Raw genomic sequence first — 65331 nt, forward strand, 5'->3', positions numbered from 1 at the left:
CATAAGTAAATTTGTAGATGTTCACTTTGTACTACCTGCTTCTACCGTGGCCTAGTCTGTAAATATGTAAGACCCATATTTGGGTTGTAAGCTGGGCTCTCACTTGAACGTGTGCTTAAATCTGAAAGATGACCAGCAATACCTTATCTCTTTTACTGAGATTTTTGAGATGCAAGCCAGAATATGCAATAACTAGCATTCCCCTTTCATCCCCCTTGCTATTGAGAAAAGGAACTTTCTATAACTCCTTCAGATCTTGGAAGGTGATGGGGGTTGGATTCTGTGCTGCTTGTTGCTCTTGCTGGTTATTTGTGTCCCAGTCAATTATGCAAAATCACCAAGGACTCTAGCCAGTGTTATTGGAAATTCAAGAAAATTTTACACTGGTTGTCTATGAAGTTAGTGGGAGTTAGAGATGGAGCAGCCCTGCTCAATTACTGTATATGTTCAATGAATAACCAGAATACTCTTGCTATAGAGTTTTTCATTTATAATATAAAATTACAACTATTCATTTTGTTATTTGGTACATTTTTCATTTGACAATGCATATTTTCAGCAGCAATGGACTGAAATGTGCATGTTAAATAAAAAATTAAGTACTGAATTTCCATATATTAATAAAGTTGATAAATAGAGTTTGTACAAAATGTTTGATAACATATACTCTCCACTATCAGGGGTCCTGGTGACGTCACTGACCTGTGAAAACCGGACACAAATCTGAAGAATCTGCTTCAAGCATTAGAACTGTCCTAAGAAGCCCATGTCTCCAGACAATGATATCACATGTTCAATGGCAGAAGGCATATTTGCATATCACCCTGGGAAGCATGACTTCTTGTTAAGATCAAATGACAGTTCTTCTAAATTAATTTTGTCCATTTTTTTTCCAGGTCTGTACGTACAAATAGTGAACTGACAGCTGTATGCATGTTGACTACATTAGCAGAGGAGGAGACACCAAATGATTGCATGCAGCCCTTCTTATAGCAGGATCTCAGATACTTGAAATAGAAAATCATTAATTCCAGTGATGGTTTGATTTTTTTTCACAATGATTCATGAAATCAAAGTAAAACTTTTGGAAACTTATTTTTGGGAAAAACATCTGATATTGATCAATGCTTTCATAAATTCAGTTCAAAAGTTCAACACTGAAGATAAAATGTGTTTTTATGGTAATGATGGGAAAACAAACTTGTGGGGGGAGCAGGTCCATGGAAAAATAATGTTCTTACTAAATTAAGAGAGCCTCAGAGCAGAATGTACTTGGAAATTGTTGTAGAACATATAACTCATAATTGTGTCAGAACCACTGTGATATGCCACTAAAGGAAACAGAAACTGTCATTGTAAAAAAATTACAAATATTTCTACATCTAAAGGAAGTAGAGTAAAAAATTATTGCCACAGAGTTTGTATTAAGCACCCCACAGCACCACCCCCAAAACAAAACAAAAAACATACCAACAAAAGCCACCCACTAACAACAAAAATATGGGCTTGGTAGTGCTCATTTTCTTTCTCAGTTGCCCACCAGCGATCTGATTTTAGAAATGTATGAAACTTTGAATACTACTTCATAAATCAACCTACGCATCCTGGAATACTCTTGAATTCTTTTGGATTAATTCCTCAAATGTTGCTTGCATTTTGATGAAAATTCATTAGAATATTTTAATAAATTATTCAATAAGTAGAGTACAAAAATGTTCAGGTTGTGAAGCTTTTTATGAATTGTAATTATCTATAACAAGCTTACACAAGGTCACATTGGGTTTGTCTCTCTCACATCAAGGGAAGGAATAAATTAGACTGTGGGTGCTCAGAGGTGTGTGATACCTTGACTTGTGGTAAGCATCTTTTGGTGAAGCTCCTGTTTTTAATTAGATCAATTTATATTCTGTACTGAAATGGAATATAATTGAAAAGACCTGCAATTTTATAACATTTAACTCCGGTGCAGCATTCGAAAGGATTATCATAAATAGAAATTGTTTGACAAGTTGTGCCTTGTAAAATATTTGTTGAATAAAAATGCTCTGAATGGGATCAAAAGACATAACTCATGAAGTCATTTGGGCTGAAATATTAACATAATTCAAAATGAAAACATTAGAATTGAGAACAGGCTTTACTTAGATGCATTTTCTCTGAGTTTACTAAATAATTCAGCATCTGTAGAGTATATTTTCTCAAAAATATTTTAGTCCACAGAGAAGGGTCAATTTCATTAATCACAAACTATAACTGTAAATGATATGACAGATAATGTTATTTAAAAAATTAAAAAATAAAAAGACATTGAAATACATTCCTTGAAAATGCCTGTGACTTAATGTATTAGATCTCAGAAAATGATTACAGTAAGTAAAAATACTTATAACCATAATTATTCACAAATTTTCTTAATCAATAAAAATTATTTTAAATTTGCTTTTTGAACATAAAATTATTTTCTACTTTAAAGATAATTTTATTTTTTGTATTCATTTTAATAGAACTATTTACAAGTCTACCACCACACCAAAACTAATTTGTTAACCCACAAATAATTTCAAAACAATGTAATTTTCATTATTTTAGTAGTCCTTTCTACCACAAAAGCGTCCCAGGTTAGATACATTCTGGGTTTACCCACAGCTCATGCCAGCCTGCATCATGATTATTTTTGCTTTATTCTTTCCCCTGGAGAGAAATTTTCCTGAGAATGAAGATTTGATGTGACTGCCTGTGCATCATTTTAATGGCCCTGATTACATACCAGGAACCACTTAACTATTTTAACTCCCCCTGACCTCTGAGATGGGTGTTCTAGCTACCTCCATTACAGATGAGAAAACTGAGTTGGGGAAGACGTTGAGTAACTCTGCTATGGTCAATCCTACTGTCTAGTGGGAGCCTAGCTGGGATTTGAGCCCAGTGAGTCTGTCTGCAGAGTTTGTGCTCTTAACCCAACTTCCTAGGTGACTCTTTCTTGGAAAATATTCTCAGTAAATGTCTGTTGAATGAACAAAAACCAAGCAAGGGAATGAATGAGCAGAAGAAGGCAGTGGTCTCATTACAACTATGACGGGTGAAAAGATGGCAGCAAGAGGCAGAGCCTAGGAAGGAAGGGATCAAGGCTGAGGCTGAAACCCAGGACTTCAGAGGAAAACATTCACTTTAAGTAAACAGGCTTGTTGACACAGAACACCAACTGCCAGATGCAGGGAATCAAGAAAACAAATGTGTTTCCCCCCTGCTGACCACAGAGGCCTCCTCCTGGGGCTATTTACTCAGACACATCAGATGCTTTCTCCCTCCAAAGCAAAGAGGTCCTGTCTGTCCCTTCAGGCCCTGGAGGAAGGCCTGTCCTGCAGTCAGGGAAAATCTCTTGCACAAAGCCTGGGACTGCAGCCCATGCCCTCTGCAGGGGGAGAAAGAGGAACCTAGATTTTGATCAATGGGACCTGATGGGTTCTTAAGAAAGAAAACAGTCAAGGGAAGGAGTAAACTCCAGTGATGTTTGGGCTTGTCAAGCCTGAGACATTTGGAAAGTGGTTGGAAAGAAAAACTGAGAAAGAAAAACTGAGGCTGAGAGAGAGGGCCTTTGTGTCCTGAGTTGCTTCCCAGTGAGATTAAACAGTGTCCCTGGAAAGTTGCAGGGCTGAGGGAGACATGGTTATCCCCTATGTGGAAGGAATGCGTCCTGAGAGCATGTTGCTTGGAGAAGGAAAGATATAAGCATTGCCACAGGCAGACCATATGTCCACCCTTCCATGGTAGCCGTACTGCTGGCGGTTCCAGTTGTTACGACACCCCCAGGGAAGTCAGGGCTCCCTGCACCCTGAGGCCTCCTTCTCCCACCCTGCTTCTCCTGCCTTCCCCCAGCAGCTCCGCCTAGTGGACTTCCTTACTCAACCCCACTGCTTCCCTTTTCTCTTCCATGGTGTTGCCCCCACTTAGCCCCATTTTTGATTTTATCTCAGTGTCTGCTTCTTGTGGGACCTGAACTGACTCGCTTCTCACATCTCATAAAGTGACACTGTTTTTAAAGATCCAAAGAATATCCTAGTGTCCTGTTCTCTGATATCTTCAGGAATTGACCACCCAAGTGAATGGCCACATATTCAGTTAGACATTCATTTAATCGATCATTTCAATAAGTATTAATTAAGCACCCATAGTTTGCCAGGCATTGTGTTAGACCATAGAGTTTAACTGTAAACAAGGAAGACATAAGTGAAAATCCTTCTGGGCACCCTGGAAAATGCAAGACCCCAAGGAGTCCAGGGAGGAGGAACTCGCTCTGGATATGACTAGAAGTTAAAGCATTTTATTCCTCTCACCTGACACAAAGCCATATAAAATGGACACCCCAGAACACTGCAGAGATTTTTGATTGCAAGCAGCATGGCTTCTGCTTCTGCTGTGTCCCTTCCACACTGAACACATTCAGTTACTCCCACCAGCATCCACCAGAGAAGGGCAGTGACCATCTGTGGCAAGACAGCAGCACTGCATGGCGGGTCCCAAGGCGGCTCCCATGGGTTGGCATTCGCCAGCTACTTTCTCTGCTTTTAGGTCCCTGCCAACACCAAACATCAAAGAGTCAGGCAGAACACTTCCACCTGGCTGGAGCCACCAGGAATTTGATCTGCATGAAGTGTCCTGAAAGTCACCCAGTTAAACAAGCTCCAGGCCAGGAAGGACTTGGCTGGCTCTAGTGGAAGGGTTCGTCAACAACTGAGGTAGGAGGACCGTAGAGGCCTCCGTGGAGCCTGGGCTGGCCCCAGAGGTGGAGCCCGTAAACCAAGTCTCAAAAGGTGCTGAGACCCATTTCCCTGGTGCCTTTCTTCTGTATAATGCAAGGAAACCAGAGACCAGCACAGCCTGATAAGCTCGTAGAGAAGAGCAGAGCCAGACGAGCAGTGCTGAGGTGATGGTGCAGCCTGGGGCTCCTGAGGAGGCAGTGAGTGTGAATCCCAACTCTGCCATCCTCCTCCTATGACAAAGAGGCAGTCCTTTAATTCTCTAGGCCTTGGATTCCTCTGCAACAAAGTAGGAAGAACAGCTGCACCTCTCATTGGCTATTGAGATGACACATGGAAAGCACTGGGCCAGGTGACCAGAGAGTGCACGAGGAGGACTGGAGAATTTTACCCTTGCCTAGCTCTAACCATCTGTCCACACTCGACTTTTGCCCACTTCTGCATTTAAAAAGAAAGAAAGAAAATATAAATCCCCCTCTGCTTTCAGGAAGGGGTTTCTTAAAATCACACCCATCACGAGGGTTCCCAGGGCCACCGTGTATTGTAGTTACACTAGTCAAGCCCATTGAGAGACTCTCCCATTAGTCTCCAAGGAGTCTCAGCCCCAGCCACTAGGAGCAACCCTGGGAGACATAAGGGCCTGGAGCAGAACAAAAGGATAGATTGTGCCTCTTGCAGGAATTTCATCTGTGACTGTGTAACAGGTTTTGATCTCAGGCCGGCCACCAGTTAGGAAGTGAAACCCTTTCAGAACACATGCTGTTTTGTTGGTGTTCCCCTAGAGATTTAACGATTTCACTTAGAAATTTTAGCTGAGCAGCTGTGCTGTGTAGTCTATCCTTGTAAAAACTGACAAGAAAATTCATGGGCCCCAATGCTTTTTCCTGAGAGTGGAAGTGCTGTGGTCCCTAAACAAACAATTGGACACCCCCACAAGGTGTTCATTTCCTGCTACCAAGCAGCACAAGGGAGGCACAAGGAGAGCTGTATTGGGTCAGTCTTCTTTTATAACCCGCGGGCCTAAATGAGAAGACGAGAAAAGAAAAAGGACCTTTGTTTCTGCTGAAGGTTTGCCTTAGGAACCTGAACAGTGAAGCTGGGTTCTGTTTGAGGGCCTCTGGGCAGGGCTGGCATTGGGAGCAGGGCTGAGAGTGCTTCTAGACTTTTCCATGTTCATGACAATGATTACAGTCAGTTCTGCAGATGGCAGCATAGGGTGGGGTTTTCTTGGGCAATCAGCAGATTTGGAGCACATAGGCGCACTGGTAAGTCTCTCTGTGTGTCCATCGTCTCTGCCACATTTGAAATTCCTCTGCATTTGTAACTTTGGGTCAAGTGGGACTTATTTCTGCCACTCTTCAAGGGGAACATCTGGGCCATTCCCACCTCAGCCTTCTAAGCCTTCCCTCATCTGGAGGGCCCATGTCCAGGGATCTGCAGGCCACCTTGTGAGAGGTGGCAGGAACCAGCCAGAGGGCGGCTATAAATATCCTTCTCAGCACCTGGCTTCTCTTCGGGGCCCACAGTGAAGGGGCAGCTCCGGGAAGCACCTGCATCTCTTGGGGGCACATCTGAGCCTGGGCCTGGCTTCCTGCACTCAGTCTTTGAACCATGGGTTTGGTTGACCTTTCCCACTCTGAGGAAGTCACTGCAGAGATCTGGCTTCCCAGCTGTATTTGTAGGCACTGGGCTTCAAGCTGCCAAGCCCCAACACTCGGAGCCTGCACTGTAAGGTGAACATTGAGAAGCAGAGAGTGCATTGAGGAGCCGTGGGGAGGGGGAGGAAGCTCTTAAGGAGAATGCCTTTCTCCTGATTTCGCTTGTTTGGGGGAAGAACTAAACAACCAGCAATCAATTAAGCCTCTTTCCCCCTGATGAGTCAGAAACTTGACAAATGGAGAGTTTTTAAAAAAATCAATGAATAAATATTTCCTTTTTCCCCCTTTGTTTTATTTATGAAGCATGGGCTAAGAGATCCCTTCTGGGCATTTTAAATAACCAGAAGCAAGTCATAGCAGCAGCTAATGGTCATTTGTAAATGGAGTTCTGCTGGGTGGCTGTCATTCAAAATGAGACAGGATTTAAAAGCCAGGCTGTGTATGAGATAAGGGAGAGTTTAAAGACCCATTGGATGATAGTTTTCACACTTCAGTGAACAGAAGAATGGCCTGGAACCCTTATTTAAGAGATGGGCCTCTGAGCCCCACCTCCTGAGGTCTGATCCTATAGATATGGGCCAGGGCCAAGAATCTGTGCTTGAGCCCATAATTCAACCCAGGTACTTGAGGTCAGGACTGCACTTTATGAAATAATACCCTAAGATAGCAAGCACATAGGCAGTCCTCAACCAGCAGCAACAGCAGTGTCGGGAAATTTGTTAGAAATGCAGATTCTCAGTCCAACAATCAGAAACTCTGGGGACGAGGCCTGACAATCTGTTTTGACATACATCCCAGTGATCCTGAAGCCCACTAAAGGCTCAGAAACTGTCCTACGACATTTCTCTCAAGCAAGGAGTTCAAATAGTGATGATATAACATGTAGTTGAGATCAAGAACCTATACTCTGGGTCATTCCATGGGAATGTGAATGCTAAAGCTCAAGACTCCTAGTTTTCTAAGCATGTACTTCTTTGAACCAGGGTTAGAGATGAAAGGGAAAAATGTGAGCTTGGTTTCAGATTGACAAAGGTTCAAGTCCTGGCCCCTTATTGAACCTGGGTGATCCCCAGTGGTTTTGTCTGTGAAGTAGAATCACCAACAATGGTGCTAGGAGTGCTGAGACCAGAACTGGGAAAGCCCTTTGCCAGGGTCTGGCACGTATGGAAACTCCATCTTTCTCCGTGTGTCAGCAATCATTATTTTTCTTAGTTTAATGGTGTCTGGAATGAGATTCTTAATCTTTATAGGAATAGAGCTTGAGTGTTTGCTCCCCAGAGAGCATCATAAGACTCTTTTAAAAATTCATCTCTTGTCTTAGGGTAAAGGTATGAAGAGCTCGGTGGGCAATTCTGATTTCAAAGACAGCTGCTGGCTCTAGTGCAGAAGCAGCTCTAATTCAGCTTAGCCTCATTTCACTTACAGCTCCATCTCCTTCATGGGCAAAACCCTCCTTCTATTCTTAGGCACTTTACACAAGGATTTCACTTTCTAATTGATCTCTGTTGCTAAGAAAATGCCAGGCCTACCTCCACCACAGCTTGGACGACAAAGGTCTGTCATCCACTAGTGTAAACACATCACTTCTTGTGCCTGTGTACTGGTTAGCTTGCTTTTCAATTGATCAGAAGATAAGTACACTTATAAGACAGTAGAGTTAATAATCACTTGGGCAAGAAGCTGCTGCTTGTGTTTTATATTTTATATAATATATGATAATGTTATTGCCCTAGAAAAATACTTGACAGTGACCACTTCAATAGAGTGTGAAGATGAAGCATGACTCTCCTGAGAAAAAGAATGAAGTATTAGCCATACATAGAGCTTACACAGGCTGCATTTGTGGGGGTGAAGTAGGAACTTGTCTACATACTAGGATCATGTGTTCCACATACTTGCATTAGGATGGCAGGGTATGTAGTAAGGTCAGGACCAGTGGACAGTCATAGAAGCAATACAGTTTAACTTATGGTAAATAAACTGCAGTCTTAGTTCAGAAAGAGATGGATACACCCAAAGTGCTCTATCACCCAGCACTTCAGAGTCAGCCAAACATTTACTGAGGGCCTGCCAGGTGTTAAGCACTTTGACATGCATGATATCATCTAATGCTAACAGTTAGCACTATCCACTTTTTACAGATGAGAAATTGAGGCATAGAGACATGAAGGCATTTGATAAATATCATGCAGCCCATTACTAGAAAATCTTGTACATCAACCTACGTCTTCTGGCTCCAAATCCAGTTGTTCAAATCTACAATTGTTTCCTTCCAAAAGGTAAAATGAGTAGTCCAACTGTCATTGATATAAAATTTCTATATATATTTTACAGATGGCAAAATGAAGACATAAGGCAAGATTTTAAGGGAATGAATACATTGTTACATGCCACTCATTCAGCCATAGATCATTCTGAAATAAGAACAGAGGAGAGGCTTGCCCTGGCCTGGCCCCTCATCTGTTCTTAACATCAAGGGCAGGCTTGTATCTGCCATTTTCCATTTGCATGTTTCTCTAGGAGAAGGAGCTGAGAAACCTAAGGGAAACCAGGGATGTTGTTTTCATTCATCCTAGGAGGGATTTCTTGTTTTCAATTGCAGCCTTCCTTATTCATTCATTAATCTCTCAGACAAATCTTCATTTTTTCATGGTTTTCCATAAATGAGGCAACTTTATTTATTTACCTCTCCTGAAATGATTTTGGAAAACATATCCTCTAGAACTTTTAAAAGATGAGCTCTAATTACATTCTTTGCATGTAGTAGTAATATTGACAAGTAAAAATAAAAGTATTAATGCATGCTTTTATATGATTCCAAGGGAATATTAATCCAACACCATAGCAATTACATATTTATCATCATTCAACATTTATAAACAGATGAACAATCTATTAATAGTTTTTAAAAAAACTAGTGTTACTTTTCTTCCTTGAACTCATATTTCTATTCCATTCCCCCAATATCACTCCACTGTACAGCATTTCACGCTTGAAAATCTGTCATTAATCACCCAATCACAATTCTATATAGCAATAATTAATGTAAATCAAATTGATTTTCAAATTTCCTATAATTTTAAGGCTTCACATGTTAAATCTTTTTCCTCTGAATTAAATCATTTTTGAAATTATTCTTTAAATTAATCAAAACAACATAAATGTACCACAACTTTAGACAATGCACCATAAAATCAGGAAGATGTGAGAGCTATGCCTTTCTTTTTGAACATACAAGGCATGCTGAGAAATCAAAACCCTTCTCCTGATATCTGCCTGAAGGCATGTCTCAGGCCCATCTTATTAAGAATACAAGTGGAAGTCTAGAATCTGAACATTAATTCCCTGAAATATATCCATTGTAGCATATCCCAGCTGAAAGTCTGTTTTCCTAGGGGCCAAAATCACAAGGTTCCGTAAGGGGCCATGAGCCCCACAAACAAGCAACTCCAGCACAAAGCAGATGCATTGAGCGTTGCTTCTAGAAGGGACCAGTCAAAACTCAAGTCCATTAGTAATGTGAACAGGAGAGAGCTAGTATGAGTAAATGTTTCCTCGGCAAGAAATAATTAACTACTAAAAGGCATAAAAGAACTATTTGGTGTAATAGAGGTAGAAACTGAAGGAAGCAGCTACCACTTCTACAGCTAAGGGCAAAGTGAAAAAGGAAAGAAGAGATTTAGAGGAGGGTCCAGCAAGGTTGGCAGGTGGAAACACAAAGAAAAGGTGTGGCTGCCAGGAAAGAAGAAAACAGCTGCCGGCGGGTAGGGGGCCGCTTATTGCCTCTCCCTGAGATCTGCCACCCGCACTGAAATGAACACTGCTGGGACCCTCTGCATCCCAACTTGCTCACAACTGCAACTACACACAGAAAGAAGCATCCGGCCTTCCTCTGCAGCTTTGCTGGTTCCTTGCAGCGCCCTCTATTGGCAGATCCCAGCATTGAGCCTGCCGTCAAAGGTGAAACGTGAAGCTGAGATCCACTCCTGAATCACAAATCAAGACAAAAAAGGGATGGCTTTGGAGCTTCGAGGCAATAAATTAACAACTGAAACAAATGTCAAGAGAAATGTAGGGTTGAAAGATTTGATGTATCTAGAGAAAGGATGAATGACTTTTACTTTCTCCTCTCCCAAAATTATAGATTGATAAACTCTACACAGGATACACTCTGCATAGGATCCTGAGTTAACTCCTTTCAGCTCAGTATAAAAAACAAAGAGCAACCAGAAGCTCAGTGACTCCCTTGTAGTGGCACCCAGGGCTGAGAAGATTTCCCCAAGCTCACAAAATCCCGATTTTGTCTGTGTGTGCACAAGGAGCTGGTTTCCTCACATGTTCAGGGAGCACGGCCAGGATTCTTGAGGTGAGAATTATTTATCTGTCTTCATGGCAGTTGCTCATCCTGACACCAGTCCCTGGAGACTGCTTTACTGCTGAGCTTTTTCTCCTTTGATTCCTGCCCAAGAAGAGTACGAAGGCAGGGAGTGGGGGAAGAACTATTTTGATTTTTCATATTTTTGCTCTGTTTTGAAGTGCAGTGATTTCATACAGCCACCAAATTGGCACATGTTCCCTTTTCACCAACTCTCCTACAGTCTTCATCACCGCAGTCAGGAAGACATTATAAAAAAAAAAAATTGTGTCCGTGCCAACCAACTGTGACAGTATTATTTCAAAATCATTCTCTGTTGGCTTTTCTTGGATGAAACTCTGCTCTGTTCTATAAAACACCCCATTACTCATCTCAAATGTCTTTAGAAAGTAACCTTCTGAAATGCCACACGACAAGCAGAAAGTGCCCCATCTGGGAAGAGAAGGCTGGGGTGTGTCCATGGCTACCATTAACTGGCTGGGTACCTGAGAAAACCACCGAGATTCCCATTGCCTCCCTCAGACTCTGTACCCAACACTACAGAAGCCACCGGGCCATCACTAAAGTCATTTTCCCCAGGGGAGATTGTAAAATGCCAGGTTTAGGTTATTGAGTACCATTGAGATGTGTGGGGACAAGGGATTTAGTTAGTGGGATCTTATCTACACAGCTCTGTACCCGTGGCTCTTTTCTATGACCTTTTATTTATATTACTTTAGCTTTTTATTTCAGTAAAATATAAAGTGCACAAACTGATGGCTTTTTACATAAATATATACCTATATAACTAGTTTTCAATCCAAACATAACATGTACAATATCCCCAAAAGATTCCTTGTGTCCTCTCTTAGTCAACATCTAAGTCCTCTCTGCTCCTAGACATATCAACTATTCTGACTCTGTCATTATAGATAAGTTTTGTCTGATATTGAACTTTATATAAATGAAATATTACAGTCTATACTTTTTTGCATCTGGTATCTTTCACTCAACGCTGCCTGTGAGATTCCTCCACAGGCAGCTCCCTCTTTGTTATTGCTGAGTATCCCCTGTGTGAATCTACTGTGGTTTATCCATTCTACTGTTGGTGGATATTTGGGTGGTTTCCAGTTTGGGGCTATGATGAATAAAGTTGCTGTGAACATTCTTGTACATGTCTTTTGGTGAAAAATATAGATGTATTTTTCTTGGGTATTGTATCAGTCCAATCAGAAGGGCAAAACCACATAACAACTTGAGTAGAAAAAGGTAATAGGAAGAATGTTTATAATAGGATTAATAAAAGATTAACTATCAGGAAGGGAAGAGAAATCTAAATATTGAAAAAACAGATATAAAGAGCAGAGATACAAGAGAATGCCCAAGGAAGGCCCACCCTAACCCCTGCCTTAGGCCTGAGATAGAGATCTTACTGGAGAGGGCCTGGTCAGAGCTCACTGAATAACAGATAGAGCTGCCCTGGTGGAATCTTCTAGAGATCTGTCCTCTGGGCTCTGGAGAAAGTTGATCATGGGCAGCATCATACCTATGCACTTACTATAAAACTGACTAACCAGGCGGATCAGTGAAGCTGTAAGCTACCAGGTGCTGTTGGTTACCAGGCATTGCAGGAGCTGAGAAGGGCAGAAGGTGCAGGTGCTGCAGGTTTTGGATGCTGGGGAGGTTGCATAAGCTGCAGAAGCTAGATCCTGGGCACAATGGAACCAGAAAGCAAAACTTCTCCCACAGCATCTCACCAGCAGTTTCTACTGACCAAGCTTCAGTACTAGCTGGCAATGGGGAAATCAAAATATTTAAAGGGCCAAGATCCATTTCACAGAGAAGTCAAAAAGGACTAATTTGTTGAAGAGAGACAATACATCCATAGTTGATGTAGGTGTAGGCATAGGAATGGAACTGCTGGGTCACAAAATTGTTGAAAATTTAGCTTTAGTGGATTTTGCTAGTTTTCCAAAGGGGTGCACTAATTTATAATTTCATAAGCAATGAAAAAGAATTCCAGTTGCTTCATCTACTTGCCAACACCTCAAATTGTTGGTTTTTCTAATTTTAGACATTCTGGTGTGTATGAAGTGCATTTCATTGTGGCTTTATTTAGCCTTTTCTTGTTTGGTACAGATGCTGAGCACCTTTTCATGTGTTTATTGGACATTTGTATATTCTATTTAGTAAAGAGTCTTCAAGTTGGCTGTTCATTTTTTAAGTTGTCTTTTTTCTTATTGATTTACAGTAGCGGTAGGAAATTGATGCTAGCTATGAGTCATTTATCATCTCTCTCTCTCTCTCTCTCTCTCTCTATATATATATATATATATATATATATAGCTAATATCTTTTCCCAATATGTGATCTGTATTACTTTTTAAATGTATTCATAGACACAGAAGATCACAATACCATATTTTCCAAGATGCTTTCTTTCTTAAGTATTAATGACCATAGAGTCATGACAACATGCTTACATAATTTGAATAGAGTAAATTAATGTTTTGGAATTGACCTGTGTATTTGCCTAAGAAGGCAAATATTCTAAGAATCATCTGAATCATCTTAAAATTTTTATCTATTATTATTATTATTATTTTTACTCTGTCAGTTCAATTGTTGAGGTCATGGAGGAGGAAAAGATGCAGGCTCTGGATTGATTATGGAAGCTTCTGTTAGGTAGAATCAGATTATCTGCCTCAATTTCCAAGTGAGATTTCCTTAATCATCAGGAGTAAGACAATACTACTTTTAAGCCCTCTGATGGCACTCTCATTTCCTGTCAAGGTTGTTTTCCTTATTAATTCCTTGAAAGCAGTAACTATTGTGCCCTGTGTACTTAGAGAATGTTCCTTGAATGTCCAGATAGAATCACAGTCATCATTTATTCCAGAAGTGAGTTAAGTTAAAAAAAAAAAGGGTTTTCACCTATGCCATTTTAAACTGATGTTGGTTTTGATTGTAGATAAGGGGAAAGAAAGGAGCCTGGAAGAAAGGTCTAATTCCCTGAGGCAAGTGAAGTGGGAAATTAGAAGCCTCAGCACAGTCTTTTGGATGTGTGAACTCAACAATTCAAGATGGGGGCAAGGCAGGCCAGCTGTATGTATGTATGTGTGTGTGTGTGTGTGTGTGTGAGTGCGTGCATGTGTGTGTGTGTGTGTGTATGCCAGGTGATTCTTACGCACAATGGACATTTGGAATACGTGCTCTATAGCAACAAGCATATAGAGGGCTTCTCCCATACACTGACCCTGAGGTCTAGGTTAAGACAAGGCAGATTCAAGTAAATTCCCTTGAAAGAATCCAGAGGACCCACCCATAGAACTCTTTGTGCTACACAGTGCACAGTTTTAACCTAGATATGAGGAGTAGGTTTAGGTTTCTGGTACTCAGAATTTTCTTTCATTGTAAACAGAAAAGTAATGACAGAGAATTTTTTTTTATTTTGAACTACAGAGGGGGAAAAAAACAAGAAGCAGAAAAGGTAACTACCCTATGTAAAAAGCCACAAATAACCAGTTAGCCAATGGTATTCCTCATGCACCCTGAGAATACAACACACTGTGAAGAAAGTTAGTTTAGTAATTAAAAGGTTAAGATCAGGGAGTGGAGAACTTTGAATGCCAAGGTCAGGGGCTGGCCACCTTCCAGATACAATCTGCAGACTCTGGGGGTTGGTGGCTTCACAAGTGAATCAGTCTCAACTCTAAAATTCTACAACTCTATATAGCACACATTTGCAAGATGTGAAATAATAGTTATTTTTGAAGTTGAGTTTTTCCCCCCACACCTATCTTTCTAATGCCAATATGTGTAACATTTTCCATGTGAGTACAACTGGCAGACATTGGCAAAGTGTAGGAGCTAGCAAACCTATGGAAAAGTTTTAAGCCTTATAAACCTGAGGTTTAGAAAGAAAGCACAAAGTCAGGCAGCTCCTGCTTGCCGGGATATTAAAAAAGAAAACAGATGAGGTTAATAGACATTGTAATTATTGGTATTGTTCTACACTAAACTCTGGGGTTCCATGCCCCAACCCCTCCAGCCATTTCCTGTTCCAGCCAAACTCACCCAGCCAAACATTCAACAGCCTGATTTATAACAAGCCTGAATGAGCCATCCCAACAGGTTATTTGAAGACAACTTCTAAGAACATTAGACAATATAATCTAACTGCAGGAGAAAAATTACATCATTTTGGCAAGGGAGAGCTATACTCATTCTTTCAATAAACATATATCAGGTGACAACTATGTGCCAGGCACTGTGCTAGGTGCCAAAAATCACAGAAGAAAAAAAAATGTGATCCCATCTTCCTAGAGCTGAGTCCACTGAAGAAGCAGAGAGAAACAGAAACATCAGCTCCTGTCTTAAAGTGCAATGAGACAAAAATACACAGGATGTCATGGAAGCATCCAGCCCAGTATTGGGGCCAGAGAAAGTTGTAATCAGGGGAGGCTTCCTGGAGGAGTGGAAGTATAAGGGAGAAGTGAAGTCAAGGATAGGCCAAAGCTACTGATGCTGGCTTGCAAGAGGCAATTGTGTACATTTCTTCCCAACTCTGATTGACACCTTGATGTCAGCAATGCTGAGTATTAACACCTTAGAAATCAGCCCACCTACAAATCAAGACTTTTCCTTCTGGAAAACCTGTGTTTAACATTTACCAATACACCACTGGGTAGCCACAGCCAAGATAGAAACATTTCAGGCAAAGTGTTATCTCATAAGCAAAGGATAGAGGCCAGAAAATACATGGAGGCAGGCACTCCCAGACAGTAATTTTTCTAGACTATCAAGTGCACAAACACAAGGGCAGGAGATAAAACAGAAAGGGAGTCAAGGACTAGGTTGTGGAAGGAATTGTGTGTTATGCCAAGGAATTTCGACTTTCATTCTGAAAGGGATGTGTAGGCAAAGAATTTTTAAGCTAGATTTTTATACTAAGATTTTCCTTTTGGAAACATACTAATTGACAATCACTGAAGCCTCCCCTTGGTAGTAAATAGTAAACAAACAACTTGTATTGAGATTAAAGAGACTTTGTTCCTAAACCCACTCTCAAAGTCAAAAATAAAACCAAAAGCAACACATTAGAAAAAGAACACCTCTAGCAGTGAACTTGGTCCACTATGCTGGTCTGACCACAGTGGCCCTGGGTATGTCTGGCCCATAGATGCAGGGACTCTCATTTGATGTGCCATGTGCTATTTGTGCCGAAGTGCATTTTAGTGATGATGGAAACTGTCAATTCTCCTCTAAAGCACTGGCACAGGCCTTGACTCCATTTCTGAATTCTACTGATGGATAGACCTCAGCTTTTAAGCTTGGGAGCTACTGTCCATTTATTTTGTAAACTTGTTCTCTAATTTTGTAACTGGATGAATCAGAGATAGTCGGGGTCACCTGAAAGATGTGGAAGCTGTCACCGCCTTTCTTTGCTGTATTTGAAATGAAATTTCAAGTTTTCAATTCGACTTCAAAGGAGTTGCTTTAAAATTTGATCCTGTTATGTTGGCAAAACACCCTAGGCTATGCTGGGTGCCAGGGCGATGTGACCTGAATGAGGATGGCTGATCAATTTCCACTCATTATGAAGATGTCTATCTTAGCAAAAATGGCAAAACATGACAAAAATTACAAATAAGTGATTTCCTCTGGTTATGGCATTTTCCATATATTCCTGTTCTTGTACCAAGAAAGTGAGCCAGGCTGTGCCTCACTTCCCATATTAGGGTGGGTGGGATTCTTCAACTGATGTTCTCTTTTGAGCACAGGCCATGAATTTTCCTTTGTCTTCTATCCTTCCCCCTCCTGGGCCCATCTTCAGGACTCCTTGCTCATTCACACTGTATCCCAACATCTCAGTGAGCACACCTGAATTTTCCTTTTCAGTATTTTTTTCCCTACAAATCTCTTTTCATTTTGGTTGAATATTCTCCTTTATGGAGAATAAATAAAAACACCTAAACTGAACTGTGATTAGATTGAAGAGATTTATTCCTAAAACTACTGTCAAAGACAAAAATAAGACAAAAAAAAAAAAAAGAGGCAGATAATAAAAACCAGAAGTTCAGTTTCAGTATCCAAACTGCCCACCACAATAGCATAGTTTGGCTCAGGTGGATGGCCTATGGCATGTGTGGTAGTTGCCCTCATTGTTAAATGGGAAAGTGTGATATAAAGAATCATTAGCAATGAGAAAAAGACAGAGATGTAAGGTAACTCAGACTGAGGGAGAGCCCTCAAGGAGGACCAAGCTTGGAAGGGACTCTCTTGCCGGAGTCCGGCTGCAGCAAAATAACCGGGGGGTGACGAATAACTTGTGTACGTTGATACAGCAGGAGTAGGAGCCGTTTATTGCAGGACAGGAGCAGTATTTATACATTCCACACAGCTTATCTAATTAGCATAAACTAGATACATCAGTCAACCAATCAGGAATCTCTACACTTAATGGCTCGGTTTTGTTACTTCTCAAACCACTCCCTCTGACATTTTGCCAGGCACCATCCAGACTTGTTTACGAACTCTAACATTCCCCTGGCAAAATGCCAGGTGTTATTTTGACTTGTTTACAGACTCTAACACTCTCTCAGTTGGAGGAGTGTTTTGGTCAGCTCTTTCACTGCTGTGACTAAAGGACCCAACCAGAATAATTGTAGAGGAGAAAAGGTTTATTCAGGGGCTCCCAGTTTCAGAATTCTCAACCCAGGGAAGGCCAGCTCCTTTCTCAGGGCTTGAGGTGAGGCAGAACATCATGACAGAAAAGTGTGGCAGAGGGAAGCAGCTTCCATGATGATCAGAAAGCAGAGAGAGAGAGGTCTCTATTGCCACATACAAATATATACCCAAAGCCATACCCCAATTTCCACCTCCTCTAGCCACACCCTACCACTTCAGTTATACTCAGTTAATCTCTATCAGGGGATTAATTCACTGATTGGGTTAAGACTTAGAACCCAACCATTTCTCCTCTGAACTGTCTTGCATTTTCTCCCACATGAGTTTCTGGGGACACCTCACATCCAAACCATAACGGGGAGGCATGGCTCAGCCATTAGATGTAGAGGTTTCCTGTGGAGTTCCTCAAGCTGTGGGGCAAATCAAAGGCCATCCTCTGGAGCACATATTGGGGGCCGACCATCAAGACTGGTGGCATGGGCATGCTGTGGGAGTCCAGGGGGACTCTGATTTTCATTAGAGACATCTGCAGAAAGGTTATTGCCAGGCCTAAGATACAAGGTTGCAGAGGGACCTCGTTCTGGGGCTGAAGGTAGGACAGCTTGCGCTACATGTCAGCACACCCATAAGACCAAGCCCTGAACCAACCAGGGGACAGCCAGAGAGCCTCCTTGCACCAAAGTGTCCTTCCAGTGCCCTCTACTGAAAAAGCTTAATACTTCAGCTCACTTATTTTTAATATGTGATATATGTGTACATAGGTATCATAAATACAACACAGTTTATTTCACTGCTCACTTTAAAGAAGAAATTCTTAAAGGCATCCTGTTCTTTATCATGGTGCCTATGTTAGAAGGTGCATTGGAAGCTGAGAGGCAGAGAGTTGATAAATCATACAGGAGGTCCAATATTCTAATGGAAACTGGAAGATCTGGTCACTCATTTTAAGTTTCAACTCAGGGCACTTGGCTATAAAAAGAGGGATGCTTCCGTTTCCTGTGCAGTTTCAAAGTGACAGTTCTCTGAGCTCTCATTCATTACTTCCAATCACCGAGTGAACTCAGGGCAATTCTGCTCCAGCTTCAATTGACCTTTCCAACTGAGTTACTCAGTTCATTGTCACAGATGCTCACATGCTCTGCAGTTCTGGATCACTGGGTCATGTCACAGGATTTCCACTGTGTCTCTGTCAGAGCACCAGCAGGCTCTGCTGTATTTGCTCCATTTTCTTGATGGTGCAAATAAGCTCTTAACATGAGAAGCCATAGTCAAGGGCCAAAGTTTCAAAGCCATAAGTACCCTATTTCCAACAGTTAGTTAAATTCTTGTGTTAAATGGTAGGACCTTGGTTTGCCCATCTGTAAAATAGTGACAAAGACCACCTGCTCCTATGATTGTTAGAATGGTTAAATGAGATAATCTGTGGAAAACACTTGGGAAGCACCAGATGTACACTCAACATCTGATACTAGTTATCACTGCTATGCTATGCTGATGACCAAATGCACACTCCCAGAAATAGAAAGAAATAAAAAGCTAAGCTATGCCTTCCTCACAATGCTAAAATTTTAGTGGTCATTTATACCTATTACAATTTTGAGTATCGGTATTACCATCTAAAAGAGAAATGCATTTTGGTGGAATGTTTTTTACTCTGCTCTGGCTTCACTCCCTGAGCAGAGAATTTGTAAGAACTTGCCTATTTTTCTTTCCTCTTTTTAATTCAGCTGATGGTATTGTTCATTATCCACTTGAGGTGGCATTAGAATAAATTAATATTAAAATATTTAAATTTAGAACAATGTGTTCAAAATGCCATTAGGAAGATTTATCACCTGCAACGAGGAATCAGTGCTCCATTAGCTTCAACACCTCCCCAGTAAATTTGGAGACTCCAGCTCAGATCATTACCTGGCACCTCTGCCCCTTCTCAGGCCCCAGACTCTTCTCTAGACATCTGTTCTTGGGTTTACTCAAGACTTTTTCTACTGACTCTTTTCAACTCAGACACCTGCATCAGACTAGGTGCTTTTTAATAGCATCAGCCACTGAGCTGGGGCCAAGGAACACTACAGGTGCTGTGGACTGCACTGTGTCCCCCCATTTCCCAATTCACATGTCAAAATACTAAATCCCTGTATGGAAAAAAAAATGTGACTGGATTTGGAGATATGGCCTGTAAAGAGGTGATTAACTTAAATTGAGACCATTAGGGTGGACCCTAGTCCAATCTGGCTGGTGGCCTTATACACACACACAAGGATACACACAGATCCTTCCCTTATTCCCCACGCCCCCAAGGAAACCAACTCTCCCTGTGCTTTGATCTTGGATTTCCAGCCTCCAGAATGGTGAGAAAGTTAATCTCTTGATGTTTAAGCTTCCTAGCCCTGCGTTTGTTATGGCAGCCTAACCAACAAATGCACAGAGCCAGGCAAATCTCATTTGTCCAATTAATCATTAAAGGTAATAGAAGCAAAATAATAGAAAGATACATTTCCAACTTAGAGGATGGAGCTGTGAGAGGGAATGCCACCAGGTCTCTGAGGCACCATAGTGTGGCTATTAGAAGCATAGACCCTGGAGCCAGACTGCTGGGGCTCAGGTCCCTGCCCTGCACTTGCTAGCCAAGAGGTCTTGAGTAAGTTGCTTTACAATTCTGTTTCTCAAGTTGCTCAGCTGGAAAATGGGCATAATAATGACATCTGCCTCATAGAGTTTGTAAGGATCATATAAATTACAAATGGAAAATGCTTCTAACACCTGGGACATGACAAATGCCATGGAAGTATTCCCTGTTACCTGGTCTCTGAGAAAGACTTAAGAGGAAATATAATTACAGGTTCTCCCAGTCAATTAAGCACTTGCCAGCATTCCAGGAGACTTCTTATTTATAAGATCCCTTTCCTGGGTTCAGACTTGCCTCCCTTTGCCAATTTTATTCAAAAGGATAATGACCCACTCGCAAGTCAAAGCTCCAGGGAAACTTCTCTGGAAATTCCCAAGTAATCTGCTGGGAAAAAAAATATCAGTATCTTAAATCTGCTTAAAAGTGAGCCAGCTCCAAATGAGTCTAGTGTGTCACAACTCAGGATGGGGTCAGGGGTAGCAGTGGGCTGTTCCTTGGTCTGGTGCTAGATGCCTGAGTGGGTGTGTTCCTTTAGTGAAAACAATCCAGCTCTGCTCTTGTGATTTGTGCACACTTTTGTATGTATATTCAACTTCAATACAAACTTTACTAAAAACAAATACCAAGATACATAGACCATGCTCACTCAAGAACCTTTAAATCATTTCTATATCTTCTTCATGGGTATTTGAGAATTCCTTTGGTAAAGAGCTCTAATTTTCTTGGAATTAAGCTGAAGCCTGAGCAGACTAGATAATCTCTAAAATATCAGAAAAGCAAAAATTTTATTATACATACAACCCATGTTATATTTGGGACATATTTATACTGAAGAATACTTGCTGTCTCTCTGAAATTCACATTTCATTCCTATATTTTTATTTGCTAAGTTCAAATTTCAGATAAGCAAATCTTTTAAAGAATAAGTATGTCCCAAATATCACATGGGATGCATTTATATTTTTAAATTTTGTTAATTTGAAATTCAAATTTAACTGTGTGCCTTGTATTTTATCTGATAACCCTATTCCGAGTGCTTTACACAAATTGATTCATTTTACCCTCATACAACTGATTTAGGGAAATTACTATTATTACCTACATTTTATAGATGAGGGAACAGAAAGGAGGCTTAGTTTGCCCCCCACTCCTCTAAAACCCTGGCAATATCAAGTGCTTGTTAAAATTCAGAGCAGCTGGAAGTCTCATATACTGCTGGTGAAAATGCAAACTGGTTACAGCCACTTTGGAAGATCATTTGGCAGCTTCTTAAAAAGTTAAACATACACCTACCATATGGTCCTATCTATCATATGACCCTATCTACCATTTCAAACACTTTGAAAAAGTGTTTTGATAGATCCTATGAAGCTAGAGACAAAGAACTGAATATAATCACCACACTTGAGTTGATAAATGTGGAGTCTCACAGGGGTGCAAGTTAGGAGTTCAGAAATGATTTGTACACGAGAAGAACAAGTAAGAAAATGTATTGCAGAGCCAATTCTCACTATTGGAAAAAGAAGTTACGGATAAAGCAAGGAGAAAGGCTAGAATGAACGCTGAGGTGACAGATGGGGGTCATAGCTATCAATGTTGACTTATGTTTTAAAAATTTGCAGGCAGATACAGAAATGAAAGTAGAGGTGTGCACATGCTTAAGTTAGTACACATGCATTTATTACCTCATTCGATCCACTGAGAGGAGCTAGAAACGACAGCACCCCAGCAGCAATGAGCACAACTACTCCTCCTAGATCCTGATTTCCAAATAATGCTTTCCAATAGAAGAAAGCAAGGCTCCTTAGAGAATGGGTTGATTCTAGGGAGAAAACTCAAAATGAGCCTGAAGTACCTTGTAGTACCAGAAAGCAAAGAACTAATTTTAAAAAAACAAACAGAAAAGATGCAGGTATATCTGAAGGGCACGGGAGCCTCCTGAGAATGTCCCCAAAGGCCAAAGTTGGAGCAACTTGAGTGATAAAATAAATGATTGGATTGGATTATAACAACAACCAAAAGATAAAGATCCATACTGATAGACACTTTACAACTTGAATAAACATCACATTGATTTCCTCAAGCCAGAGCTAACAGTGAGTACTAAAATTGGGGGATTGGGGGTGGTTAATCAGAAACAAGGTATTTGCATAATCTCAAACCCTTACTCCTCCACGTTTAATAATGACAGGGAACATACAAAGTTTTACTGAAGAATCCTGGCAAACACCAAGTTCACCAGGTGACCAAAATTAACGTCACCCATAGTTCGTGTCAGAATCATGTACCTCTTACAGGATGTGCTGAGAAGGGAAGCCTTCTGTGTGTCCTTCTCAAACCCCATAACCCCAAGCTAGTGAGGAAGCATCAGGTAAACCCAAACCAAGGGACATTCTACAAAATATCTGGCCACTACTGTTCAAAAGCATCCAGTCATTATAGACAAGACTGAAGATCTGTTTCAATGGGAGGAAACTAAGGAACCATGACAACTGAATGAGATGTAGGATCCTGGACTGGGTCCTAGAATAGAAAAAGAACATTCGTGGAAAAAGTGGTGCCAATCCAAATAAAATCTGTAGTTTAATTAGAAGTATTATACCAAGGTTAATTTCTTAGTTTTGCTACATTTTCTACAGTTGTGTAAGATGCTAATATAACCAGGATCTGGGTGAAAGGTATGTGGGAATTCTCTGTACTATTTTTGCAACTCAAATCTAAAATTATCTAAAAATAAAATACTACTCCCCCTCTCAAAAAAAAAAAAACTTACAAAAACCTTCATTTCATCATTCTAATTCCTTATTCTAGGGGGAAAAAAATGTACTGAAGAGCCAATTTTGGCCTTTAAGTATAGGGGTAGACTTCCACATTTTGGACTACTAAGTGATTTCTCTGACCTTTCTTTCTTTCTTTTCTTTCTTTCTTTTTGGCACCAGGGATTGAACTCAGGGACACTCGACTACTGGGCCTTATCCCCAGCACTATTTTGTATTTTAGAGACAGGGTCTCACTGAGTTGCTTAGGGCCTCTATAAGTAGCTGAGGCTGGCTTTGAACTAAGGATCCTCTTTCCTCAGCCTCCTGAGAGGTTGGGATTACAGGCATGTGCCACCATGCCTGGCTCTTTCTTTCACTTTTTTTTTAAACATAGATCCAATATCTTTATTTATTTTATTTATTTCTATGTGGTGCTGAGGATCGAACCCTGTGCCTCACATGCATAAGGCAAGCACTCTACCGCTGAGCAATAACCCAGCCCCATCTTTCTTTTATTTTTAAGTTGAGTCAGTTCTCTTAAATAATCTATTTTGCTGGGTGTGGTGGCCAGCACAAACCCAGCAGCTCCAGAGTCTGAGACAGGAGGATTGTGAGTTCAAAGCCAGCCTTAGCAAAAGCGAGGCCCTAAGCAACTCAGTGAGAACTTGTCTCCAAAATACAGAATAGGGCTGGGGATGTGGCACAGTGGTCGAGTGCCCCTGAGTTCAATTCCCGGTACCCTCCCCAGCCCCTCCAAAAAATCTATTTTCCCTTTTTCAAACTTCTAAGTCAGGACTTGCCACTGAGGGTAGCTGTTGTTTTGGCTGCCTGTCCCCCAGCTCAAAGCCTGACACAGTGATAGCCCCAACTGGCAGGCTGCAAGCCTTCTCAACACGGCACTTACCCTTTCCAAGTGTGGCAGGGAAATGGGCTCTCTGGAGATGCCTCATGTTGTAGAACATCTGCAGCACCTTCTAGAATTGTGTAAGGAAAGCACTGCAGAGAAATCCCACCCAATGCCAGAGGAGCAAGGCCTTGTCTTGATGGGTTCCCCATCACCTCATTTCTTGAGGAAAAGAATTCCCATCTCTAAATGAATAAACCATTAATGGGTAACAAAATAAAGATGGTATGCTTCAGTTGGGTGCCGTGGTGCACGCCTGTAATCCCAGTGGCTCAGGAGACTGAGGCAGGAGGATCGCAAGTTCAAAGCCAGCCTTAGCAATTTAGCAAGTGCTAAAAAAAGTACCATAAAGGGCTGACGATGTGGTTCAGCAGTTAAACACCCCTGGGTTCAATCCTAGGTACCAAAAAAAAAAAAAAAGAAAAAGATGATATGCTGCCCTGTCAAGAGGCTTCCTGGCTGTGACATTTCACAGGGCTGTCTACAGCTTCCATCTTTCCACAAGACAGAGGTTTTTTTAAAACCCACCATCAGATATTTTGCCTCATTAAGGTATTAGATGCTATACGAGGCACAGACTGGTCTCTGGCTTTTCAATTAGCTCACAAAGTAAAGGCTAATTTGGATAAATATAAAGTGCTTTCATATTGATAACATGAATCATTTGCAGTAACTACTTTAAAAGGATGTTTTTCTGGTTAGTGGGAGAATAGTCTCCCTCCCCTGCAAAAAAGGGAAGAAAACAAAATAATCTCCACCAACATAAACCAGAAACAGAGAGTCACCACCCAGGTGGTAATACCTTTAATGGATTTGAGACATGTCAAAACTATTTCTTTGGAGGCTCAGGGACTGCTGGGACTTCTGAGATGAGAGAATTAAACTATTGTCCTTCTCTCCAGGCATTAGCCAGCTTTTGAAGGTCTCAGAGGGGCATGCCTAGGCTCATGGTGGTTCATCTGCATGTTTGAGGATATAGTCTGGGACCTGGAGGGCACACAGGTCCTGCCTTCCTGCCTGTAGCTACTGAACTTGTTCAGGATCTGCCATCCTGGACTCCCCTGCCCCCATTGCCAGGAGGGTGAAGACCTCTGTCACTCCTAGGCCATTAGTAGGTAACAAAAGAATCAGCACTGGGTCTTTGGTTACCCCAGGCCACTGCTACTCATGCAGTGGTTGGCAATGATATGTTACCTGCCCATTGTGACCCACACAGATTGAAAGTAAGTGCTTAGGAAGTTCATAGCAATTTGATAGTGTAATTCAAAGTTAAATTGAATGATAAAAACAAACTTTTCCACTGCTCAAAACTGGTTTTCTCTGACCATTGTATGGCATACCTATGAATTTTCCAGAGTTCCTGGGTGATAAAAGGATTCTTTCATGTTCTTTCCACACACTCTTTGTCTCCTGCCTGGACATCTTTGCACCCACACTTTTCCCCAGTGAGATGCAGCCCTCCTGACCATGGCTGTTCCATGGATACCCAGCAGAATGGAAGGAGGCTGAACCATGGAGATGGGAGACAGGTCTGACTAGCTGCATGGCAAGAGGATGTGATAATAGTGACTTGACCTGTCATTCTTTTAGTTTCCTCATTCATAAAAAGTGGATATTGGTGATGAAAGGCCCTCCTCAAAAGGCTGCTGTAAGTACGTAGCAGCCCGGTGGACAGGGAATGCTCAGCAGACTGCAGTGTGGCCCACTACTGAGTTGCAGCTTTCATTCAGGTCCTACGGAAAGTGGATCCTGAAGCACCGAAGGGCAGCAAGAGTGAGCATAAAGGAGAGATGCAAATCCTCTACTTGGCGCTACCTGTGGTACTGACCAAGACTCAGCCCGTCACTGAGCAGGCATGCTCTGCAGCACGCTGGGATTTTCTCTGAAAGGTCACAAGGATAAGCCACAACTCAGAGCTGGGGGCTGGGAGGGCACGGGGGATGTCTCCTTTTTCCACTTGACAAACCCAAGGGTGACATCCTTTAGCTCCTCGATGATCTTTCAGAAAACCAGAGGCCATACTCCAAGCTATTGCATTTCATCTTAGCTTAGATGGAGAAGGGTCACTCAGGATGGGGGTGCTGAATAAGACAGAGAGAGAAAGAGGCCATCCAGAGAATCTGAGAAGGTGCATGAGATTTGTGTTTGGCATGTTAGCCCCCTTTGCCATTCAACCCTCTTATAAAAACCAGCAATGGAGAATAAGACAACATGGAATCTGTTTCTTAGATCCAATAATAGCACTGGAGATGCTCTTAGTAGATGACTAATAGGAGATGACTCTAAAACATCTGTTCAGGAGATGGTTTTTTGAGTTTCCCCAGAATCTGACTGGTCTTTATTCTACTGCCTGGTTCCCAACCCCAGAGATCATAATTCAGTAGGTCTGGGATGAAGACTGGATTCTATAGGTTCAAGATGGTTTTGCTCTGCAGATGGTTGTGGAACGAAGTTAGGACTGGGAACCATGACCTGTTTCTGTATCACTCCAGGGTGGGGGTCCTACAGACTCCCTACTGCCCTTGTAGACTAGACCATGCCATGAGTTCCAGTCTGGAGTCAGAACAGCTCTGATGGCAAAGAGGCAACAATAGAAAAGTAAAGTCTGGCACCACCACTAAAAACCTGCCTGGGATCCCTTAGAGAGTACCTAACTGTGCTAAAAATCAACTCCAAAGGGAGAGGATACCAGCATTAACCCACTGGTCACCGAAGAATGCTTTGTTTCATTGTTAAAGTTCTGTGAGAAGTTCTGGAATGCCAAAATCATTGCATTCTTTGTTGCTGCAGTTCCAGCTGTATGTCTGGCACAGCTCCTGTCACTTTGGAGGGATGAACTTTAATATACCCTTATATCTATCAGGTTTATATATTATTACATTCTAATATGTAAGGATGTCCAGGGATCCATCAGTCAACATTTTCAGGCCTTCATGCTAGAGATGATAAAGCAGAAAAGACCATTTACTTCAGTGGGCCTCACCCACTGCTGTACTGTGGAATTACCCGAGTTTTTAAAAATATATTGATGTCTGGTGGCTTCCTGTGTGGCCAGCAAGGGCAGCCATGGGGGTTAAAAAAGGTCTGTTGCAGCTCATAAAGGGAAATATTCATGCATTTATGTTACATTGCTCTAGTTCTTATCGAGGATAGCTAAAACTTTGCTATGAACAGGGTTCAGCTGTTGTGGGGCTGCTGGAACAGGGTTCAAGTGTTACAGCCATGAGTTCAAAACAGGTAACACAATTAGCACTGACAGCTGTGAACTTTTGTCACTTGTAGCATCTGAGCAGTCTTCAATTTGGCTAGAGGACTTTGAACACCTCTGCCCAACACTTTGCCCGTTACAGAGGAAAGCCCAAGTCCTAGAAAGGTTGTATATAAGGTTTCACCCTGAAATGACAGAGCTTGTTGCATACTTAAGATTTCTGAATCTCAATGAGGAAGTCTGATTGCCCACCTAGTCACACATACTTTGAATGAACTGGTATATTTGGGAGTAAGATCAACTCCCTGGTACCTCAGTCCCTTTGGCTATCTAACATGGCTCATGGTGTCCTCATTTCTCAAGGAAGGAGGAGAATAGTGGATCCTTGAGTCCCTCCAGGCATGAAGGCTAGCGTTTATATCCATCAACTCATCTCACCACTACTACTACCCTAAGAAGTGACTTTTTCTCTTGAACTACATGTGGCTGCTTCTAACAGGCATATATCAGCTAGTGGGTGAGGTGTGGCCATTATATCAGACAGTGTGGCTTTAAAAACTTATGTCAGCCTGGAGCCAGGGACAGAGGCCTCACACACTCTCTTGCACAAAGCAACCCTGTGCCCTGCTGCCCATCCTTCTGGGTTGCCAGGCTGAGCCCCTGGGCTGCTTGAAGATCCAGCCTCATGTAGCGAGATCACTATGTCCCACTTCAGGCAGCTGGTGGCAAACTGCTGTGTATCAGTTCTCTATTACTAACTCTGCCTTAGATTTAGTAACTTGAGCAACATCCATTTATCATCTCTCAGTTTCTGCAGGTCAGGGATACAGACCAGGTTCAGCTGAGTCCTCTGAGAGGCTAAAATAAGGGATCATCTATCCTGGGTTCTCACTGGGAACCTCTAAGCTCACTCAAGTTGTTGGTAGGACTTATGTCTCTGTGGCTTATTCCTTAGGGCTTTGGCTTTTTGGTGGCTGTTGGCACTGGATGCTCAGAGGTCACAGTGGCTTACTTCTCCAAAACTACAAAGGAGTTTCTCCCTGCTAAGTAACCTAATCAAGGGAATGCCATCTACTGCCTTCACCAGATAAGACGATCTAATTGAGGGAGAGGTATCCATAGCCTTTTTCACATAATGCAACCCAATCAAGGGAGTGACATCTGGAGCCTTTGCTCTCCTCTTGGTCAGAAGGAAGTCAGAGGCTGCACCTGCAATCAAGGGGGAAGATAATACAAGGGTGTGATCTGCTGGGGGTCACATCAGAGTATGTCTGCCACGCTCAGCCACTTCCTCTTTGTATTTGACACTAACTTCAGGATTTCCTCTTTGCTTCTTCTTGCCAGGCCTGAGCTAGGCCTAAGCTTTGTTACAGAGCCCTAATGGCCTTGTTACAGATCCCTAATGGCTTCCTACTAACTCCACCCCTCCTCTTTCCTCTGGCAGATGGTCTTGAATGATATACTTTAATCTGTTGGTGCTATGTTGGTGACATGCAGCCTTGACAAATAGACAGCACCTAACCCCTGAGGAAACTGATACTAACAAAAAGTTAAAGGTCTTGTCCAAGATTAATCAGATTATAAATCTGCTTAGCCTGTATAGGAGTGATAATAATCCGAGCCACCTATAGGACAGATAATTAATGAAATAATTTGTGCAAAATACTTTGTAAATTGAAGAGTCATGTGCAAATATGAAGTAGTTTGCTCATTAAAATCATGGATTTTGAGTTTTCTAACAAAATAGATTCTCACTTGCCTTTGCCCTTTGAAAACCCCACATCTAGGGAAAATTCTGTTTACCTAGCTTTGTGGCACATTAATAAGAGTTAAATCTTTTTAAATGAATCTGGTGTAATTCATTGTGTAGCATACAGAACATAAATGAAGAGAAATTAAGCAAATAAAAATACCTTTAATTTCCTTTTCCTAGTCTTCCTTTGTTCTTTTCTGCACATTTTCTATTTAGACCTGTAATTTCCACGAATGAGCCAATGATTCCAGGAGAAGCAGGTTGTCTTTTCAGACCCCCTCGATATCCCCAAACCAGGAAATGCTCAGAGCCCTCCCTCCTGCTCCACCCCAGGGCCCTACACTGCCAACCTGAGCCCAACACCCTCTCCAACTTCAACCCTGAAGACTGGGGTTCTGAGGCTGCTGGGAGTCCCTGGGTGGAGGGTCAGGTAAAGGTTAACGAGATTCAGGCCTCCACAGGTGCCTCCTGCAACCAACTGATGGGACCTAAACCTGGTCACAATTAGGCTTCTATTTGCTGGATAACTGCTGCTGTTCTCAAAAGCAAAGAGGCGAACAATCACAGCATTTTTTGAGAAGTTGGGGGTTTATCTCTGGTTACTTAAGGCAACGAGGACAGACCACAGAGATTCCCACATCTCTCTGGCACTGAGACTTGTTGCTAACAAAACAGAGATTCCTGCTCTCTCTCGGCCTACCACTCAAGATCAGAAGCCGTTCCTCCAGTCATTAAATACTGCCTCTTTGCTCTAATCACAACAATTCTCACAGGATTTTCTGCACATTGCTCACCCTGTCTTGTAATAGACACATGCTGTCATAGGTGTGTGCAGCTTCTCAAAGTGAGGTACCATGTGATCCCAAACCACGTGATCCAAAACCAGGTCAAAAACTTAATGTGGCTGTTAGTCACCTTGTTAACCTTAAGCCTTTCTGGGCTTGACTTCCTCCTCTCTGAAATGAGGGTAATACTACTATTTAACTCACTGGTTCATTCTCAAAATGAAATGAATTAGTACATATAAAAAATATTTCCAAAAGGCATGATCTAGACCAGCACTAACCAGTAATAATGGAAATGTTCTAGATCCGTAGTGTTCCATACAGCAGCACCAGCCATGTGCACCCATTGAGCACTGAAAATGTGGCTGCTTTGGGTCTTGTTCTTGGTGTTAGTCAGTTTTCTGTTACGGTAACAGAAAATCAACTTCAAGGAGGAAAGATTCATTGTGGCTCACAGTGTATGTGATTTTAGTCTATGGTTACTGGGCCCCATCACTTTGGTCTTTTGGCAAGGCAGAACATCATGGTGGGAAACATGTACAATGCTGTTGCAGGGCCTGACCTTGGACCTACATGGAGGAATGCTTATCTTGCTCATTGTGCAGCAGGGAAGTTCTAACATAGAATGCTATGTTTTGGGACAGAGTGCTGTCAGAACACTGGTAAGCGCCATTTCCTTGCTCTTTTGACAAGAAGTTATTCTCCTGTTGGTACAAGATCAGCCTATGTGGAGTTTCTGAACTCCTGGTGTCTGGACTTTTGAACTCTTGGTGTCTGGCCTATTGTGACTGTTACATGTAAGTTGGTACATACCCACTATAAAAGCTATTGCTGCACAATAAAACAGATGCAGTTCTCCGAAACCGTCTCTGGAGGGTTTCTCCACGCCCTCAAACTCCCCACAGTCGATACTGGAAGGGCAGCCCCTCAGCATGTGGTGGAGCAGAGCTGCTCACCTCATGGTGGCCTGAAAGAAAAAAGAGAGAGTGTGTGTGAGGAAGGGGGCCTGGGAACAAGGTGTACCCTTTATGGGCATGCCCCTAGTGACCCACTTCCTCCACCTTTTAATAGTCCATTCAATTATGAACCAATCGGTGGATTAGCCCACTGTTGAGATCAGAGCTGTATGATCTAACACTTCCCAAAGCCCCACCTCTGCACATTGCAGCATGGGGGGCCAAGCCTTCAAACATGAACCTTTGGGAGAGGGTCCAGATCCAAACCATAATACTCTGAATATTTTTTCCCTTCCCAATTCTAAAGAGAAGTTCAGGCCATTAGTGCCTTTATATCAGGGGCACAAAGCCCACCTCACTTTCTCTTTGTGGTTTCAGGAAACCTCCCTAGGGTTACCCTGGGAACAGAGGAGGCCATGGTAGAATGCAGAGTTGTCCTGAACTCAAGGCTCCCCATCCAGCTCCCACTGCACCCTGGGAACAACAGAGAAGGGCTGAGCATGGCACCCAGCAGGCTGCTTTTGGCTGCCTGCCAAAGCACCTGAGATCCAACTTTCAACTCATTTGGCAATTTGCTTTAAAGAAAATAAAGACATGTCTTCACACCCAAAGGCAATGAGTCATCTATGCTACATAATCATCCTCATTTCTACCAAGAATGGAAATGTCCTCACAGGGCTTCAAGGGGGCATTGAATCACAGGGGAAAGGAATGAGAGAGAGAGACTGGGCATGGTGGCGCAGGCCTGTAATCCCAGAAGGTCAGGAGGCTGAGGCAAGAGGATCACAGATTCGAAGCCATCCTCAGCAATTTAGTGAGGCTGTAGGCAACCTAGTGAGACCCTATCTCAAAATAAAAAATAAAAAGACTGGAGTGTGGCTCAGTGGTTAAGTGTTTAAGTGCCCTTGGGTTCAATAGCTGGTACCAAAAAAAAAAGGACAAAGGAGAGGGCAGATGGAAGAAATGAAAGAAGATACTGGATAGAAACAAAAGAATGGATAGAGGGAAGCAAAAATGGATACCTGTGTTAGACAGAAGCATTTCAACAGAGGCCCCCACCAAGACTTCTCTTTGCCTCCCTTAGTAGAATCCCATTATACTATAGCATATGTTATAATTTGCAGCCTTGCTCACTAATAGCCTCTGACCCATAATAACTAATTCTTTCTGCTGGGTAAGTACAAGAGAAGACAGATTTTCTTCATTCCATTATTACACTTATAGATAAACTCCCATGGAGGGGACACATAGGGGGAACCACTTACTGGCTGGCCAGTGTTTTCTGTTTAATTTGCTGATGCCCATCATATCCCACTTGTTAATGGCCAGACTCCCAAGGGTCTGACGACAAAGTTCCTCTAGAGCTCTGCTGTATAAGACAGTAGCCACTACCATCATGTGGCCACTTAAATTCAAATTAAGAAATCATTACAATTAATTACTATTAAAAATTCTATTCTCAGTCACACAGGCCACACTGGGGACCCGGTGGGACAGAGCACATAGAGAACATTTCTGTCCCTGAAGCTTGTTCTATCATAGAGTGCTGCTCTGGAAAGAAGGAGGATTATATGCAAATCTAGAAAAGTGCTTTAATGACTACTTTTTTGGTGGTTGTAATAGAAACTTATTTTGTACTTAAAAGATGAGAATAAACCCTATCCTGTTTCAAATCCTAATGAATCATAACAGAGTCATAATTTTATATATCCTTCTCAGCTAAAGATGAAAGTCTAAGTCTTCCCACGTACCCAGCATTGGTCTTTCTTTTGAAAACTTTAAATGTTCTGCTTCCTGGGAACTAATGATATCCCAAGACCCTAGTCACAGCCTGTGAGCCCCCGTACTTTTTGTGTACTGAGATAGAGTCATTCTACAAAGGTGACAAAATCATGGGGGTCTGTACTCCAGGTAGGTACTGGCAATCCCCTGCTGCCCAGATGGATTAAACTCAGAGCAATTTTCAGCTTTCCCCAGGGAGACCGTCTGCAGGGGCAAGTGATGGGGGAGTTGCTATAAGGATGCAGGTAATGAAGGCCATTGTACTCCATTGAGAGAGACCTGAGCTTGGGGCTGCACTGCCTGGGTGCAGTGTCTATACCAAAGGATTATCCTGCCAATGGCATGCTGTTCCTCCTCATGTTCCTCATGTTCCCAGCAATGACATGCCCCTAGATGTCACAGGGGTGGCTGCTGCTGTGCTTGAGCTTTGAGTATGATACTGCCTCCCATTAGAAGCCATTATCCTTTTAATAGGAGCCAGCTGCAGCCTGCCCACGGGTGCCAGCAGCAGTAGCAGGACAGAATCATTTAATTTCTACCCTAAAGAAATAGAAACTGCTGTAGGACCAGGGGTAAAAAGCAGACAGGAAGAGGGAAGCACTGTGTTCCTGTCCTGGCCTAGGTCCAGCTGACTGTCTATGTGACATGGTAGGTCCCTTCACAGTGTGTTACCTTGCTACACAGGACAATTGTGTCTGAGGTTCCATTAATAGCAGTTCCCAGATGTTAGGTGTTTCCAGACAGGCTTGCTCTTAAGCACTTGATGTGTGTGACTATGGAAGCCGCCAGTAGCTCCATGGATGGAATTACTGCTAGGGTCCCATCTTGCAGCAACATAGAAGTTAGGGGATCTTTTAAACTTGTACAGCAAGAGGTAGAGGCTAACCTTGAAATCGGGTGATCTGATTATTGCTGCAGGTTTCTGAGTCTCCTGTCCCAGTATCCTCTGGATTCATGTATTACCTGTCTGTGCACCACCACCACCACCACTGCACCTCCATACTCCCCCCAGTGTTTGAATGAGCTTCACCTAGTTTAGCGGTAAAAAACATGAGCCCTGGCATGATTCATAATAGCCAAGTCATGAAATCAGCCCAGGTGTCCATCAACTGATGAATGAATAGAGAACATGTGATATACATACCCATAATACAGGAAGATTATTCAGCCATAAAGAAGAACAAAATCATGTCAACTTGCAAGGAAATGGATGGAAACAAAGATCATAATGTTAAGTGAAATAATATTTTCCCTCATATGTAGAATTTGGGGTGGGGAGACAACATCAAAGTAGGAGGGAGACTATTAGAGAAGGGGAAGGAGACTGAGGGGGAAAGGAGGGAAGGTTAAAACAGGGTAAAGAGAGGATGGATATGATCAAAATATGATATTTGCATGAATAATAAACACCACAATAAAACCCATTATTCTCTGAAATTAAAATGCATTAATTAAAAGAGAAAAATAATCATGTAGCATATTTTAAATACAATTATATATAACATTTAATTGTGTATTTGTTTATGATAACATTTCATTGTATGTTATATATAGAAATCATTGTATATGTTACAATGTACACATTTTGGGTCAACCTTAAACAAAAACAAACAAACATGGGCTTTGGGGTCTAAACCTAGCTCTGCTGTGAGCCACCTGTGTTACCATATGTAACCCTCCGGGCTGCTTTCTCATCTATAAAGGGGGATTGTATGGATGCAACCCCCAAGAGCTGTCAGGAATGCAAACTCTCAGGCTCTACCACCCACCCAGTCAGAAGCTGCATTTTAATAAGGGCCAGGTTTATTTGCATGGTAGAGTTTGAGAAGCACCATGCTCTACTGGAAAATAGTGCATTGTGATGAATTAGTTGGTAACACATGTAAGACTCACATGTGTGTCTGTTTTGCAAGGCCAGATCTGACAATATACTTCACATGAGTGCCACCGCTCCTCAGATGAAGACAGACAAGTAAAGCCAGAGGAAAGATGAAGAGAAGTCGCTGAAATAGGACCAAAGCCAATGAGGGGCATTAATGGTGCGGCTCCTGTAATTCAAGATAGCTGGGAGGAAGCACTAAGTCAAACCAAGTCTGTTGGCCTGCACTCCCATTAAGACTCATGCCTAACTAGGTGAGACCCAGGAAAACCAGGATCCTGCTCTGGGGAGATGGAGTGGACACTGTTCTACCTGGCCAGGCAGGGCCTTGTCTGGTCCTCAGAGTCCTGCTTGCAAAGAAAGCTGCTGACCTGTGTTTCACCAAACAGCTTTGAATCAGGGTCCCTCATGGCACAAACTGTCTATTTCTTTCCTGCCCTCCATAGTCCCACTTTTTGAGTTCCCCAAAGCAGAGCTTGTGACAGGGATTCTTGTTCAAATTACTTATTGAAGGCATGTTCTTAGGAGAAGGGGTACAAGTAGTTTTGCCAGAGAAAACACAGGATGCCCAGTTAAATTTGGATTTCAGAAAACCAACAAATAATTTTTAGTACAAATATCATCCAAGTATTTCATGGGATGTCTTATACTAAAAAAGTTATTTGTTGATCATCTGAAATTTAGCTGGGTGTGGTTGTTTTTACTGACTAAATCTAACAATCCTGGGTGCCAGGGAAGCAGGTCAGGCAGGGAAGATCTCTGAGTAGACAGAGGGAGCCTCTGAATAAAGCCCGATCCTGCGGGGAACCCTGCACTGAAAGCAAAAGCCAGAAATGCCACCAATGGGGCAGAGGTCAGCATTCCTACTCTGCCATTCAGCCATTGCCAGCATCTGCCCTGGGCACAAGGGAAAGGGGGCATTCATGGGCAGGGAGAATAGGTGGATCCTTTCAGGCCAAAGGCTGTTCTCCAGAGGAGGAGGAAGCTGAGAGCTGTGAACAGCCAGTACTCCATCAGGGTGACCACAGCACCATGCCACCCTCCCTCCTTCGCGCGCTCCTGCTGACCACTCTCAGGCCTCTGGGAAGTCAGTGAGACTTGTCGGTGGTTTGAACTAGGGAGCATCCCTGAACCTTTTATTCCCATTAGTGTCCTTTCACTATGAATGGATCCCTAATCAGGGCTTTCAGAAACAGAACCCAGTTCACCTTGTCCATTAGCTGCCAGATCTGTGTCACCAGTATAATGTACTGTCAACTTTGGTTGACTCTGGGTGTTTCCAGGAACTGGAAACAGGTAAGCACTTTCCTTCCATGGTGCTAAGCACTTTCCTTCCATGGTGCTTCTAGAACAGGGTTACTGTTTCACCAGGACAGGAAAGGGGGAGGGAGAGAAGCTTCCGGCCATGTCCTCCCAGACGGCGGGAACTTGGCAGTCTCCTGTCTGGGCTAGTAAAGCTGATGTCATTTTAGGACTATAAAAATGCCGCAGGCTTATAGATAGAGCATATATTTTACATCAACAGTTAAAGGAATTCCAAGTGATGTGTTTGATTTGCACGTGCCAGTTTAAGGTCTCGTAGAAAACGAAAGATGTAGAGCAGTATTCAGGACAAGTTCTTACAAAGTCGGCCTGGCAAGAGAAGAGGGCAATGAGGCTGCAGGAATGATATTGTCAAACCAGAGTCCCTCCCCTCTCACCACCACTGCTAGTCATTGCTGGTGCCTCACAAGCTACATCTAGAGCAGTTTCCCCAGATGTGGTCTAGAGAATAAGAGCTTTATATATGTCCCTTGTAAGGGAACTTCTGTGTTTAAAAGAGCTGGGGAAATCTTGCAAGCTGGAGCTTTCTTTGGAGCTTTATGAAGCTCATTTATATTATGAAGCGCCTGAGAATCCTGCAGTGAAGAAACCCAGCTTTGTGCAAAACATCAGCAGTACGGAAGGAGTTGCTGAGCAGGGGCAGGGAAGCATAGAGTGAAGTTGCCTGCAGGATCACTCCAGCATCTAAGGTTCTCCCCAACATCTGCACCAGCTAATGTGCTTTGGCTCCTCTGTTTCCAGTTACTAATTTACTGTACATAACAGATTAAAAGCAGCTAAAGGACAAACTGGAATCAGAAGGGGTGCCCTTCACTACTGAAGGTCAAGCTGGTTACCTCCACCTACCCCTGGCTCCCTTTCTGACCTTCTACAGGGCAACCACATCTAAATTTTGAGAGAGTAAGGGCAAGAGCACCAGCTATTCTAGAAGACACCATGTGAGGTGGGGAGATCTTTTTGGGGGACTGGGGATTGTTGTGCTTTACCACTGAGCTACATCCCTAGCCCCTTTTTATTTTGTATTTTGAGGCAGGGTCTTGCTATGTTGCTGAGGCTGGCCTGAAACTTCCAATCCTCCTGCCTCACCTTCCAATGGCTGGGCTCACAGGTATGTGAGTTCTCCCAGCATGGGCCTTTCTCCAAAGGAGGAGGGAGCTGGGAGCTGCAAACAGCCACTTCTCCATCAAGGCGACCATAGCACCATGCCACCCTCTATCCCACACATGCTCCTGCTGGCCACTCTCAGGCCTCTGGGGAGTCAGTGAAACCTTATGGGTGGTTTTGAACTAAGGAGCATAGAGGAACTCTTGGCGACACCAGGGAAACATGTCAGAGGGCCCTGCAGGCTCAGGACCGGGAGAACATGGCTCTTTTACCATTTCTTAAGAAAACACCATTTGGGAGAAATGCCAATGACTGTATGGCTCACACTAAGGAGAAGGATCAAGGTGAGCCCTGCTTATTCTGACATCTAGGAGAAAAGTCAGCTTAGAAGGAAGCCATTGCCAGTGGTTTGTTATCAGGTTTAATCTATATGTATTCTATATGAGGAGGAGGGGTACAGACAGAGATGTTTACTTTTCCTATTACAAGACTAAGAAAAGTGTGAAAATTGCCTAATGGTATTACTTGAGAGGCACTGAGTGGGTCTTCCTGTCCCCAGAATATTTCTTAACATAATTAAGTGATACTAAAATTCCACCATTAGAGATTTATTCCTCTAAGTCGGTGGTTCTCACCTAGGGATGATTCACTGCCCCCTCTTCCTTGTTATAGAGGCTAGTGAGGCCCCATCCCCAGAGTGTCTGGTTCAAGAGGAATCTAAGAATTACAGTTCTAACACATTCTCAGGGGTTGTTGATGCTGCTGGTTCTGAGAACCCTGCTTTGAGAACCACTGGTTAAAAGACCTCAATGAGAGAATGCATGCACATAGCTATTAGTAGAACATGGTGCATATGTAACCCTGCCATGTTCACTAGTTCTCAAACTTGGCTGTCATTAGGGTTCCCTGGGGAGTTTGTAAAAATCCCAATAGTTGGACTGCACCCAGACCAATGAGAGCGCAATCCCTGTGGCGAGAGCCCCCATTTTGCTATTAAGCTCCTCAGGTGATTCCAGTGTTCAGTCATGGTTTGAATCCTATGGCATAAGTGGCAGCTCATCAAGAAAGTCACTTGAATTTAGAGACACTCTAATTTAATATCACCTGAAGGAAACTGATTAGGAAGGATCAGTCATGCCATGGCCACGGTGGGGTTAGTTCTGCAGCTGGCAGGCTGAGACAGGCATTCCTGGCCTTCAAGAGAGGTCCAGGGCTGGGAAGCACACAGTCCAAGAGCTGTTCAGTTGGAGACCCTGATACCATTGCTTTTACCTCATCATTGTCTCTACCCTCTGTGTATGGGCCTGGCCTCAGCCTGCTACCTATTCCAACCCTCTGAGGGGGCAGGGAGCAATGGTCTCTTCTCCAGGCCTCACCCACCCACCTCCCACAGTCTGCAGCTGGATTCTCCCCTCCTGAGGTGATATCTGTTTTCAGAAAAGCCCTCCCCGGCACCGTCCTGATGGGCAGCTCCAGCACCTTGTGTGGGAGCCTGGTCTCCTTCCCTCTTGATCTCAGACAGCGGGGCACTTCTTTTCACACCAGTGCATGCCCACGTTCAAATCCTAACCAGATTCATCTGACCTTTCCTATGCAATGTCCTTGCATCCCTTATAGTCCACCTGCACACTGTCAAGAGGGCATCCCTCTAAGATCCCTCTCCCTCCCAAGCAAACCCCTCAGTGGGGCGCCCTCTTTCTTTCTAGCCACTGGCTACTTGTGCTTCCCCCGTGAGTGCCCCCACTCAGGGCCTCCATGTAGGCTGCCCCACACTCTGCCTACTGCTCAACCTTCTCAGCTCTTGGCCCCTTCACCAGGAAGATGTCCGTAAGGCTTTGCTCCCCTCCACAAGGACCAGGTATGACACATACCAAGAATCATCTTAACAATGATTACTTTGTCTTTCAGGTAGAAAGGGGAGGGAAGGAAACAAGGGGTTGAAAATAAGAACTGTCACTTATTTATCAAGTGGCCTTTATCTCTCAACCATGAAGACACAAACATGAGGCCATGATCCCTGATCCAAGGGAGCAACACCTGAATTTACACAGAGAGCTTCCTGGGATGTTGCCTGAATATCAGGATTGAGGGTTGATTATAGGTTTCTTTCAGTTATATGAATGTTTAAAAACTCCTGCAAAGACAAAGAACCAAAGCACATTTTGTTATACACTCATCACATTACGTTTTTCAAAAGGGAGAAAAGTACAGGTCAAAAAATATATAAAATTTAGCCTATTATATTAATATCTGTATCTATTTGAGTAACTGAGATCAGGACTGTCCCAGATCACCTCCCTCTGCCATGAATAATGGTTACTGTCATTCTAACTAGTAACTTATGAGGCTGAGAGTCTGTGAAGAGACTATTGACTCCCGAGAGCCACCACAGAAACTGTTATAGCTGCACAAAGCTCCAACCACATCCGAAACAGCCGACTGTGCTAATGTCCCTGACCTCTGCTTCCCTTCTCTCCTGGCCCTTCCTCAACTCCACCCTCCCAGGTGCAGCTGCACCATCCATGTGGCCTTCAGGCCCTTGCCACTGCCAAGCCAATGCAATTTCCTCTTCTTCCCGGCCCTGCCCATCCTTCCCACAGCCCAGAACACCTTTCCAGATTTCCTGTGGGGCTGTGCAGTTTTACATCTGTTGAAGCAGGGAGAAAAGAAAGGAAGAGCTTTATTATCTGAGCCACAACCTTTAGGAATGTACATCCCCTCCTGTCTATCATTCCACAAGTCAGAGAAAGGGGAGCCTCCCTGCCCGACTCAGTGACTGAGAGCTGGGGACAGTGGGTTTCAGGACCTCTGAGTAGGTACACCCCCACATTCCCTAACCACTATTGTCCTGCACTGTCCCCTTCTTTCAAAAGAATAAATTCAACCTTGACATACAGACCTAGTGGGAAATTTTAAATCAAACACCTTAGCTCCAACGAAAGGGGATGATGGGAACTCATGCTCTTGGTGGCTTGGCCATGTTTTCACAGGAGCCATATGCTCACAGCCCATGGGAGGAGACCATTGCTGACTGCTTCCCAGCAGGGAGCCACAGTAATAGAGACACTTGAGCTGTGTTGGCCCTGTCCTGAATGTCCCAATCATGAGGTCTGCAGCCTGCTCTCCCCTGAGCCAACATCTGCAAAGGTGGAGGCTAAGAGGGTCCCAGAGGCTAGAGACACATCAGAAGGTTCTGCATCTAGCCATGAATGAACCCTAAATGGACCACACTTGGGTAAATGAGGTGAGTACTTGCGCAGGGTTTTGGTAGCCTTGGGTAAGTTTTCTCACTTGACAAAATGCCTTGTTGTTTCTTCTACCCAGTGTTGTGTTGACAGTGAACAATCAGAATGGCAACAGCGACATCTGCTGTTCAGAACAGCTTCACACCAGGTAAGGAGCAACTGGAGCCCCAGTTCTCTCCACAGAGGCAGGGTCACCTGGTCACGTGTCCAGAACTTCATAGATATGGAGAGCTGAGGTCGGTTGCTATTTTTGTTTGTTGTTTGAGGATTTCCCATTTACCTGGTACAGTAGGTAAGACATTATTCTATTTAGTAACATATTTTGATTCATAATTATTATAATATTCTTGGATCATGAGTTTTTTTTAGTACAGTACGACCAAAGCATAAGGTGCAAACAGGACTAAATTGAATTGATTCTTCCTAGTACTATGAAGGTGTCAGACACTCAATAAACATGGTCAATATGTCTGAGAATAGGCACCATTATGGGTTGAAATGTGTTCTCCAAAACGATGCTGAATTTATAAGCTCAGCACATGAAACTGCCTTTACTAGGAAAACAGGGCCTTTGCAAATAATTGAGTTAATATGAAGTCATTAGGGTGGGCCCTGGTCCCACAGGACTAGTTTCCCTATAAAAAAGGGGAAACTTGGAGAAACAGTGGGCACACAGGGAGAACACCACATGACCATGAAGGCAGAGACTGGGGTGATTCATGGATAAGCTGAGAGATGCTGAAGACTGCCAGGCAACTTCGGGAAGCTGGAAAGAGATCTGGAATAGCACTCAGAAGGGACCCATTGACCCTGACAATATGGTGATCAGACTTGTAGCCTCCAGAACTGAGGTGAATTCCTATTGTTCCAAGTCACAGAGTTTGTGATGCTTTATTGGTAGGTACTAATTATGGTTTGAGCAGTCTGCTTACACTGCACCTTCACCTGGATAGAAGCATTTGTGACTCAATCAAAGAACACAAGTGGCATGGTGGTGCATGCCTGTAATCCCAGCAGCTCGGGAGGCTGAGGCAGGAGGATCACCAGTTCAAAGCTAATCTCAGCCAAAGTGAGGCGCTAAGCAGCTCAGTGAGACCCTGTCTCTAAATAAAATACAAAATAGGGCTGGAGATGTAGCTCAGTGGTTGAGTGCCCCTGAATTCCATCCCTGGTACACCTCCCCACTGCAAAAAAAAAAAAAAGAACACAAGTGGGTTCTAACTGTATTACTTGGGAGGTTGACCTGCTGGGAACAAATACATCAATGGCCTATCTTTCTCTTTTGTGATCCATTGGAATTGGTTCAGAGAAGGCACCAGTGGGAGATCACAGGGTCAGAGGAAAATGAGGTTGTGGCTTTTATACCCTTGGCTCTTGCTCTGTTGGGTCATAAGGAGCTAACTGTGCCATCTAGAAAACTCAGCTGGTGCAGGCAACTGTTCCTGTACAGCTGCCCTTCAGGGTTCCAGAAATCTCTGCCTCAGTAAGGGCTAACCCAGGATACTGTCCTGGTTTACCTTCATTCTGCCTACACCTTTCTAAATTGTCTCTTTAGTAAACTCCTCTGGAAGTGTCTAGTTTGATATTTTGTCTGCCAAGACTCATTCTGTAATTTGTTTCGAGAGTGATCCCAGAAAACATAATAGTGGGTTGTTTTGCTCATGCATTTAGTAACATCATGACAACCTTCTTTATGGAGGGAAATAGGACATAGGTCATTTATGGCATGTAACAGTATGTTGGTTAGCCACTTTATTCAGCGGTCATTGCAGGAATAAAGTTTAAGTAGAGTGTAAGATACTGGGAAATTAAATGACTGTGACCCTTCTTTGCTACAGTGACAATAGTGATTGTGGTAGATTTTTTTTTTTTTTAGAATGGATACAATATTTTGCATTTCCTCCCATGAAGAAATTGGTGGAGTTAATTTTTCCACCATGACCCTAGCTGTAGCCATCTTGCTTTGGTTTTGGGGCTATCAGGAAACGTGACAGAAGCAGAAGCTAGCTACATGTGTATTTGTGGCTCACTTGCGTCTGCTGCTTGGCAGGAGCCCTGTGCCCGCAATGTGAGGACACCTGGGCTGGCCTTCTAGAGAAGGAGACTTGAGAAGAGAGGCTCTAGGCACCACGGATGTCTCCAACACTACAGCTGAGGCCTTAAGTTTGCCATTCCAGACAACCAGCTGGTCAAGTTCCTCAAACGAGGTGGGGGGAAGATCTGACCACAGACTGTGAGCAAATAACATGATTGTCTGAAGCCATTATGTTTCTGAGTGGTTTGTTACACTTGAAGTGCTTGCTGCAATACTAATTATAAAGACTGTAGGGTCCATGAGCTTTTTCTAAGGGAACTAGTGGGAAAAGGAGAAATTAAAACCCAGGAATGTCCAACCGTGGCCTTAAGTGGAAAGTCAGCATCCTTTCTGGCAAAATTGAGGGATCCAGGGGCTCCTGTCATCTCAGCCAGATGTGACTGGGAAGCAAGCCCAACACCTGATTCTCAGAGTTACAAAATTGCAGCTTTAAATATCCAAACCCACCAGGTCTCTGAAACTAAGACAGTTTCAAAGTGCACTTCCCCCACCCGCAGCAGCAGGGTTGGCTGGGGACTGTTGGAAATGCAAATTCTCAGGCCCCATCAGAGGCCTATTGATTCAGAAGCTCTAAAGGTGGGGCCCAGTGCCTGTGTTTTATCAAGTCCTTTGAGGTTCAGATGCAGGTTCACATTTGAAAACCATGGCACTAAGCAAGGCACTACTGAGAAAGGAGGGACTCTGTGATAAAACATGTGAGTGACAGACGCAGATGAGGTTGAGAATTCTGAACCCCCAATTCTCATCCAAGGAAAGTTCCTGCACCCACACAATGCACCTGCCTTCCCATGAGCCAGTGGCCCATTCTCCTCAGAGTAGGCTACCCAGCCTTCAACAGGAATTAGATCCCCATGGAGTCCATTTTCAGGAATTTTACAAGATGGCTGTTAAGCACAGCCTTCATTAAAACAAATCACAGGAATGTACAATTAGGTATGTTAAAAATACAGGTAATAGGAGCTGGGGTTGTGGCTCAGTGGTAGAGCGCTTACCTAGCATGTGTGAGGCACTGGCTTTGATTCTCAGCACCACATAAAAATAAATGAATAAAATAAGGTCCATCCACATCTAAAAAAATATTTTAAAAAATACAGGTAATAAATACTCCAAACTCACTGTTAGTTGTCTTCTCTGTGTTTTACTATTATCTGCTTTGGAGGTCAACTACCTCTGTACCCAGGAGATACTCCATGAGGGTGGGCTACTATGTGTTGCTTCTCAACACCAAGTTCAGATATATGTTTTTGGCTTGAAGAGAGCCAAGGTGAGAGTATGTGCAAATTGGAAGTCAGCAAGCAATCGGTATAAATCAGAGCTTTTTTTTCCTGGAGAGCTGATCATTAAACACTTGTCAGCATCCCACGGACTAAAAGGTCCTGTACAGCTAACTTCATTTTCAAGGGTAAACTCCTCTGATATATATGCTCCCAAACCTGCAAGTGACATAAATTTGAAACCTGAGTCAACAATAGATGTATTAGTTCCCTATTGCTCTGACAAATTACCACAAACTAAGAGGCTTAAAGCAATATGAGCTTATTAGTTCATAGTTCTGGTCAGAAGTCCAAAAGTGAATCTTGCTAAGATCAAATCAAGGGAGAGGCAGGACTGCATTCCTCTCTGGAGATCTTAGAAATATATCTGTTTTCTTGCCTCTTCCAGTGTCTGGAAGCTGTCCCTGTGCACATTTCTTGACTTGAGGACCTTCTTCCACCTGTAGTCTTTTTTTTTTTTTTTTTAGAGAGAGAGAGAGAGAATTTTTTAATATTTATTTTTCAGTTCTCGGTGGACACAACATCTTTATTTTATTTTTATGTGGTGCTGAGAATCAAACCCAGTGCCCCACGCATGCCAGGCGAGCACGTTACTGCTTGAGCCACATTCCCAGCTCCACCTGTAGTCTTTTTGATGATAACTCTCCCATTCTGGGCTGTGACTCTTCTATCTCTCTTTTTTTCTGTGTAAAGAGCCTTGTGATTTCTTAGCACCTCCGAGCTGACCCAGTGCAATCCCCTTATCTTAGGGTCAGCTGTTAGCAACCTTCATTCCATGAGTAGCTATTCCACCTGTCACAGCAGCCTATATTCAGGGTGACTCACCAGCACCCACCCCAAACCCTGCTGCTCCTGCAAAGGCTTGAGGAAATAGGAAAGGAACAGTGGAATGCATCTGTTCATTGCAAGCTACTGGATTCCCACACCCAGCCACGCCCCCCCCAGTGATCCCAGTGTAACCACCATGTATAGAAGCTTTGAAACACATATCGGGAATGGATCAACTGCACAGAGCACTTTGAAAAACTCTGTGATGAAATTAGCATCCCTGGTCTCAAGAAAAGTAACACAGTTCTGGTGTGGTGGGACCTGTGGTATACTTGTTTAATACAGACAAGATGGCCATAATTTTGACAATAAACACAAAGACTGATGGAACTGCAGCAATTTGTGGTTATAACTAATGGATCAGGATAAGATGCTGCTTGACATAGCTAGGCAGAAAAAAATATATGTAAATTCTGGGGCAGAAACCTAAATCAAATCATCCTAGGGAGATTCATGACCACTATCGCAGACCAGGAGCCCTAAAACAAAGACTTTGCAAAGCAGCCATAGTGTATCAAGAATTTTCTCCAAGCTTTTCCAGAGCAAACTGTGGCTATTTACCTGTGTAACTATGATGTGAGAATGGGAAAGATGCAACCCCCACCCTGGGAGTATTATATACCTGCTCTTAACTGACCTAAATTCCTAAGGATGGGAAATGCTACCACAGCCTGCCTGGCAGAAGGGAAGCCCCAAGAAGCCTGTGATGGACAGTGTCCTTGCCCCGATCTCTCTCAAACTGGGTCCAACAGGGACACCAACTGTGGTCATTTCCTCCGTCTCAAGATGAGCAGGTGGAATAGATCTATTTGGCAATCAATAGAATGTTCACTTTGATTCCCTGATCCGTGGAGTAGGGGTGTTATGGCTGAAGGGCCAAAAGTACTCTCCTGTAACTGACCCTTCTGCCGAGGTGGAACATCAGAAGCAATACCTCATCTCTGGGGAATTACCAAGATTAGTACCACTAGCACGTCTGGAAAGATAAGGGTGGTGATTTCTACTGCATCTTCATAGTGAATCTCCTGAGAAGGCTGTGCACATTTTAGATGAGTCATTAGTAGTGTTTTTGCTAATTAAGTACTATGAGGTTTTTAATATACATTTTGATTAATTTAATCCTGAATGAGCATAGGGGGTATTTTGGATCAGAGACAGATTAGTTATTATCATCCACAAAATAACAACTATATCTCCCTCTTCTGCCCAGATATTTAATCCTAGAGCCACACCAGGAAAGCCTAATGGAAAATCCTTCGATGTGGCCGAGACTCTGTGGGCCAAGTACAGTGAATAATGGATCTTCTCTTCCTTATATGCAGGACAGAGGCAGCTGTCCTTTCCCTTTCTGAAATGAGGGAGAAAAGGCCTTTGTTATTAGAGATGGAATGGAAAGGACTCTAACCTTTTGGTAAGTAGATAAAACTCCTGCAGGAACCAGGTCACATTGCGTGGGTCCTTACAAACTAGAGGTGCCTCCAAGGTCCCTGCCCCATCTTCCTTGAAGGGTAAATGCCTGTGGAGAGAGTGTTCCCATCTTTGGGGCAACCGTGGAATTAAACTAGGGGAATAGTCTGGAAGGTGACCGTGTGGTAGTCTTGGGGAAAAAGATTTATTATCTCTTGGGCTCAGAGCAACCAACTAGACAAATGACTACAACCTGAGTCTTTACAAGTACACGAAAAGTAAAACATTGCTAGATATGAAGACAAAGGCTCTCTGTAAATTTGTATACATTCCTGTGCCTCCGGGTGTGGGGGTGGGGGTGGGCAGAGCTCTTTACAGGAACACTCAGAAATCTAGGGAAGACATGCTGTACAGGTGCAGGCAGGGCCCCTCTTAACAAAAGTGCAGGGCTGAGAGGAAGACATGGATGGTCATTTCCAAAGCAAGATTTTTGGGGCTATTGGCAAGAGCAAAGAATGACAGATGCCAAGGACTCCACTAGTGAATGCTCACAATTTAAAATAATTGCTTTAGCAAATCCAGCACCAGGGTGAATGGCAAGCCCCAGACGCATAGTCAAGAAGCCTATCTGGAACACCTGCAGCACCCCCACATGCTGTCATTGTCCTGGAGGGTTTTGGAAAATAACAAATGGACAAAATGAAAAAATAAGGCTTACATGCTAGAAAGGAGGAAGCAACATTATTATTTTTTATTGTCATTATTGTTTATTTTAGACAAGTCATTTAATTACATTTAGCTTTTTTTAACCTATCGATAAAAATAGTGAAAACAATTTTCTGACATTATCCCATGTATGTGAAAGACATAAATAAATGCAGTCTATGTAAACACACAAGCTCAAAAATATAGCCCAATAAAACTAATTCACTTTTCTCTGCTCTTATAATTCAAATTTGGGGGGCTGGGGCTGTGACTCAGCAGTAGAGTGCTCGCCTAACACGGAGGCCCTGGGTTCGATCCTCAGCACCACATAAAAATAAATAAATTAATTAAAGATATTGCATTAAACTACAACTAAAAAATAAATATTTTAAAAAACTTCAAATTTTGTAAGGAAAGAACACAAAAGGTTTTTAAAAGTTAAGTCTTATTAACAAAGAATAATTCACACATAATACCTGTAAATGTAATATTTATACTTAAAAAATGAAGAAACTAGAAAAAATGTAAGTTTCATTGAACATGCACATAATTTTATCCATGTAGCATTTGTAGAGAAATAATTCACTTAATTAAAACAACCCAACCCCAAATTTTACAGTTGAAACAACATGCAGAATTAGAATTGTAGAATTAGCAATATTATTATTATTTTTTAGATATCATTTTATTCCAAAGGAACCAACTGAAAAATTGCCAAAATTTAAAAGAATGAATTAAAATTAAGCACCTGAATTGCAATAATTGATCAATTTTCTACATACAAAAAATTGGCAGAAAACTCATGGAAACAATAAAACAAAACAACAACTAAAAGAACTAGGAGATAGCAGCCACGAAAAACTAATATGAAATGTGTGGATGTTTAATAAAGAAAAAAAATTAAAGCTTCTTCTGAGAGATTTAAAAAAGAGATTGGAATCAGGGAAATGTCTAATTCTCGGATTAGAAAAAAATAATGTAAAGGTTTCAATTCTTCCCCAAGTAATTTATAATTTCACTAAAACCTTATATTCATATGGGAAAATACTCATGTAATAACAGATAAGAAATTATGAAATAAAATAACACTGCTAAAAACTAGCTTTGCCTCATATTAAAAATGAATTTAAAAGCTAAGATGATTGGGGCTGGGGTTGTGGCTCAGTGGTAGACACTTGACTTGCACAGGTGAGGCACTGGGTTCAATTCTCAGTACCACATTAAAAAAAATAAACAAAATAAATATATTGTGTCCATATATAACTAAAAAAATAAAAAATATATATTTTTTAAAAAGCTAAGATGATTGAACAGTTCAGTGGTTCATAAAAAAGTGTCAAGCCAATGGAAAAAATATGAAGTCAATAAGCAGGCTCAAAAACAGATGTGGATTTATTATCTAATAAAGTTGGCACTTCAAATAAATGAGAAAAGAGATTAATTAACAAAATGGCAATGGGAAAACACTTTTTCCATTAGTTTCTGTTTACATTTTGTATGTAGAAAATTTGCCAATTCTTATAATAGGTCACATAGTCAATTTCTTCTTCTTCTTTTTTTTTTTTTCAGTTACTTCCTTTGGAGTGTGATGATATCTATAAGTAATAATAATGTTGGCTCCTCCTTTCTAATGTTTAATTTAGAAACAATTGCTAGATCCTTGCCTTCTTGCATGAAGCAAATTGAATAAATATTTAAGTGAATAAAGATTTAAAACAATAAGTAAAGCTATAAAAAGCATTGAACTAAAAATAAAAAGAAATAATACTAGTTGCACATTGACCCTGTATCAGACACTACCTCACAATTTCCCTGTGTGATAGGTACAAATGATGAATCAGAGTCCAGAGAGGTTGAGTTACTTAGCCAAGATCATACAGCAAGTGTGATTTAAACATAGGCAATTGAACTCTAAAGTCAATGGCCTCCCAATTCCAGGAGAAAACATGGATGAATTTTTCTGTACCTAGGTGCTATGGCTTGAATATGGTTTGTGTCACCCAAGCCTTCACATATTGAAATCTAATCCCTATTATGAAGAATTTAGAAGATGGAAACTTAATTCAACTATGGTGTTTAGAGGTGGGGCCTTTGGGAATTAAGATCAAATAAATCATTAGAGTATAGCTCTCATGATTAAAGCCTGGGGCCTTTTTAAGAGGAGAGACAGACTAGAAAACATACACACACACACACACACACACACACACACACATTCTCTATCCCTTGCCATGTGATGCTCTGCCAGCAGGAAGGCCATTACCAGAGAAGCCCCTCCACTTTGTGCCTCCAGAACCAAGAGCCAAAATAAACCTCTTTTAGTTATAATTCATCCATTCATTGGTATTGTTTTAATAGAAACAGAAAACAGACTGATATACTTGGGGAAAGGAAAAAGTTTTTTTTCTTTTTCTTTTTTTCCACAAATATGACCTAAAACCCAGAAGCCACAAAAATAAAGATGGGTCAATTTGATGATATAAAAATTAAAGTTTTCTGGGCCTGGAGTTGTGGCTCAGTGGTAGAGAGCTCGCCTTGCATGTGCAAGACCCTGGGTTCCATCCTCAGCACCACATACAAAAAAATAAATGAATGAAATAAAGCTATGTGTCCAACAACAACTAAAAAATAAAAATGTGACATTTATACACAATGGAATATTACTCATCACTAAAAAGAATAAGATCATGGCATTTGCAGGGAAATGGATGGCATTAGAGAAGATTATGCTAAGTGAAGTTAGCCAATCCCCCAAAAAACAAACGCTGAATGTTTTCTCTGAAATGAGGGGAATGACTCAAAGTGGGGTAGGGAGGGAGAGCATGGGAAGAAGATTACCTCTAGATAGGGAATAGGGGTGGGAGGGAAAGGGAGGAAGAAAGGGAATAATAAGGATGGTAGAAGGAGACGGTCATCATTATACAAAATACATGTATGAACATGTGAATTTGGTGTCAACATACCTTATATACAAACAGAGATATGATAAATTGTGATATAAAGATGTATTAAGAATTGTAATGCAAAAAAAAAGAGAGAGCTCATGTATAATGGCATAATTTGGCATGAACATACTTTATATACAGAGTTACGAAAAGTTGTGCTGTGAATGACTAATTATGAGTGTAATGCATTCCAATATTGTCATGTATGTAAGAAATAAATAAAAAATATTTTAAAAAATTTAAAGTTTTCTGCATGAAAAATAATTGAATTAAAAAATAAAACAACTTTAAAAATACAGGTATTTGCAACACAGATGTCAAAAAACTCATTTGCTATTCATGTAAAGAGTGCTTGCAAATTAATATGGAAAACCTGCAGTCAATAGAAAATTGAGAAAGAAGCATAAATAGAAAAAAGACATCCAGATGACTCCACAAAGAAATGAATTTATGACAATAAGAAGTCACTCTTCTTTTGCCTTGCACATGGAAAAATATTTTAAAGCTTTAAATACTTAAAAAAGATATTAGCAAGTATGTGTAAATTCACATTTTAATATCCTGTGTAAATTGCAACTACCTCTTTACAAAATAATTGGATAATACTCTATCAAATGTCAAGTCCACCGAACCTTTGACATAGAAGTTCCACTTTGAGGAACCTAACCTCCATGATCATTGGACACAGGTAGAAAGATGCCATAGAACCAATGACTTGGTGAGACAGAAAACTAGAAGCTGTCTAAATGCCCGTAAAGTAAAAGACAATACACCAAATCATGCCATCCAAGCTCAGTTAAAATGGCCCACAAGTTTCAATCGTATTATGAAAAATTTGACCCATGAACCATTGTTTAAAAAAAAAAGGAAAAGTTAGTATATACCAATGCTGGACATGGTGGTGCATGCCTGTAATCCCAGTGACTCAGGAGGCTGAGGCAAGAGGATCACAAGTTCAAGGCCAACCTCAGCAACTTTGTGAGATCCTGTCTCAAAATTTAAAAATAAAATTAAAGTAATAAAAATGTTCTGGGGTTATAACTCAGTGGTAAATCACTCCTGCGTTCAATCTCTGTGACACACTCACAAAAAACTTTACCAACTGATTACTGTAACATCAAAATAAGTCTACATTTATTTGTATCTTGTGCATTAAGTTTCTTTCAACATCAGTTTACTAAAAAGAGTAAGAAGTTCTCCTCATATAGAGGTTTTTATTAAGATAGGAATGTTTAATTTTTTAAATTTTTAATTTGTTATCTATGACAACAAAATGCATTACAATTCAAATTATACATATAGAGCACAATTTTTCATTTCTTTGGTTCTACACAAAGTAGAGTCACACCATTCATGTCTTCATACATGTACTTAGGGTAATGATGTCCATCTCACTCCACCATCTCTTTAACCCCATTCCCCGTCCCTTCCACTCCCTCCCCTTTTCCCCTTTGCCCTATCTAGAGTTCATTTAATCCTCCCATCCCCCGATTCCCCCATCCCCTAGCAGCATATTATGAATCAGCATCTTTAAATCAGAGAAATCATTGAGGTTTGTTTTCATAGCTGTCTATCAGGACTGCTGATCCCTAGCATTGAAACCAAGAAAGCTTATTATTAAAAATTTCACTTATGTAACTATTTTAGAGGATTGCACTTGTTTTCCTGTAAATTGTTTGCAGATGAGATTTAACTGCTTAATGACCTTGAGACACTTAACCACGAACCATGACCTTCTGGTCTTGTAATAAACTCGTAAAAATGAGGTGATTTTTCTTAGAGTTAAGATTGTATCTTCATTTTTGTTTTCTCCCTTCCTTGGCTTATGTAACTAAAATAACTTTCTAATAGAGTTCAAATGCACCCAGCCTTTGAAGTGGAACTTAACAACAAGTGTAACTGTTACACTTCAAAGAATAATGTAAGATCCATTATTTTCATTTTAAACCTCTAAAAACCTGTTACTTTTTAAAATCAGCCAAAATAAATTATGCTGCAGAACAATGGAGTGAGAATTAGAGTTAATCTTAGCACCATCTCCACCCCAAATCTGAGCGTGGGCGGTTTGTTAGAACATTCTCTCGCTCATGTGCCCCAGACCCAAGTTTCTAACTCAGTTAATCTGTAAAGAGGCCTATGAGATGTTCATTTCTACTAAGTTACCTGAAATGTTTGTGTAGCTGGCCTTGGGACCACTCAGAGTGGCGGCTCTAAAGTCCTGAGTAGCCCCTCTGCCCTGATGCAGAACTATTCCCCATGACACAACAGATTGAAAGAATAAATGAGAGACATAAGCATGTCTCATTTGCTCACTCAGACAAACTTATTCATGCAAGAAATGGCTGGAAGGGAAGGATGGCTGGAAGATTGAGATTGACTTCTTCCAGGCAGTGGGCAAGAGCAGAGACTCACCTATATTGACTCTCCTTTTATACTGTTTCCGTTTACCATATGTATGTGTGTTAGTTTAAAAAATTAATAATAATCCTACAAAATGAAAACTAGTAAAAGAGACTGTTTATTCTGGGACTAGCCAAATTTACCTGCGGACCATATTCCCTTGTGGAGACTAGGACAAAGCCAGGAATCACAGAGTCTTGGTGATAAGTCCTTTTCCTAGCCGTAGCTGTGGTAGGATTTGGAGATGCCTCCTGGAAACTGTGCCCAGGTGCAGCTACCACATTTCTCATGTCTGGGGAGCCTGGAGGCCTGAGATCAGGTGCCTGCAGGGTGGGTTCCTTGTGATGACTGTTTCACCCTCTCCTTGATTCGGGTGCTTTGCTGGCCATCTTTGGTGCTTCTTGGCTTGTGCTGGCCTACCTCAATCTCTGTCTCGATCTTCATGTGGTGTTGTCCCTGTGTGTGTCTATGCTATGGTTGGATGTTGTCACCCCAAAGCTTCATGTGTTGCAAATATGGTCCCCAGTGTGGTGTGTGGGAGGGAGATGGTCTTTCAGAGGTGGGAGGGGCCTAGTGGGAGCTCCTTAGGTCATTAGGGGCCTTGCTCTTGGAAGGGATTAAGGTTGCTCTCATGGGACCCCTGAGCTTTCATGAGAGCAAGTTGTTATGAAAGCTGGAATCTGATCTGAATCTCTCTCTAGTTTCCTGTTTTGAGATGTGATCCTTCCTCTTGCTGTACTCCTGTTATCTGTTATGGAACCCTCACCAGAGTCAACACTATGTTGTTTGGATTTTTAGCTTCCAAAATTGTGAGCTAAATAAAGCTCTTTAATTTATAAAATTAGGGCTGGGGTTGTGGCTCAGTGGTAGAGAGCTCACCTAGCATGTGTGAGGCACTGTGTTTGATCCTCAGCACCACATAAAAATAAAATAAAGATATTATGTCCACCTAAAACTAAAAAATAAATATTAAAAAACTTATAAAATTAGCCTGTCTTGGATATCTTGATAGAGCAATGAAAAACTAATACAGTCTGTCTCCAAATTTTGCTTTTACAAAGACATCAGTCATATCGGAGGCACACACCCTACTTCCATATGACCTCATCTTAACTAGTTCAATATATTATAAAGACATTATTTCAAATAAGATCATCTTCTGAGATATTGTAAATTTTAAAGAGACTCAATTCAAACTGTAACAGAGGAACTGACCATTTTTAAATATGTTTCCAAATTTACTTTTTTATACAGCAAACATGGGCACTGAAGAGGTATACATGTGGCTAGGCAACTCCTTACAAAATGGCCAGAGAAACCATGTTTCAGCTCCAAGAGGAAATGCACCAGAATGACCAGGCTTCTCCAACAAGACCCCACTGAAAGCATGGGTGGGGGGGCACAGGAATGGGCTTAAGCTACTGGGTCTTGCTAGGATTAGATACACCGGTTCACCCCTTTACCTCTCACCCCCCCGCAGGGCAGCCTGGATGCAGTGTGGCAAACAAAGCTAGTGGCACCCACCCCTAGAAATATGAGCTCAAAGCCAGTATACCAAGTGCAGTAGTTAGAACCCACCTGGAGAACCTCCTGCAGATCCTCCGTCTTCTTCATCACCCTTAGCTCTCCTCCATCCTGCCCAGTATGTCTCCTGGGATGACTGCCCTGGCCTCTTCATTTCCACCCATTGCAGTTTATTCTCCATATATATACACAATGCAGCAGCCTTGGTGAGCCTTCTGAACATAATATAAATTGTGCCAGGGTGAGGGTAGGGTTTAGCTACTTAGGCTAGGGCTAAAACACATACATCCCTCCCCAGGACCTGGCACACTGGAAGCATCATGAAAAACCTGGGCAAAGCTGCCTAGAAGATTTAAAGCCAGTGGTACCAATACCGCACAGGAAAGGGCTCCATATTTCCACTGGCCACGTCTCCTCCACTTCTTCTGGATTTGTTCCAATCAGCCATTCTGGCCTCCTTGGGTCCAGCACACTGGTTCCTACTTGCAAAGCCTCTTCCCAGGTAGCTGAGACATTGCCACACCCCCTTAAAGACATCACATAAATGTCATCTCAGCCAGGACAATTCTGATGGCCCTATTGAGAATTGTCCCTTGCTCCTAATCCCTGTCCTCCTGCTGTTTTTTTCTCCATAGTATTTATCACCTTTTAACCTAGCATAAATTCCCTTACTCTGTTTATATTACCTGTTGTGCCCCCAACCAGAAGACAAGCTGCATGGGGGTTGGGATTTTTTGTTTTGTTTTTAATATACCCTGAGGTCCTAGGACATTGCTTAGCATAGAGAATATATTCAGCTTAAAATTGTTGGACAACTGAATTTGGAATTGGACACATTCCCAGGCCCCACCCCGGAAGTGCAACATAGAAAACACAGTGCTGGAAGTGCAGTAATCTGCACTGATAAAACGTTCCTGCTGAGTCTGGGGTGCACTGAGAACCAGTGTGAGTCTAAGAAAGTATGCAGTTACACTCCCTCAGCCTCAGCCTCTGAAAAACACAGTTCCTCAGGAGCTGGGAACAGCTCCTGAGAGTGTGTGCTCATCATCACCATCCCATGTCTTGGGTATCCCCTAATTCAAGAGGGGAACAAATTACCTTAACCCACTTGGCTGAGCTCCTAGATGATGGGCTCCTGACCCTGAACTCTGAGAAGGGCAAGGTAGCCATGCAGTAGGGTGACTAGGTGCATTGATAACTGGCTTAGAAGGAGGACGAGGGGTCAAAATCCACTACTCAGCCCAGTAGTCAGTGGTAGTGTTAGACACAAAGAGTTGACTTTAGTAGGAAGACTCCTGCTCTTGGTTATATCCATGAACAGAATACTCTGAAGTCCCACAATGGTCAAGGCAAAGGACCCAAGACCAGAGTGGGAGGAGAAGTCTCACTCAAGGCAATAGGGTAAGAACTTTGCAGCTCTGGGCTGATAAAATTGTGCTGTGTCCTGACCTTAAGAAGCTAGAGACACCACTGTTGTTGGAACTGTGAATCAGTACAATCACTGTGGAAATCAGTATGGAGGTCCCTCAAAAGACTAGGAATGAAACCACCATTTATTTTATTGTGGTGTGACTCAGCTACCCCATTTCTTCCTATTTATCATAAAGGATTAAAGTCATTATACCATGGTGACATATGCGTATCCATGTTTATAATAGCACAATTCACAATAGCCAAACTATGGAAACACATTTAGTGTCCATCAATGGATGAATGGATAAAGAAAATGTATATATATATATATATATATATATATATATATATATATATATATATATATATATATACACACACACAATGAAGCTTATTCAGTCATAAAAAAGAATGAAACTATGTCATTTGCAGAAAATTGATGGAATTTGAGAACATTATATTAAGCAAAGTAAGCTAAACTCAGAAGGTCAAGGCTATGTGAAAACTAGAGAGGACAAATGGAAAGGTGTTGCAGGGGGATCTCATGTAAAGCAAAGGGAGATCAGGAGAGTAGAGGAAAGGACCAGGGGAGAGAAAGGGGAAATACTGGGGAATGCTATTGGTCAATTATATAGTTATATTATGTGCAGGTATGATGAGGTAACAACAAATTCCACTGTTATGTACAACTACAGTACACCAATAAAATAAAAGTGGGGAAAAAAAGCCAGGGGGGCTGAGGTTGTGGCTCAGCAGTAAAGTGCTCACCACGAGGCACTGGGTTGGATCTTAGCACCACATAAAAATAAATAAATAAAATAAAGGTATTGTGCCCATCTACAACTAAAAAACAAATATTCTAAAAGAAGGAGGAGGAGGAGGAGGAGGAGGAGGAGGCGGCGGCGGCAGCGGCAGCAGGGACCTAAAATCAGAATGTGATGAACCAGATGCAGTAGACCAGAAGAACTGGAGGTGGACTAGTTTTGCTCAGAAAGAGAAAAGTAAAAGATGATTTCAAAAGTATCCACTTTTTAAAAGTTCTTCATAACACCATTTGACTTATTGCCAAAACCTTGAACTGGTTCTGAGAAACTCCAAGGATATCTTCAGAACAGGTTCCCCTCTTATCTAGTCCTGGTCTTCTCTGGGCCTGGGTGAAGGAAGGCACTTGGTTCTGTGGGATCTTTCAGCCCTGCCATCTTGGGAGTCTCTGAGTCTGTTCATGCCTCTTTCGACTCCAGTGACAACAAGAGTCCCTCAGTCATGAGCACAGGGCTTGGGACAGCTCCCTCTTTTGCCTCAGGTGCAAAAGAAGTGGAATCAGACTATCTCATCCCATCTACAGCTTATGCCCTCTTCACCCCCCTCACTCCCAGTAGACCTCACCCTTTCTAGGGGCCTCAAAAGGCAGGGGAATACTTGGGAAATACTTGGGAAATCTTTGGGAATACTTGGGAAATCTTTGCTAATGATGCAGCGAGTTCCCCTCAAACACACTGAGGAGAAAGGTCATGCGTTCCTGGGAAACCCAGGGAATGCTCAGGGTGGTTTGATGTAAAGCTGGCACTATCTATCCTGAAACAACTAGTGGATCATCTTCCAATAAATCCCTGAACTTTTCTTCTTTTCTCCTCTACAGAAAAATTTAAGAAGTATCTACCTGAGCCCTGTCAGGCATGTGTCCACTGAACGAACACTCTGTGCCAGCTATCTGTGTGTTGTCTCTCAGCTCCAAATCTACTCTTCTTGCTGTACTTGGTGACACTGGAGCTGTGCCCTATATGTCTCCTCTCCAGATGGCTTGGTGCTTACCAAGCTTTTTCAATAGAGGTACACTGGAGGAGGAAGGGGCTTCTCTAGCTGTTTCTGGGAGACACCCCAGGATTTGCTATTTAGGCTCATGTTGGCCAGCAGCATGAGGGACCCTGGAGTGTTCACCTAGCCAGTTTCAGGAGCACACCTGTGGGCAGCTTCTCCCTGAGTTCCTGGTGCCTCAGAGCACAGCTCTCTGCTTATCAGCACTGGCTGGCTGCACTTTGGCAAACTTCTTCACCATTCAGAGGGTCCCACCATACCCTGTCCACCCCTTCCACGTTTGTTTTTTCTCTGGGTGCATCTGTAGTAAAGGCTGCCCCCTGTGACTGCTGTTCTTCAGAGCCCTCTCAGTGCTTAAGCCCTTGTAACTGGTAATCATTCTTCATGTTAAACTTTCCTGGCTCAGATCACTACGTGGTTCCTGCCTCTGACTGGACCCTGAAAGACACATCCAGGCACCCAGAGTCTATAGTTAAGATTTTGCTGTATTTCCTTATCATATATCACTGTCTCTTTTCACCAGTGACCTCTGACCTCAGAGCAAGGTTAACCCCAGTGCTGAAAGTGTATTACTTTGTCAGGGCTGCAAAAAAAAAAAAAAAAAGACTGGGTAGCTTAAACAATGCAACTTTGTTTTCTCATGGTTCTGGAGGCTGGAAGTCCAAGTTCAAGGTACTGGAAAGTTTATTTGTTCTGAGGCCTCACTGCTTGCCTCCATGTGGCTGTTTTCATGTTCCCGTGATATTTCATCTCTATGTCTGTGTCCAGATATCCTCTTCTCCCAAAAACACCAATCATATTGGACAAAGGCCCATCCTAATGACTTCACTTTAATTTAATAAACTGTGTAAAGTTAATTTCTTCAAATACAGTCATCTCTGAGGTACTGGGAATTAGAACCTAGACATTTGAATTTAGAGGGACACAACTCAGCCAGTGACAGAAGGGATCTAAAGAAAGGAATTATGGTGCCCATACCCCCTGGAAAAAAATTGGAGCAGATGTATCTTTACATCCCTGGAGGAGCCCTAAGCCTGCTGACCAGGTGAAGGGGGTGATGCTGAAGAATGACAGGGAAGAAAGAGGGGAGGAGAGAAAATAACTGAGCTCCTATGGGTCTCAGTAAATGATGAGCATCTCTGAAAAACCTAGATGGGAGTTGCTTATGGTGGGCTAGAGGGTCAGAGAACCCCTGGCTACTGAGCAGGACACAGAGAGTTGGGCTGGCTAGTTTAGAAGGCACTTGCTAAGTGGCCTGGCAGGAGAGCAAAGGTGCCTCGTACACGACGGAGCAGAGTATGTGGACAAATAGCACATGGAGACCACGCTGGCCTGCAGAAACCTCCACCTGCAGGCTGCAGTGGCTTTAGGCAGTATGCCTTCCTTGCCAAAGAGGCCATGTTTAGGTGATGATGGGACTTTTGTGAAATTTGGGGCCTTTTCTATAGGGAATGTGGGCCTGTTTGAGGTATGACCACCGTAAAACAGGTAGTTAGTGTTGCTTTTTCCTCTTATGTGGAAGCTCTGGGAGGGCCAGTCCAGGTTTTTCTGGCTCTGTGGGTGGAGACTCATAAGTAAGAGAAGGATAACCACATCTAGGAATACTGCAGGGACCCCAGCAGGAAGGGACAAAGCTTGCTTTTTTGAACAGCTGCCTTTTCCTAGGTGATATGTAAGGAAAAAAAAAAAAAAAACAAAGACAATAAAGCCAGAAGAACGAACCCAGTGAACAATTATGGAAGCAGGAAGCTCAGCTTACCTTCCCTCATTAGCCTCTGCTCAGTCAGCCTGGGCCTGGGATTTAAGAACAGGACTGGAGATCAGAGATCAGAGCAGGTCTGGACCAGCTTTGGGAAAGCCTTTGGGGATGCCTGGCAGGAAGACCTGATGCAAACCCAAAGCTGAGCTCTGATTGGAGCCTGTGACTCCCTCTCCATGGCTTTCTCCCTTTGTCACTGTGGTTTCAAGATTAAGAAATAAGATGACAGATTCAGATTTCATTGGTTCAATGAAAGGTTTTCCTCACAGTCATATTTTTTTTTTAATGGAAAGGAAGCTTGGTTTTCCTGCTGCCATGTTCACATCACTAATGGATCCATTCCTGATGCCACATTAATCACAAGCCAGTAAGTCTCCAGAAATGTTGTTGACAATCAGAATATATTTGTAAAGGGAATCACAGGAATTAACAAAATAATCTTCACTTGCATAACATTTCATTACTTTCATTTAAATGTCCTACTGGACTGAATCATGAAGAGAAATCTAGAAAAACCAGCTCCTCTCTGATGAGAACACAACCCAAGTACCAAGGCCATCAAATAAAGTTGCTCAGTAGTGCACTGCACAAGGGTGCCATTTCAAAGGGGGTGGGGGGCGCATGACAAGCTCCCATCACAGACCTCTGTGCAATTTTGAAATATGTTTTTTGTTGTCTCCAAAGTTGGGCAACCAGTATATTTTATTGCAGTAATTTTCAAGCAGACAGCAATGAGATATCTTAACAAAATTATTGTTTTGTGACAGGTAAAAGTAAAGTGCCTTGTTCTGACAGTGTTTTATCATACCATTCTGCCTCGAGTTACAGATGATTAGTCTTGTTATCAAAGGACCCTGCTGCTATACATTATTTTTATTGTGCATTATTTTTCTGTGCTTCCAAACAAGAAGTTGGCCGATAACTGACTTGAGTATACTAAAACTTTAAAAATCTCCTTTGGTATTAAAGCCCTGCCAAATTTACTTTCCATTTTACAGTTTATGCCATTTGATATTACTGTAATGGTATTATTAAGCTTTCAATTTAAATCTACAGTGCTTTCATTGTGGGATTAATCATGAAGTGTTCCCAAGACATTTTCTAGAGCTTACATAATGATGCACTAGTTATGTTTTAGTAATTTTTGTTATGAAAATTTCACCAGTACACAACATAAACTTCCGTTAATGTATGCTTTATAATAGTTAGTGTTATCCAGAGGAACAGACCAATAAGATACAGACACAGGTGTAGATAAAAGTCTACAAGAGATTTATTACAAGAATGGTCTCACTTGATTGTGAAGGAGTTAGTCTCACAATGTGCTCTCTGGAACCTGAAGAACCACAGAAACCTGTGGGACAGTTCATTTGAGTCCAAGGACCTGAGAAGCTGGGGAACTGCTGGTTTAAATCCTCAGATCCAAAGACTCAAGAACCTGAAGCTCCAGCATGTGAAATAATGGGAGTCCCTGCTCTGGATAAGAGAGAAAATTCATTTTTTCTCCTCTGTTTTGTTCTGTCCAGGCTACTCACACTGGTGAGGGCATGTCTTCCTCACTCAGTCCACTAATTCAATTGCTGATCTCCTCCAGAAACACCTGCACAGACACCCAGAAATCATGCTTCACCAGCCCCCTGCATACCCCTTAACCCAGACAGACTGACACATAGAATTAACCATCATATATGCTAATGTAGTAAGATGCTATGAGTTCTAAAATAAAATACTAAGCTGTAATGTGACTTTTTTCCTGGTCATCAGAAATATTTTTGAAATTAAGATTAGAAAACATAAAATGGAAGACCATTAGGAAAGAATGTTGAAAAAAAATATTTGGATGCTTGAATATACTTTTGGAGAAAATATAAGAAACACTAGAAGGAAAGGACAGGGATGTCAATGGCCCTGGTTTTAACGAAGTGTGGCAGGCACAAGTCTGGATGGGTACCCTCTCCCTCTGTGCTGGTCATACCGAAGAACAGTAGCAAAAGCAAGAAAAGACAAAACTCCCTTGAAACTACTGAACTGAATGTACTTTCTTTCAGTTTGGATACATGATCATATAACTGGAATAGCACACAGTAGGGCCCTCTTGTTGAAAATTATTCGCTTCTGAAAATTCTCACTTTCTAAAGACATAACAGGTAGGAAGTTTTGAGAAACACATTGTACTCAAAAATTTCCAAATACTTTTAAAAAATCCATAGATTCTTGTTATATTGTTCTACCCCCCAAATATTCTGGTTTGTCTATATTATAAACTTTTTATGGATAAATAAAACACTAAAGCATAGGATGCAGAAGAGACTGGCAAAGGTCATCGTGGATTCTCATTATGACAAAAAGACAACACATCCCAGTGGTGGCACTGTATGTTCAAAAATGAGGTCTTACTTGAAAATACGTAACCGTCTGGACTGGAGTGTAGCTTGGTGGTAGAGTGCTTGCTCACATGTGCAAGGTCCAGGTTCAATCTTCCGCACCACAAAGACAAACAAAAAAAGAGAAGAAAATGCTTAACTGTCAATGGATGCTGCAAGTTGAAATGGACTGTCTACTGATCTTCCTAATGTAGTAGTAGAAAATAGTGTTCTCTTAAGTGCTTAATGTGTTCAATGTCATTAACAATTTTAGAAAACTCTACATACAGTGTAGAAAGACTTTGATATTAAACTTTGAATTGTAAAAAAAATAAAAAAGTATTTTAGTTTCCACAACTGGAAAAAAAAAAAAAAGAAAAATGCTTAACTGTTAATGCTTCAGAACGAGGATGCATATGAATAAAAACATATTATTCTGCTTCTGTTGAACACATAATAGGCATGATTCAATTTTTGGTGAAGTAGTGTCTAAAAATCAAATAAAACACAGACAACACTTTGTGATTATGATAATACATATTGTCTTCATTTGGCAGAAACATATCAAATATTAATAACATTACAATATTACATTTATGCAGAATACTAACATCAACCCCAAATAATAATTTATTTAGAAGACAAAATACGGAACTGAATAATGAAAAATATCAGATGTGATGAATTACAATGGACCCCCACCCCTTAGTCATGGAAGATGTCCCAAGACTCAACTGGATCCCTGAAACTGCAGGTAACACTGAACCCTAAACTTACCATGCTTTTCATATATATATATATATATATATATATATATATATATATATATATATGATAAATTTTAAGTTATAAATTAGGCACAGCAAGAGATTAACAACAATAACTAATAGCAAAATAGAACAATTATAATCATATGCTATAATAGAAGTTGTGTGGAAGTTGTCCCTACCCTAACTACCCAGTATTGTACTGGACTCACTCATGATGTTTTCCTTTAACAGTTAAATCAAGAATTTGCATCTTTTCATTTAAAGCAAGCTTTATGCTCCCCTTTGGCATCTCCGAATTGCCAGTATCACTCCTTTTGTCCTTTGTGGTCATTATGAAGTAAATGAAGGGTTGCCAGAACACAAGCACTGTGATACTGTGAGTCCATCTGACAACCAAGTCAGCTATGTGGTGACTATTGTCAGGTAGCATGCACAGGATGAAAACACTGGACGAAGGGAATGATTCATGTCCCATGTACAACTAAGCAGGGTGATGTTAGATTTCATCATGTTACCCAGAACTATGTGCAAACTAAAACTTATTTCTGGACTTTTCCATTCAGTATTTTAAGACCATGATTGACGATGAATAACTGAAACCTCAAATACGTGGGTGGGTATGTAAATCACTTTGTATAAATGTTATGTTATCTTGGATACAAGTCTTAATACAAACTTTGTAGAACAAATAATAATTAAGTTGTTTATTTCCCAAATGTGATTATTTTCAAATATGCACATTTAGGTGGCAGGGGCGGGGGAGTTGTGTAGTATACAAAAAGAAAATTTTTTTTGTAGAAAAGGAAATTGAATGTTTTCTGTAGACCACTTATAAAGCTACATCTAAACAAAACAATTTGAAGGCCAAGGATACTATAATGCTACAAGTAGATGTAGAAAACAACATAAGTTGTAATGAGAAAGTCCTCTAAAATACTTGTAGAACACTCTATATTTCTTATTTGCTTGATAGTGAACAATGCAGCAAAGATCTCTTTTGATACTTTTAAAATAAAAACATTGCCCAAGACCCTTATAGGTACATGAAATACAGAACTGCATAAAAAAATATTTATTTAGCAAATCTAAATTTGAAACCATTTCACAAGGAAAAGGCTGATTATAAGAGCAATTTTCAGGACTCATTTAAAAATTTGATGATTTTATTGAAACAGAGTTTAGCATGCCAACCAAAAAGGGAGCCCTTCTGAAAACAGACTTTAAATTTTATTTCCTCAGTACTAATTTTAGGTAATATACTAAGTAAAATTAGTGTTCAAGACAAACAACACAGGAACCAAATTCAATGTACATAATGGTCTTAAAAATATTGAAGGAGTAAGGAAAATTTTTTGAAGAAAACTGGTGATTACTTTAACATGTTAAGCACCTGTTTAACAGATTAAATACCTGTTACTGGTGCTAAACAAATTGCAGACTCTCTTTATTTCATTACCAATTTCTTCACCATAAATAAATGGAGGAAGGTCTTCACCTGAAAATCGCATGATCAGGGGCTGGGGTAGTGGCTCAGAGGTAGAGCGCTTGCCTACTATGCATGAGGCACTGGGTTCGATCCTCAGCACTACATAAAAATAAAATAAAGATATTGTATCCACCTATAACTAAAAAATAAATATTAAAAAAAGGTGTTTGCTATTAAAAAAAAAAAAAAAAATCTCATGATCAGCGCTTCTGTGACCCTGATTCAGGATTTCTATTTCAGAAGGTCTGGAGCAGGGCAAAGAATGCACATCTCCAGCAAGTTCTCAGGGGATGCTGTTGCTGCTGGTTTGGGGGCCACATTTGGAGAACCACTGCTTTAAGATGTCAACAGTGACTCTGAGCAATAGGCCCACATGGGGCAGATCAGAACTGGTCTTTATCTACAGGAGTAAGGGCTACATTCCAACATGTGTCAATAGTCCCTTCCAACACTAGGTGGCAGAACCCGCGTACAAATCCAAACTAGTCTCAAAAGCAAGATGAGAAAGCCACATGAACTGTGTTTATTCTACGAATTTAGGATCACAACCTCAACTGAAAGATAATCAAAATGTTTGACTGTTAAGAATACATGTCTATGTAAATCAGGCAACAAGAGCGAGTAAAGTAAACATTTTGATGGGGAAATGAGCTGGAATATGGCCTTGGGACCTTGGACTGACACTTCTGGATGGGATTTCATATTTTTCCATCTGTTGATTTGGGAGAGTTCCTCTAAGGAAAGTCCTAAGCTAGATGCAGCAAAATGATTAGTGGAACTTGTTAAAGTTGCAAATTCCTCTGCTCTATTGTAATTAAGTACCCAAGGATTTTGGCACAGATATTTCCATTTTTTAAAATATATATTTTAGGTTGTTGATAGACCTTCATTTTATTTATTTATATGCTGTGCTGAGAATCAAACCCAGTGCCTCACACATGTGAGGCAAGTGCTCTACTACTGAGCTACAACTCCAGCCCAACACTTTTTTTTTTTTTTTTGCAGTGCTGGGGATTGAACCTGGGGCTTTATGCATGCAAGGTAAGCACTCAACCAACTGAACTATATCCCCAGCCCACATTTCTATTTGAGGCACAGCAATGTATTGCCATCTCTGTCTATATGTTTAATGAAAATACATATATTTGGATATCTTTGCTTTTTACAGAGTGCGTCTTTCTACATTCACATCTTGCAAATACCCAAGAGCTATATCATCCCAACAGCAGCCACCAGCCACATGAAGCCATAGAGCACATGCAGCATGTCTGGTCTGAATCAAGACATGCTGTCAGTGTTAAGTAACACCAGATCCCAAAGTCTTGGTAGGGGAAAAAGAATGTAAAATATTTCAATAATCACCTTATATTGATTATAGGTTGAAATGATAATGTTTTCATATAAATAAAATATTCTTAAACTTAATTTGACCTGTTTGTTTTTATGTTTTTAATGTGGCTACTAAAAAAATTAAATAACATGCGGCTTACAATATATTTCTGTTGGATAGTGATGCTTAAGGGATGTAAATAACTGTGAGAAGATTGGAGAGTAAGGGGGAGAATTCAGAGAGGCAGACAATAGTGCTCAGGGGAGGAAGTTTTGACTGCCTAGCTTTCTGACATATTCCTCCATTAAACCTGGCAGCGAGGCCTGGAAAAGAAACCCCCATGAGCCTGCAGCCTTCAGGACTTCAGAAAGGGCTTTGGATGCAGCTTGAACACAAACTGACTACAAAGACCCAGGAAACACCACTTTCCCAACAGGCTGAGTTCTGAAACAGGCCTGGCATAGCCTCTTGCTAGAACTCTCAGGGCCATTTCACATACTGGTAATGGTTGCTAATGTGGGGCCACTTCACCAGGACCTATTGAACAATAGCTGAAAACTCTTCATTTACAATAGAGACAAATTTAATTGCCACTTATCATCAAACAATACCATGTTTTATTTGTTGTTTATTTATTAGAACAGTACACTAAAGTCGTTTTTTGCAATATCAGCACTGCATCCTAGAAACAAACAAAAGCAGGTTTATCCTCAGCTTTGGCTCTCAGTGGTCTCTTGACACCAGTACCATCTGGGAACAGAAATGTGAAAACACAAATGCTTAAAAGATCAGAAACTCACCTGTACTATGGCCAGCCCTACAAGTGATTGTGAGGATGAACCCTAAGAAGAGAGAACCACCAATCCAAAGGAAGAGGAGGCCATCTAAGGGGAGGCTGGAGGGAATGCAGAGTTGATGAATAATGGCAAGGCTCTCTCTCTCAAGTCTGCTGTTATCTGGAAGCTGTGTGGTCAGCCAGTCAGGAGAGCGAATTTGAGTCAGAACCACCAGGGTTCCCGGTTGAGCTCTCCATTCTCTATTGGGTGTTAACGGGCTGTTCCTAAACGTCTCTAAACCTGTTCTATCATCTGAAAAATGGGGAAAATAAAACATCCTGTGCATGATTCTTACTAGGATTATGGAAAGAAACTGCACATGATTTTTGGTACAAAGAAGAGGATTATGATTATTAGTTATGTGTAAGGCACTTGAATGTTAGGCGAAACAATTCTTCCTATTGTATCACTCTCTCCATTGTCCTTAAATCTGCTTATAGCACGCTTGTATTTTTTTTTTCATAAAAATCATTTACTTGTAACAATTAGTGAATGGACAATTTTATCTGATGTCATTTTTTTTTTTATACTGGGGATTAAACCCAAGGTTGCTTACCTACTGAGCCAAGTCCTTAACATCCTCCCCCTTAAAAAA

General features: G+C 41.7%; 1 long non-coding RNA gene across 1 annotated transcript; it reads right to left on the reverse strand.

The window, feature by feature from the left end:
• Nucleotides 1–42955: 42955 nt before the first annotated feature.
• Nucleotides 42956–60627, reverse strand: LOC125611483. Its single transcript, XR_007341643.1, has 3 exons — nucleotides 60349–60627; nucleotides 53019–53179; nucleotides 42956–43602 (listed from the first exon to the last, which is right to left on the reverse strand). It is a non-coding gene; the product is annotated as an uncharacterized LOC125611483 (long non-coding RNA).
• Nucleotides 60628–65331: the final 4704 nt, after the last annotated feature.

The sequence above is a fragment of the Marmota marmota genome, unplaced genomic scaffold (assembly GCF_001458135.2).
Source record: "Marmota marmota marmota unplaced genomic scaffold, marMar, whole genome shotgun sequence".
In the NCBI taxonomy this organism is placed as follows: Eukaryota; Metazoa; Chordata; class Mammalia; order Rodentia; family Sciuridae; genus Marmota; species Marmota marmota.